The sequence below is a fragment of the Triticum dicoccoides genome, chromosome 3B (assembly GCF_002162155.2).
Source record: "Triticum dicoccoides isolate Atlit2015 ecotype Zavitan chromosome 3B, WEW_v2.0, whole genome shotgun sequence".
NCBI lineage: Eukaryota > Viridiplantae > Streptophyta > Magnoliopsida > Poales > Poaceae > Triticum > Triticum dicoccoides.
Window position 1 is genome coordinate 126,115,596 of NC_041385.1, and position 72,089 is coordinate 126,187,684.

Sequence of the window (72,089 nt, forward strand, 5' to 3'; positions counted from 1 at the left end):
TGGGTGTTAGAACTCGAGGTGCGAGAAGGAGTAAGGGAGGTGGAAAAGAGGCGTAGGCCTTGACCCCTTTATAAAAGGGATGAATATCAAGAGTCCTCAGCGTGACCGCTTGGGACTTATCTAAAATACACGGAGTCATACTAATGGTCGTCGTAGGGTCACACACGCCCATATTGATGAAAGATCCCATAATAAGAGGAACATGATCTCTGCTTTGGCAGGACGTGCCGATAAAACTGCCTCGCAACACGAGTCGAGGTGGAACAGGAAACGCCGGTTCGTGTTGGACCAGGCCATGATGCAAGGGCACGATGTACAAGGATTGCCAGCAGAACAGATTTATGCTATGTTCCCTACAATGGTGTGTGAAGATCATCTTGCAGATCCGGACACGGTCTATGTGTTCGATACTACATTGGAGTATTCGGAGATGGAACCTGCCTTGCAATGCCGGAGACAAGACTGAGTGCCGGACTCATCGTCATTGAAGCCTGGTTCAGGGGCTACTGAGGGAGTCCTGGATTAGGGGGTATCCGGACAGCCGGACTATATACATCATCCGGACTATTGAAGCGTGAAAATACAAGACACAAGACTCTGGCCCGTGTCCAGATGGGACTCTCCTTTGCGTGGAAGACAAGCTTGGAGATCCGGATATTATATTTCCTTCCTTGTAACCGACTCCATGTAAACCCTAGCCCTCTCCGGAGTCTACATAAACCGGAGAGGATGGTCCTTAGAAGTCCGATCACAATTACAATCATACCATCATAGGCTAGCTCTTAGGGTTTAGCCTCTACGATCTCGTGGTAGATCTACTCTTGTACTACTCATATCTTCAATATTAATCAAGCAGGAAGTAGGGTTTTACCTCCATCGAGAGGGCCTGAACCTGGGTAAACATTGTGTCCCACGCTTCCTGTTACCATCAGCCTAAGACGCACAGATCGGGACCCCCTACCCAAGATCCGCCGGTTTTGACACCGACAACGGTGCCCTGTTTAAAGTGAATGCAGCTGTCTCTAATGCATAACCCCAAAACCATAGTGGTAAATCGGTAAGAGACATCATAGATCGCACCATATCCAATAAAGCGCAGTTACGATGTTCAGACACACCATTACGCTGTGGTGTTCCAGGTGGCGTGAGTTGTGAAACTATTCCACATTGTTTTAAATGAAGGCCAAACTCGTAACTTAAATATTCTCCTCCACGATCAGATCGTACAAACTTTATTATCTTGTTACGATGATTTTCCACTTCACTCTGAAATTCTTTGAACTTTTCAAATGTTTCAGACTTGTGTTGCATTAAGTAGATATACCCATATCTGCTCAAATCATCTGTGAAGGTCAGAAAATAACGATACCCGCCATGAACATCAACACTCATTGGACCACATACATCGTTACGTATTATTTTCAATAAGTCACTAGCTTGTTCCATTGTTCCGGAGAACGGAGTTTTTGTCATCTTGCCCATAAGGCACGGTTCGCAAGTATCAAATGATTCATAATCAAGTGATTCCAAAAGTCCAACTTTATGGAGTTTCTTCATGCGCTTTACACCAATATGACCCAAATGGCAATGCCACAAATAAATTGCACAATCATTATCAACTTTGCATCTTTTGGCATCAATATTATGAATATGTGTATCATCACGATCAAGATTTAACAGAAATAGACCACTCTTTAAGGATGCATGATCATAAAAGATATTACTCATATAAACAGAACAACAATTATTTTCTGATTTAAATGAATAACCATCTCACACTAAACAAGATCCAGATATAATGTTCATGCTCAACGCTGGCACCAAATAACATTTATTCAGGTCTAAAACTAATCCCGAAGGTAGATGTAGAGGTAGCATGCCAACGGCAATCACATCAACCTTGGAACCATTTCCGACGCGCATCGTCACCTCGTCGTTAGCCAATCTTCGTTTAATCCATAGTCCCTGCTTCGAGTTACAAATATGAGCAACCGAACTGGTATCAAATACCCATGCACTACTACGAGAATTAGTAAGGTACACATCAATAACATGTATATCAAATATACCTTTGTTCACCTTGCCATCCTTCTTATCCGCCAAATACTTGGGGCAGTTCCGCTTCCAGTGACTAGTTCCTTTGTAGTAGAAGCACTCAGCTTCAGGCTTGGGTCCAAATTTGGGTTTCTTCTTGGGAGTGAAAACTTGCTTGTTAGTCTTTATGAAGTTCCCCTTCTTTTTACCCTTGCCTTTCTTCTTGAAACTAGTGGTCTTGTTAACCATCAACACTTGATGCTCCTTCTTGATTTCTACCTCTGCGGCTTTTAGCATCGCGAGAGCTCGGGAATAGTCTTTTCCATCCCTTGCATATTGTAGTTCATCACCAAGCCTTTGTAGCTTGGTGGCAGTGATTGCAGAACTCTATCAATGACACAATCATCTGGAAGATTAACTCCGAACTGATTCAAGTGATTATGGTACCCAAACATTCTGAGTATGTACTCACTAACAAAACTGTTCTCCTCCATCTTGCAGCTATAGAACTTGTTGGAAACTTCATATCTCTCAACTCGGGCATTTGCTTGAAATATTAACTTCAATTCCTGGAACATCTCATATGGTCCATGACGTTCAAAACGTCTTTGAAGTCCTGATTTTAAGCCGTAAAGCATGGCACACTAAACTATCGAGTAGTCATCAGCTTTGCTCTGCCAGACGTTCTTAACGTCATCAGTAGCATCTGCAGTAGGCCTGGCACCCAGCGGTGCTTCTAGGACGTAATTCTTCTATGCAGCAATGAGGATAATCCTCAAGTTACGGACCCAGTCCATGTAGTTGCTGCCATCATCTTTCAACTTAGCTTTCTCTAGGAACACACTAAAATTCAAAGGAATGGTAGCACAGGCCATTGATCTACAACATAGATATGCAAAAACTATCAGGACTAAGTTCATGATAAATTAAGTTCAGTTAATCAAATTACTTAAGAAATCCCACTTAGATAGACATCCCTCTAGTCTTCTAAATGATATGTGATCCAAATCAACTAAACCATGTCCGATCATCATGTGAGATGGAGTAGTCTTCAATGGTGAACATCACTATGTTGATCATATCTACTGTATGATTCGTGTTCGACCTTCCGGTCTCCAGTGTTCCGAGGCCATATCTGTATATGCTAGGCTCATCAAGTTTAACCTAAGTATTCCGCGTGTGCAAATCTGGCTTGCACCCATTGTATTTGAACGTAGAGCCTATCACACCCGATCATCACGTGGTGCCTCAGCACGAAGAACTTTTGCAACGGTGCATACTCGGGGATGATACGTCTCCAACGTATCTATAATTTTTTATTGTTCCATGCTATTATATTACCCATTTTGGATGTTTATGGGCTTTATTTGTCAGGACCCCGACTCGATGCCACATCGATCCAGCATGTAACACCTCATATCACTTTGCGGCCTCACGCACGGTATCCCCACGGGTGTCGCCTTACCTTTGCCCGGGACCGTTTGCGCCTTTTGGCACACGTATATGATGGTGTCGCTAGCATCCATATGATAAAGAGCCCGGGTTGACATGGCTAGTTGTAAACCCAAAGTGGCACTAACCTACAGGGACAGGCATCCATGACCCAGCATGGAACGTGTCGGTCATCAGCGAGTGAATCCAGGCTGTAGCACTGGGCTAACAGGACTCCGGTGAACCGGGCTGTAGCAGGCTAACAGGACTCCGGTATTCATCGCGTGACATTTCCCCGAAGGGACAGACACAGGATCGAAGAAGGACACATGCCGGCCAGCCTAAGTGTTCCGGAGCAGTAGCAAGCTACCAGGGCTCAGTGGAAGCACTAGGAGACATTTCCCGGTAAGAGAGGCTACTAAGGATAAACAACTAGATAGCCAGATCCCACACATAGCAATACACATTACGCGTACGCATAACATGCAAGTATGTGCTGTACAACATGGCATCACAGCATAACTCAACAACTTATATAGATAAAGGCTCAGAAGAGCCATCACAGCATTATTACAAACAGGGGTCACATGACCCAACAGTCAGAGCAATCAAGCAACAAGCGGAAGCATTACATGTCTGAGTACAGACATCTATAAATGAAAAAGGCTGAAAGCCTGACTATCTACAACGTCCGCTCAAGATCGTAGCTGAGGTACTAGCTACTAGTCGAAGTCCACGAGAACACTAGTAAGACCGAAGTCTCCGCTGCAAAAACATAAATAAAACAACATGAGTACAAAGGTACTCAGCAAGACTTACATCAGATCCTATCATACATGCATTTGTATCAAGAGGGTAACGTGGGGTTTAGTTGCAGCAAGCCAGCTTTGACTCTGTGGCTATCCTGTTCTACGACTACCAGAAACTCTGGAGGTGAAACAACGTACACGAGTCCACTAATCACCACACAATACACTATTATGGATTCATCCCCGTCTCCCTACGAGAAGGCCATCCATAGCACTCACACTTGTCTTGAGCATTTTATAGTATCCACTTCAAGTTGTCTATGTACCATGTAAGCATCCAAGAAGTCCATAACCGCGGACCCGGCTATTCGAATAGATCATGTTAACCCTGCAGGGGTGTACTTCTTCACACACGCTCTCGCCACTTACCGCCATGTACACGTCATGTATCTCGGCAACCTTCAAGCGGAAGCCTGGCGAGGGTGTCGGCCACGACCTGACTAACCACACAAGACTCTAGTCCAGGTTTATCGCCTATTCGGGTTCCACCCGCAAGGAGATCCGGCCGGGGTGTCGCTTACGGCCCCAAACGATGTGTACAGGGTTCCCGAGCCCACCATCCGGGTGCCACTCGGTGCACCAGGCCACGTGTGCCTAGTCTGTCCCAAGCCCACCCTGCCGAGTGCCACTTGGTAGAAAAATAGCACTACCTACAAACACCAGAAACTAGTTGCGACTCCTGGACAGAGACCAAGTTGGTTAATAAGTCGAGAGGGGTCGAGTTACCGGAACCCAATGTGTGGTAGTATCGAGTCATTGGACAACATACATAGAACTCAGTGCCTAAGGACGGTTCCAATGAGACAACCCACCATGTACTCCTACATGGCCTCTCACCGCTACCTTTACCAAATCGTGTTCACACACTTCACTCTCAGCATCAGAACATATCGTGACACTCCAATTCATTCCCAATGAACCAGACCTGACACCACTCTAAGCAATAGCAGGCATAGCATGGTAGGAACACAACATGGCTCAATCAATTCCTACACATGCTAGTGGGTTTCAACTATTTACTGTGGCAATGACAGGTCATGCAGAGGAATGGGTTCAACTACCGCAGCACAAAATAGCAGATGAATCGTTGTTTGTCCTAATGCAATAACTGAGAGCAGGAGCGAGAGATTAGGGTTTTATCGAAATGAACAAGGGGGTTTGCTTGCCTGGTAAATTGACAGAGGAGGCACTGCTTCACAGACAGGTACTCTGGAACGGTCTCCGGAGCAGGACCTATCGAGAAGGAACGGTGCCGGCAATCAATACACAATCATATGCAACAATATGATGCATGAACATGGCCTGTAGATGTGATGCTGTTTGAGCTAATGCAACTAGTAAACATTTGGTTTGAAGTCCATTTGAACCAAAGGTTCAAATGCAATTCTAAATTAAGTCTCTTAATGTGCCATAATGTGTTTTCTCATATTCAGCATGTATATGCTGGTTTGTCATGCATGAAACTAGTACAGATGGAAAGATTGCATTTTTCTGATAATTTTTCATATATAAATTATTTTAATCTCAGCTACGGTTGAATTGTTATGAATTTTTGAAGTTTAAATCAATTTCTGGAATTCCCTGATTTAATTTAAATCCAGAAATTATATATTGCGTCAGCATGACGTCAGCACGACGTCAGCGGTCAACTGCGGCTGGCTGGGGTCAAACCTGACGTGTGGGGTCCACACGTCAGTGACAGGGGGTTAAACAGGGTTAGTTTAATCCTAATTAAAAAGATTAGTGGCGCTGGGGCCCACTGTCAGTGTCAGGGGGTTAACTAAGCGGTGATTAGCACTAATCTAACTTAATTAGCCGGGGGGGTTAGTTAGCTGGGTTGACCCGGTCAATCCCGCCGGCGTTTAGCCGCCGGCGAGGCCGAACGCGGCGGAGGGCTCGGGATCGCCGTTCCGGCGACCATTCGGGGGGCGGAGACCACCCACGCGAAGCCCAGGCTCGCGCGCATCCAGTGGTTCATGCGGGAGGCTGCGGGGGCGGCGGAGCTCGCCGGAGCGAAGCTCGGGGCGGCCGCCGGAGTTCGGGTGAGGCGCGAGCGGGTGCTGCAGGGCATGGCAGGAGCTGCGAGCGGAGGCGTTGGCCTTCTGGGAGGCTACTGAGCGCGGTGGCAGGTGCAGGCACGGGCTGCGGTGGCTCTGGCCACGACGGCGAGGAGCTGCGGCGGCGATGGCTTCGGCCATGGTGGTAGCGACGGCTACGACACGGAATGAGGGGGAGAAGAGAGGGGAAACAGGGAGATGCTCACGGCGATCACGCAGAGCAGCACAGCGGGGTCGGGGGAGACCTGGTGACGGCGAATCAACGGCGGCGAATGGCGGAGCCCGAGGAGGAAGACGATGGCGATGGCGGCGATGGAGGTCGTCCGGAGGTGCGTGGCTCGACGAGGAGGTAGCCGGCGACGTGGCGGAGCTCGTGGACTGCTCAGATGCTCTCGAGGGGCGCGGTGGCTACGACTACGGCGAGCGGTGGCGACGGGCGCGTTCGGGCGGTCGGGAGAGAGAGAACCAGGGGAGGGGGAGGAATGAGAGAGTGGGAGAGAGGTGCGGGGCGTCGCGTGGCGTCGTCCGGTCCATCCAGAGCGACGAGGGGAGAGGCAGGCAGGCAGGGAGGGAGGTGGCGTGGCGCGGTGGCGCGCGTGCGCGCCGGGCACGCTCCCCTCCCTCTGTCGAGGACGAAGACGATAGAGGAGGGGGCGGGCTGGGCCACCTGCTGGCTGGGCCGGCCTGCTGCTGGGCTGCACAGGGGGGAGCCCCAGGTAAGCTTCTCCTTCTTTTATTTTTTTGTTTTCCAAATTTTCTGACATTAGTTTTGATTTAATAAAATACTAAATGAATTTATTACCTTATCCCAATTTTTGCAGGAGCTAGATATAATATTCCAGAGCTCCTTTATAAATGGCATAATTTTTGGACCATATTCCATATATATAGCAATATATTTCCAATGCAATTATTTATCGAATTAATCCAAATGGCCAAAATAAATATCCATGAGCTCCTAAAAATATTGTTTTGATTTTTAGCTCTGTCCAATATTTTCAGAGAGCAACATGAGCATTTTCTTGGACCCTTTTGGAGAAATTTTTATTTGGGTCATTTTAAAAAATGATTCTGAGGGTTCCACCAATCCTCATTTCAAATTTAAATGAAATTTAAACATGATGCACAAATGACTAGCTAGTCTAGGTCATACCAGACTAGGGATGTGACAACTCGCCCCCACTTGAAAGAATCTCGTCTCGAGATTCAGGGGTCGATAGAAAGAAAGTGGGGTACTCCAGTCGAAGACGATCTTCTCGCTCCCAAGTAGCTTCTCTCTCGGAATGATGAGACCACTGAACTTTGAGAAACTTGATGTTCTGACGTCGAGTGACACGCTCTACTTGATCAAGAATGCGAACCGGGTACTCTCGGTATGTGAGGTTATCTTGGAGATCAAGCGTTTCGTGGTCCACTCCGCGGATGGGATCCGAGAAGCAAGGCCTGAGTTGAGAGACGTGGAAGACATCATGAACTCGAGAAAGATGTGGGGGTAGTTCCAACTGGTAGGCAACCTCTCCTTGTTTAGCGAGAATGCGAAAGGGACCAATGTAACGAGGAGCCAACTTGCCCTTGATACCGAAACGATGGGTACCCTTCAAAGGAGTAACCCGAAGGTAAGCTTGGTCGCCAATTTCATAAGTCATATCCTTATGATGACGATCGTACTGGCTTTTCTGACGAGACTGGGCTGTTTTCAAATTCTCACGAATGATGTGAACTTGCTCTTCTGCCTCCTGGATCATGTCCGGTCCAAAGAATTGTCTTTCACCGGTTTCTGACCAGTTCAAAGGTGTCCGACATCTTCGTCCATAGAGAACCTCAAAAGGAGCTTTCTTGAGGCTGGATTGATAGCTATTGTTATAAGCAAACTCGGCAAAAGGAAGACATTTCTCCCAATCCATACCGAATGAGATAACGCAAGCTCTGAGCATGTCTTCGAGAATTTGATTGACCCGTTCCACCTGACCACTCGACTGAGGGTGGAAAGCGGTACTGAAGGAAAGATGGGTTCCCATGGCAGTTTGGAAACTCTCCCAGAAATGAGAAGTGAAAAGACTGCCACGGTCTGAATTGATCTCTAGTGGAACACCATGAAGTGATACTATTCGAGAAATATACAAGTCAGCGAGCTGACTAGCAGTGATATTTTCTCGAACAGGAAGGAAGTGAGCCACTTTGGAAAGACGATCAACGACTACGAAGATAGCGTTATTCCCTCTCTTGGTCCTGGGAAAGCCGATGATGAAGTCCATACCAACTTTATCCCATTTCCATTCAGGAATAGCTAAAGGCTGAAGGGTGCCAGCAGGTCTCTGATGCTCTGCCTTAACGCGACGACAAACGTCACATCTAGCAATGAACTCAGTGATTTCTCTCTTCATCCTAGTCCACCAGAACCTCTGGCGTAGGTCCTGATACATCTTAGTACTACCGGGATGAATCGTGAGAGGAGATTCATGTGCCTCCTTAAGAATCAACTGACGAAGATGTTGCTTCTTGGGAACCACCAAGCGATTCTCAAAGAAAACAACACCACGATCATCCATAGAGAAACATCCACCAACTCCCTTCTTAATGTTTCTCTTGATCCGGGTAATCCCTGTATCATGCTTCTGGGCTTCTATGATAAGATCCACAAGGGTAGGTTTCGCCACCAAGGTAGAAAGGAATCCGTGAGGAGCAATGTGAAGATTAAGCTTACAGAATTCCTCATGGAGAAGTGGTTGGCCTTGCTGCAACATGAGATTGTTGCAATAGGATTTATGGCTTAGCGCATCAGCCATGACATTGGCTTTGCCTGGGGTGTAGGTAATCCCTAGATCATAATCTGTGATCAACTCCAACCAACGTCTTTGCCTAAGGTTTAGGTCTGGTTGGGTGAAGATATACTTGAGACTCTGGTGATCAGTGTAGATCTCGCAACTTTTACCAAGAAGGTAATGTCGCCAGGTCTTGAGTGCATAGACTACGGCTGCAAGCTCTAGATCATGTGTAGGATAATTCTCCTCATGTGGATGCAACTGTCGAGATGCATAGGCAATCACATGATGATCCTGCATAAGAATGCAACCTAGTCCCTGTCGTGAGGCGTCGCAGTAGATAATAAAGTCTTCAGTGAAATCCGGTGGCACAAGTATGGGAGCAGAAGTCAGGCGTCTTTTCAGTTCCTGAAAACTGTACTCACACTATGGGGACCACTCGAACTTTTTATCTTTCTTGAGAAGTTCCGTGAGGGGTTTGGCTACTTTGGAGAAGTTTTCAACAAAGCGGCGACAATAACTGGCTAGCCCAAGGAAACTCCTAACTTGTTTGACTGTTTCAGGTGGAGTCCAATCGAGAACGGCCTTGACTCTCTCGGGATTGACAGCAATGCCCTTACCAGAGATTACGTGGCCTAGGTAGGTCACTTCTGGCAACCAAAATTCACACTTGGAGAACTTGGCATAAAGGCGGTGCTCTCTGAGTTTTTCTAAAACAAGTCTAAGATGTTCGGCATGCTCTTCCTCGTTCTTCGAGTAAATAAGAATGTCATCGAGGTAAACCACGACGAACTTATCTAAGTACTCCATGAAGATCGAGTTCATCAGGCGGGAGAATGTAGTTGGAGCGTTAGTTAGACCAAAGGACATGACGGTGTACTCGTACTGGCCATAACGAGTGACAAAAGCTGTTTTGGGAATGTCCCCGTTTCTGATTTTGATTTGGTGGTATCCTAACCTCAAATCCATCTTGGAGAAGACTGAGGATCCAGCGAGCTGGTCATACAGGTCGTTGATCCTGGGGAGCGGATACTTGTTCTTTATCGTGACCAAATTAACGGGACGATAATCTACAACCATCCGGTCCGTACCGTCTTTCTTCTTAACAAAGAGGACGGGGCAAGCCCAAGGAGAAGAACTAGGACGGATGAAACCCTTTTGCAAGGACTCATCAAGTTGTTTCTTAAGCTCGGCTAGTTCTAAGGGTGCCATCTTGTAAGGTCTCCGGGAGATTGGAGCTGTTCCTGGGATAAGATCTATGACAAACTCTACTTCTTTGTCAGGTGGAACACCTGGCAGTTCCTCTGGAAAGACATCCAGAAAGTCACGGACTACCGGGATATCTTCAAGGTCTGGAAGAGGGCTGGCATTAAGAGAATAGAGCTGACGCTTTGCAACTCTAGTGGAGACGGTGACTATCTTGCCAGATGGGTGTGTAAGCTGAGCAGATCTTGTGTAACAATCAATCTTGGCATGATGAGCTGTCATCCAGTCCATACCCAAGATGATGTTAATATCTGAGGACTTGAGGGCTACAAGTGATGCAAGTAATACAAGTCTATCAACAAGGATTTCGTTACCATGGCTGATTCTGGTGGTCTGCCATCTAGACCCTGGGGTTTGGATTTCAAGCGGAGTTGGCATATCGCAAAATGACATGTCGTGCAAACGAGCATAGCCTTCAGAAATGAAGGAGTGAGATGCTCCAGTATCGAATAGAACTGATGCTGGGTGACAATTGACAAGGAGTGTACCAAGAACGACATCTGGATCATCATGAGCGTCTTTAGCTGAGACGTGATGCACACGTCCACGTTCAGTGGGAACTGACTTGACACTGATCATCTTGCGTGATGGCTTAATACAGCCAACAGTCTTCTCGGGCTGGGGTGGAGCATAACTAGTCTGAGAGCAATCACGTGCATAGTGTCATGGCTTCCCGCATGTGAAGCAAGTCCCTGAGGTTGGACGTGGACCCGCACTGACAAACGGTCTACCAGTAGGCAAAGGTGGAACATACGACTGAGCTGGGGAAGGCACCACATAGGATGGCCTCGGTGTATATCCGGAAGGAAGAGCAGAGTTTGGAACCCAAATCCGGCGCTTCTGGGAACTAGAGCCAGAGGAAGATCCCAAATTACGGGTGTGCTTACGAGACTCCTCGTAAGTGAGCTGAGCTGTCTCTGCATTCATGGCCTTGTTCACAAGGGCTTGGAATGTATCACAATGATGCAGGTGGAGATCACGACGCAACTTGGGGTTGAGACCCTTCCGGAACCTAGCCTGCTTCTTGGCGTCCATGGACACTTCTTCTGTGGCATAACAGGCAAGGTTCTCGAACTCTCTGCTATAAGCATCAACAGCCATGTTACTCTGGGTGAAACTGCAGAACTCTTCTCTCTTGCGATCAAGGAGGGCCTGGGGAATGTGATGCTCGCGAAAAGCCTCAGTGAAATCTCTCCAGGTAGGAATCTGGCCAGCTGGAAGCATAGCCTCATAGTTCTGCCACCAAAGACTAGCAGGACCTTCCAGGTGGTATGTGGCAAAGGTGACCTTGTCATCTTCAGCTATGCTCGCGGAAAGCAGCTTATGAGTGATGCTACGGAGCCAGTCATCTGCATCGAGTGGCTCGATGGAATGATGAAAGGTAGGTGGGTGCAAACGAATGAAGTCATGAATGGTAGCAGACCCTTTGAACTGATGTGCGGTGTTCTCCTCGATACGTGCCAACAAACGGTTAGACTCACGCTTGTTCCTCTCCATTTCTAACATGAACTCTGCCAACGAAGGCTGGTCGGGAGGATCCTCATCCCTAGCATCCTCATGGTTCCGGCTACGAACAATAGAACTTGATGACATCCTGAGAAACGAAAACCAGGGACGGAATCAACATTAACTATAGGCTGTAGAATGTAGGACAAGGAATTAGTATCTCTCGAACTCCTGGGAAAATTCCGGCAGCATAACGGCAGTAAAATGCTCAGAATGAGACATCCTACTAGAAATGGGGTGGTAACATACTCATCATCATCACTCAAGGTTCGGAGGTAGTACTAAACAGACTACACCGGAAATACTCAAAACTGGGGTATGACTCTGATCAACCAATCCTATGGGACTACGGAGTAGTAACACGTGATCCTGATAGACGGAAGAGAAGCCTAGTTCCTTAATCCCGTCGGAAAGATAGGACGACTCAGATCGGAGGGTCATGAGGTATAAGGAGTAAAGAGAGCCTTACGTTCCAACCCACAATCAATTCCCTTACATAACTAAAGATTTTCTATACTCAACTTCGACCGGTTTGGCTTGGTAATCCTACAGGCAGCCTGGCTCTGATACCAGCGCTGTCAGGACCCCGACTCGATGCCACATCGATCCAGCATGTAACACCTCATATCACTTTGCGGCCTCACGCACGGTATCCCCACGGGTGTCGCCTTACCTTTGCCCGGGACCGTTTGCGCCTTTTGGCACACGTATATGATGGTGTCGCTAGCATCCATATGATAAAGAGCCCGGGTTGACATGGCTAGTTGTAAACCCAAAGTGGCACTAACCTACAGGGACAGGCATCCATGACCCAGCATCGAACGTGTCGGTCATCAGCGAGTGAATCCAGGCTGTAGCACTGGGCTAACAGGACTCCGGTGAACCGGGCTGTAGCAGGCTAACAGGACTCCGGTATTCATCGCGTGACATTTCCCCGAAGGGACAGACACAGGATCGAAGAAGGACACATGCCGGCCAGCCTAAGTGTTCCGGAGCAGTAGCAAGCTACCAGGGCTCAATGGAAGCACTAGGAGACATTTCCCGGTAAGAGAGGCTACTAAGGATAAACAACTAGATAGCCAGATCCCACACATAGCAATACACATTACACGTACGCATAACATGCAAGTATGTGCTGTACAACATGGCATCACAGCATAACTCAACAACTTATATAGATAAAGGCTCAGAAGAGCCATCACAGCATTATTACAAACAGGGGTCACATGACCCAACAGTCAGAGCAATCAAGCAACAAGCGGAAGCATTACATGTCTGAGTACAGACATCTATAAATGAAAAAGGCTGAAAGCCTAACTATCTACAACGTCCGCTCAAGATCGTAGCTGAGGTACTAGCTACTAGTCGAAGTCCACGAGAACACTAGTAAGACCGAAGTCTCCGCTGCAAAAACATAAATAAAGCAACATGAGTACAAAGGTACTCAGCAAGACTTACATCAGATCCTATCATACATGCATTTGTATCAAGAGGGTAACGTGGGGTTTAGTTGCAGCAAGCCAGCTTTGACTCTGTGGCTATCCTGTTCTACGACTACCAGAAACTCTAGAGGTGAAACAACATACACGAGTCCACTAATCACCACACAATACACTATTATGGATTCATCCCCGTCTCCCTACGAGAAGGCCATCCATAGCACTCACACTTGTCTTGAGCATTTTATAGTATCCACTTCAAGTTGTCTATGTACCATGTAAGCATCCAAGAAGTCCATAACCGCGGACCCGGCTATTCGAATAGATCATGTTAACCCTGCAGGGGTGTACTTCTTCACACACGCTCTCGCCACTTACCGCCATGTACACGTCATGTATCTCGGCAACCTTCAAGCGGAAGCCTGGCGAGGGTGTCGGCCACGACCTGACTAACCACACAAGACTCTAGTCCAGGTTTATCGCCTATTCGGGTTCCACCCGCAAGGAGATCCGGCCGGGGTGTCGCTTACGGCCCCAAACGATGTGTACAGGGTTCCCGAGCCCACCATCCGGGTGCCACTCGGTGCACCAGGCCACGTGTGCCTAGTCTGTCCCAAGCCCACCCTGCCGAGTGCCACTTGGTAGAAAAATAGCACTACCTACAAACACCAGAAACTAGTTGCGACTCCTGGACAGAGACCAAGTTGGTTAATAAGTCGAGAGGGGTCGAGTTACCGGAACCCAATGTGTGGTAGTATCGAGTCATTGGACAACATACATAGAACTCAGTGCCTAAGGACGGTTCCAATGAGACAACCCACCATGTACTCCTACATGGCCTCTCACCGCTACCTTTACCAAATCGTGTTCACACACTTCACTCTCAGCATCAGAACATATCGTGACACTCCAATTCATTCCCAATGAACCAGACCTGACACCACTCTAAGCAATAGCAGGCATAGCATGGTAGGAACACAACATGGCTCAATCAACTCCTACACATGCTAGTGGGTTTCAACTATTTACTGTGGCAATGACAGGTCATGCAGAGGAATGGGTTCAACTACCGCAGCACAAAATAGCAGATGAATCGTTGTTTGTCCTAATGCAATAACTGAGAACAGGAGCGAGAGAGTAGGGTTTTATCGAAATGAACAAGGGGGTTTGCTTTCCTGGTAAATCGACAGAGGAGGCACTGCTTCACAGACAGGTACTCTGGAACGGTCTCCGGAGCAGGACCTATCGAGAAGGAACGGTGCCGGCAATCAATACACAATCATATGCAACAATATGATGCATGAACATGGCCTGTAGATGTGATGCTGTTTGAGCTAATGCAACTAGTAAACATTTGGTTTGAAGTCCATTTGAACCAAAGGTTCAAATGCAATTCTAAATTAAGTCTCTTAATGTGCCATAATGTGTTTTCTCATATTCAGCATGTATAAGCTGGTTTGTCATGCATGAAACTAGTACAGATGGAAAGATTGCATTTTTCTGTTAATTTTTCATATATAAATTATTTTAATCTGAGCTACGGTTGAATTGTTATGAATTTTTGAAGTTTAAATCAATTTCTGGAATTTCCTGATTTAATTTAAATCCAGAAATTATATATTGCGTCAGCATGACGTCAGCACGACGTCAGCGGTCAACTGCGGCTGGCTGGGGTCAAACCTGACGTGTGGGGTCCACACGTCAGTGACAGGGGGTTAAACAGGGTTAGTTTAATCCTAATTAAAAAGATTAGTGGCGCTGGGGCCCACTGTCAGTGTCAGGGGGTTAACTAAGCGGTGATTAGCACTAATCTAACTTAATTAGCCGGGGGGGTTAGTTAGCTGGGTTGACCCGGTCAATCCCGCCGGCGTTTAGCCGCCGGCGAGGCCGAACGCGGCGGAGGGCTCGGGATCGCCGTTCCGGCGACCATTCGGGCGGCGGAGACCACCCACGCGAAGCCCAGGCTCGCGCGCATCCAGTGGTTCATGCGGGAGGCTGCGGGGGCGGCGGAGCTCGCCGGAGCAAAGCTCGGGGCGGCCGCCGGAGTTCGGGTGAGGCGCGAGCGGGTGCTGCAGGGCATGGCAGGAGCTGCGGGCGGAGGCGTTGGCCTTCTGGGAGGCTACTGAGCGCGGTGGCAGGTGCAGGCACGGGCTGCGGTGGCTCTGGCCACGACGGCGAGGAGCTGCGGCGGCGATGGCTTCGCCCATGGTGGTAGCGACGGCTACGACACGGAACGAGGGGGAGAAGAGAGGGGAAACATGGAGATGTTCACGGCGATCACGCAGAGCAGCACAGCGGGGTCGGGGGAGACCTGGTGACGGCGAATCGACGGCGGCGAACGGCGGAGCCCGAGGAGGAAGACGATGGCGATGGCGGCGATGGAGGCCGTCCGGAGGTGCGTGGCTCGACGAGGAGGTAGCCGGCGACGTGGCGGAGCTCGTGGACTGCTCAGATGCTCTTGAAGGGCGTGGTGGCTACGACTACGGCGAGCGGTGGCGACGGGCGCGTTCGGGCGGTCGGGAGAGAGAGAACCAGGGGAGGGGGAAGAATGAGAGAGTGGGAGAGAGGTGCGGGGCGTCGCGTGGCGTCGTCCGGTCCATCCAGAGCGACGAGGGGAGAGGCAGGCAGGCAGGGAGGGAGGTGGCGTGGCGCGGTGGCGCGCGCGCGCGCCGGGCACGCTCCCCTCCCTCTGTCGAGGACGAAGACGACAGAGGAGGGGGCGGGCTGGGCCGCCTGCTGGCTGGGCCGGCCTGCTGCTGGGCTGCACAGGGGGGAGCCCCAGGTAAGCTTCTCCTTCTTTTATTTTTTTGTTTTCCAAATTTTCTGACATTAGTTTTGATTTAATAAAATACTAAATGAATTTATTACCTTATCCCAATTTTTGCAGGAGCTAGATATAATATTCCAGAGCTCCTTTATAAATGGCATAATTTTTGGACCATATTCCATATATATAGCAATATATTTCCAATGCAATTATTTATCGAATTAATCCAAATGGCCAAAATAAATATCCATGAGCTCCTAAAAATATTGTTTTGATTTTTAGCTCTGTCCAATATCCTCAGAGAGCAACATGAGCATTTTCTTGGACCCTTTTGGAGAAATTTTTATTTGGGTCATTTTAAAAAATGATTCTGAGGGTTCCACCAATCCTCATTTCAAATTTAAATGAAATTTAAACATGATGCACAAATGACTAGCTAGTCTAGGTCATACCAGACTAGGGATGTGACATTATTCTACACATTTATATCATTTTTGGGACTAACCTACTAACCGGAGGCCCAGCCCATATTGCTATTTTTTTTGCCTATTTCAGTATTTCGAAGAAAAGGAATATCAAACGGAGTCCAAACGGAATGAAACCTTCGGGGGCGTTATTTTTGGAACAAATCTGATCCGAAGAGCCTGGAGTGCAAGTCAAGAAAGCTCCAAGGGCCCCACGAGATAGGAGGGCGCCCCCCTAGGGGCGCGCCCCCCTATCTCGTGGGCCCCTCGGGCGTCCACCAACGTACTTCTTCCTCCTATATATGTCCACGGACCACGAAAACATCCAAGAGCACCACGAAACACAATTTCCACCGCCATAACCTTCTGTATCCGCGAGATCCCATCTTGGAGCCTTTGCCGGCACTCTGCCGGAGGGGGAATCGATCATGGAGGGCTTCTACATCAACACCATAAGCTCTCCGATGAGTTGTGAGTAGTTTACCACAGACCTACGGGTCCATAGTTATTAGCTATATGGCTTCTTCTCTCTTTTTGGATCTCAATACAATGTTCTCCCCCTCTCTTATGGACATCTATTCGATGTAATCTCTTTTTGCGGTGTGTTTGTCGAGATCCGATGAATTGTGGGTTTATGATCAAGTTTATCTATGAATAATATTGGAATCTTCTCTGAATTCTTTTATGTATGATTGAGTTATCTTTACCAGTCTCTTCGAATTATTAGTTTGGTTTGGCCTACTAGATTGATCTTTCTTGCCATGGGAGAAGTTTTTAGCTTTGGGTTCAATCTTGCGGTGATCTTACCCAATGACAGAAAGGGTACAAGACACGTATTGTATTGTTGCCATAGAGGATAACAATATGGGGTTTATATCATATTGCATGAGTTTATCCCTCTACATCATGTCATCTTGCTTAATGAGTTGCTCTGTTCTTATGAACTTAATACTCTACATGCATGCTGGATAGCGGTCGATGTGTGGAGTAATAGTAGTAGATGCAGGCAGGAGTCGGTCTACTTGTTATGGACGTGATGCCTATATACATGATCATGCCTATATAACATCATAATTATTCGCTTTTCTATCAATTGCTCGACAGTAATTTGTTCACCTACCATAATACTTATGCTCTCGAGAGAAGCCTCTAGTGAAACCTATGGCCCTCGGGTCTATCTCTTATCATATTTGCTTTAAATCTACTTTTATTTGCATCTTTACTTTTCTGCATCTATATCACAAAAGACCAAAAATATATTTATCTTATCATACTATCTCTATCAGACCTCACTTTCGTAAGTGACCGTGAAGGGATTGACAACCCCTTTATTGCGTTGGTTGTGGGTTCTAAGTTTGTTTGTGTAGGTGCGTGGGAATTTTGAGGAGCCTCCTACTAGATTTATACCTTGGTTCTCAAAACTGAGGGAAATACTTACGCTACACTTTGCTGCATCACCCTCTCCTCTTCGGGGAAAACCAACGCTAGCTCAAGACGTAGCAAGAAGGATTTTTGGCGCCGTTGCCAGGGAGGTCTTCGCTCAAGTAAAGACATACCAAGTACCCATCACAAACCCATCTCCCTCGCATTTACATTATTTGCCTCTCTTTTTCCTCTCCCCCACTTCACCTTTGCCGTTTTATTCGCCCTCCCTTTCCGAATCTCCTCCTCTCTTTTCGCTTGCTGTTTTTCTGTTTGCTTGAGTGTTGGATTACTTGTTTCCATGACACAAGATAATACCAAGTTGTGTGACTTCTCGAATACCAATAATAATGATTTCCCTAGTACTCCGATTGCTCCTCTTAATGATGTTGAGTCTTGTGAAATCAATGTTGCTTTGCTGAATCTTGTTATGAAAGATCAATTCACCGGCCTTCCTAGTGAAGATGCCGCTACTCATCTAAACAATTTTGTTGATTTGTGTGATATGCAAAAGAAGAAAGATACGGATAACAATATTGTCAAATTAAAGTTATTTCCATTTTCACTTAGAGATCGTGCTAAAATTTGGTTTTCGTCTTTGCCTAAAAATAGTATTGATTCTTGGAACAAGTGCAAAGATGCTTTTATCTCTAAGTATTTTCCTCCCGCTAAGATCATCACTCTTAGGAACGATATTATGAATTTTAAACAACTTGATCATGAGCATGTTGCCCAATCATGGGAAAGAATGAAATTGATGCTTCGCAATTTCCCTACTCATGGTTTGAATTTATGGATGATCATACAAAATTTTTATGCCGGTTTGAACTTTGCCTCTAGAAATCTCTTAGATTCGGCCGTGGGAGGCACGTTTATGGAAATTATGTTAGGAGATGCTACAAAATTGCTTGATAATATTATGGCTAACTATTCTCAATGGCACACCGAAAGATCTTCTAGTAAAAAGGTGCATGCTATAGAAGAAATCAATGTTTTGAGTGGAAAGATGGAGGAACTTATGAAGATGTTTGCTACTAAAAATACCCCTCTTGATCCAAATGATATGCCTTTGTCTTCCTTGATTGAGAATAATAATGAATCTATGGATGTGAATTTTGTTGGTAGGAATAATTTTGGAAACAATGCCTATAGAGGAAATTTTAATGCTAGACCGTTCCCTAGTAATCCCTCTAATAATTATGGAAATTCCTACAATAATTCTTATGGTAATTTTAATAAGATGCCCTCTGATTTTGAGAATAGTGTGAAAGAATTTATGATTCTCAAAAGAATTTTAATGCCTTGCTTGAAGAAAAATTGCTCAAAGTTGATGATTTGGCTAGGAACGTTGATAGACTTTCGCTTGATGTTAATTCTCTTAAACTTGGATCTTCTTATCCTAAGCATGATATCAATGAGTCTCTCAAAGTAATGAGAATCTCCATTGACGAGTGCAAGGAAAGAACCGCTAGATTGCGTGCTAAAAAAGAAAGCTTCATAAAAGTGTGTTCTTCTAGTCTCCATGAAAATAATGATGAGGATCTTAAAGTTATTGACGCATCTCCGATTAGATCTATGTTTTGCAAGATGAATTTTGATGATTACGGGAGTGATGATGAATCAACTTTGCCTAGAAGGCGTCCCAAAAATTCGGAATCTTTAGATCGTGATGCTAAATTTGGAAAAAGAGAGATTGGAGAATCTTCAACTTCTAATATTGAACCTACTATCTCGGATATCAAGGAATTTGATTATGATAATTTCTCTTTAAAAGGTTGTATTTCCTTGTTGCAATCCGTTGTTAATTCTCCTCATGCTTATAGTCAAAATAAAGCTTTTACCAAACATATCGTTGATGCCTTGTTGCAATCTTATGATGAAAAACTGAATTTGGAAGTTTCTATACCTAGAAAACTTAATGATGAGTGGGAACCTACTATAAAGATTAAGATTAAAGATTATGAGTGTTTTGCTTTGTGTGATTTGGGTACTAGTGTTTCCACGATTTCGAAAACTTTATGTGATATTCTAGGTTTCCATGATCTTGATGATTGCTCTTTAAATTTGCACCTTGCGGATTCCACCATTAAAAAGCCTATGGGAAGGATCAATGATGTTCTTATTGTTGCTAATAGAAATTTGGTTCCCATAGATTTTATCGTTCTTGATATAGATTGCAATCTTTCTTGCCCTATTATTCTTGGTAGACCTTTCCTTAGAATGATTGGTGCGATTATTGATATGAAGGAAGGGAACATTAGATTCCAATTTCCTTTAAAGAAAGGCATGAGCACTTTCCAAGAAAGAAATTCAAATTACCTTATGAATCTATCATGCGTGCTACTTATGAATCAAGTGCCAAAGATGGCACTAGTTAGATCTATCCTTGCTTTTACGCCTAGCTAGGGGCGTTAAATGATAGCGCTAGTTGGGAGGCAACCCAATTTTTCTTTATGTTCTTTGCTTTTGTTCCTGTTTAGTAATAAATCTTGCATCTACTTTCTGTTTAGATGTGTTTTTATCTTTTAATTAGTGTTTGTGCCAAGTAGAACCTATAGGATAAGCTACGATGATAGTTGATTTGATTCTGCTGAAAAACAGAAACTTTGCACTCACGAGAAAAAATTCAATAAATCACAGAAACGTGATTTTGCATTCTATTTTTTCTGATGATCAATAGACAAATTTTCCAGTACGTCCTATTTTGGTAGGATTTTTAGAGTTCCAGAAGTTTGCGTTAGTTACAGATTGCTACAGACTGTTCTGTTTTTGACAGATTCTGTTTTTCGTGTGTTGTTTGCTTATTTCAATGCATCTATGGCTAATAAATTAGTTTATAAACCATAAGGAAGTTGGAATACAGTAGGTTTAACACCAAAATAAATAAAGAATGAGTTCATTGCAGTACCTTATGTGGTGGTTTTGTTTTCTTTCACTAACGGAGCTTATAAGATATCCTGTTGAGTTTTGTGTTGTGAAGTTTTCAAGTTTTGGGTAAAGCTTTTATGGATTATGGAATAAAGGGTGGCAAGAGCCTAAGCTTGGGGATGCCCATGGCACCCCAAGATATTCAAGAGTAGCCAAAAGCCTAAGGTTGGGGATGCCCCGGGAAGGCATCCCCTCTTTCGTCTTTGTTCATTGGTAACTTTACTTGGAGCTATATTTTATTCGCCACATGATATGTGTTTTGATTGGAGCGTCGTGTATTATATTAGTCTTTTCTTGTTAGTTTACCACAATCATCCTTGCTGGACACACCTTTTGGTAGAAGCCTATTTGATTAGAATTTGCTAGAGTACTCTATGTGCTTCACTTATATCTTTTGAGCTTGATAGTTTTTGCTCTAGTGCTTCACTTGTATCTTTTAGAGCACGACGGTGGTGTCTTAGTTTTGAAGAAATTGCTAGTCTCTCATGCTTCACTTATATCATTTTTAGAGTCTTTTAGAACAGCATGGTATTTGCTTTTGTTACAAAGTTGGTCCCAGAATGATGAGCATCCAAGTTGGGTATAATAAAAACTATCATAGGAAGTGAATTGGATGCTATGATCAACTTGATACTTGATAATTGTTTTGAGATATAGAGGAAGTAATATTAAAGTCATGCTAGTTGGGTGATTATGGTTTTCAAGAATGCTTGTGTTGAAGTTTGTGATTCCCGTAGCATGCACATATGGTGAACCGCTTTGTGATGAAGTTGGAGCACAATTTTATTTATTGATTGTCTTCCTTATGAGTGGCAGTCGGGGACGAGCGATGGTCTTTGCCTACCAATCTATCCCCCTAGGAGCATGCGCGTAGTGCTTAGATTTTTTATGACTTCTAAATTTTTGCAACAAGTATATGAGTTCTTTTGATTAATGTTGAGTCCATGGATTATACGCACCCTTTCACCCTTCCACCATTGCTAGCCTCTTTTGTGCCGCGCAAATTTTCGCCGGTACCATACATCCACCATACTCCTTCCTCAAAACAGCCACCATACCTACCTATTATGGCATTTCCATAGCCATTCCGAGATATATTGCCATGCAACTTTCCACCGTTCCATTCATATGACACACATTACTTGTCATATTGCACTTTGCATGATCATGTAGTTGACATCGTATTTGTGGCAAGGCCACCTTCATAATTTTCATACATGTCGCTCTTGAATCATTGCATATCCCGGTACACTGCCGGAGGCATTCATATAGAGTCATATTTTGTCCTAGCTTTGAGTTGTAAATCCATAAAAGTGTGATGATCTTCATTATTAGAGCATTGTCCTTGTGAGGAAAGGATGATGAAGGCTATGATTCCCCCACAAGTCGAGATGAGACTTCGGACTTTACAAAAAGAAAAAAAAGAGAAGAGAAAAAGAAAAAGAAAAAAAAAGAGGCCAAAAAAAGGCCAAAGAAAAAAGAAAAAAAAAGAAGAAGAGAAAAAGAAAAAGAAAAAGAAAAAAATGAGAGAAAAAGAGAGAAGGGACAATGCTACTATCTCTTTTTCCACACTTGTGCTTCAAAATAGCACCATGATCTTCATGATAGAGAGTCTCATATGTTGTCACTTTCATGTACTAGTGGGAATTTTTCATTATAGAACTTGGCTTGTATATTCCAATGATGGGCTTCCTCAAAAGTGCCCTAGGTCTTCGTGAGCAAGCAAGTTGGATGCACACCCACTAGTTTTCTTTTGTTGAGCTTTCATATATAGCTCTAGTGCATCCGTTGCATGGCAATCCCTACTCACTCACATTGATATCTATTAATGGGCATCTCCATAGTCCGTTGATACGCCTAGTTGATGTGAGACTATCTTCTCCTTTTTGTCTTCTCCACAACCACCGTTCTATTCCACATGTAGTGCTATGTCCATGGCTCACGCTCATGTATTACGTGAAAGTTGAAAGAATTTGAGATTATTAAAGTATGAAACAATTGCTTGGCTCGTCATCGGGGTTGTGCATGATTAAATACTTTGTGTGATGAAGATGAAGCATAGCCAGACTATATGATTTTGTAGGGATAACTTTCTTTAGCCATGTTATTTTGAGAAGACATGATTACCTTGATTAGTATGCTTGAAGTATTACTATTTCTTATGTCTTTATGAACTTTTATTTTGTATTATTTGGATCTGAACATTCATGCCACAATGAAAGAAAATTACATTATGAATTATGCTAGGTAGCATTCCACATCAAAAATTCTATTTTTATCATTTACCTACTCGAGGACGAGCAGGAATTAAGCTTGGGGATGCTTGATACGTCTCCAACGTATCTATAATTTTTGATTGTTCCATGCTATTATATTACCCCTTTTGGGTGTTTATGGGCTTTATTCTACACATTTATATCATTTTTGGGACTAACCTACTAACCGGAGGCCCAACCCATATTGCTGTTTTTTTGCCTATTTCAGTATTTCGAAGAAAAGGAATATCAAACAGAGTCCAAACGGAACGAAACCTTCTGGAGCGTTATTTTTGGAACAAATCTGATCCGGAGAGCCTGGAGTTCAAGTCAATAAATCTTCGAGAGCCCCACGAGATAGGAGGGCGCCCCCCCCCCTAGGGGCACGCCCCCTGTCTCGTGGGCCCCTCGAGCGTCCACCGACGTACTTCTTCCTCCTATATATGTCCACGGACCCCGAAAACATCCAGGAGCACCACGAAACATAATTTCCACCGCCATAACCTTCTGTATACGCGAGATCCCATCTTGGAGCCTTCGCCGGCACTCTGCCGGAGGGGGAATCGATCACGGAGGGCTTCTACATCAACACCATAGACTCTCCGATGAGTTGTGAGTAGTTTACCACAGACCTACGGGTCCATAGTTATTAGCTAGATGGCTTCTTCTCTCTTTTTGGATCTCAATACAATGTTTTCCCCCTCTCTTGTGGAGATCTATTCGATGTAATCTCTTTTTGCGGTGTGTTTGTCGAGATCTGATGAATTGTGGGTTTATGATCAAGTTTATCTATGAATAATATTGGAACTTCTATGAATTGTTTTATGTATGATTGAGTTATCTTTACAAGTCTCTTCGAATTATCAGTTTGGTTTGGCCTACTAGATTGATCTTTCTTGCCATGGGAGAAGTGTTTAGCTTTGGGTTCAATCTTGCGGTGATCTTACCCAGTGACAGAAAGGGTTACAAGACACGTATTGTATTGTTGCCATCGAGGATAACAAGATGGGGTTTATATCATATTGCATGAGTTTATGCCTCTACATCATGTCATCTTGCTTAATGCGTTGCTCTGTTCTTATGAACTTAATACTCTAGATGCATGCTGGATAGCGGTCGATGTGTGGAGTAATAGTAGTAGATGCAGGGAAGAGTCGATCTACTTGTTATGGACGTGATGCCTATATACATGATCATGCCTAGATAACATCATAATTATTCGCTTTTCTATCAATTGCTCGATAGTAATTTGTTCACCCATCGTAATACTTATGCTCTCGAGAGAAGCCTCTAGTGAAACCTATGGCCCCCGGGTCTATCTCTTATCATATTTGCTTTCAATCTACTTTTATTTGCATCTTTACTTTTCTGCATCTATATCACAAAATACCAAAAATATATTTATCTTATCATACTATCTCTATCAGATCTCACTTTCGTAAGTGACCGTGAAGGGATTGACAACCCCTTTATTGCGTTGGTTGCGAGTTCTCAGTTTGTTTGTGTAGGTGCGTGGGACTTTTGAGGAGCCTCCTACTGGATTGATACCTTGGTTCTCAAAACTGAGGGAAATACTTACGCTACACTTTGCTGCATCACCCTCTCCTCTTTGGGGAAAACCAACGCTAGCTCAAGACGTAGAAGGGGAGAACACTTATACCTTGAAATTTAGTAAGGGATCATCTTATAATGCTACCGCCATACTTAACGCGGTTGATGTAGTCGAACATCTTCTCGAATCAACCGATCAAGTACCGAACGTACGACAGCTCCGAGTTCTACACACGTTTAGCTCGATGACGTCCCTCAAACTCTTTATCCAGCAGAGTGTCGATGGAGTCGATGAGTTCCGTCAGCACGACGACGTGATGACGGTGTTGGTGATGTGATCCGCGCAGGGCTTCGCCTAAGCACTACGATGATACTATCGGAGGAGTAAACGGCGGAGGGGGGGCACCGCACATGGCTAAGATAATAATTGTTGTTCTTTGGGCTGCCCCTACCCCCGTATATAAAGGAGGAGGGAGGAGGAGGCCGGCCTAGAGGGGCGTGCCATGGGGGGAGCCCTACTACTACCAGTCCTAGTAGGATTCCCCTTTCCTTTTCCGAAGTGGCAAAGAGGGAAAGGGAGAGGGAGTAGGAGAGGGAAATGGGGGCGCCGCCTCCTCCCCTAGTCCAATTCAAACTCCCATGGGGGGCACCCCTTATGGGCTGTACCCTCTGTCTCCCGTGGCCCATATAGGCCCACTACTTCCCCGAGGGGTTCCGGTAACCTCCCGGTACTCCAGAAAACATCCGAAATTTCCTGAAACTATTTCGGTGTCCGAATGTAACCTTTCAATATATCAATATTTACCTCTCGACCATTTTGAGACTCCTCGTCATGTCCATGATCTCATCCAAGACTGTGAACAACCTTCGGTCACCAAAACACATAACTCATATAATACTAATCGTCATCGAACGTTAAGCATGCGGACCCTACGGGTTCGAGAACTATATAGACATGACCGAGACACCTCTCCGGTCAATAACCAATAGCGGAACCTAGATGCTCATATTGGTTCCCACATATTATATGAAGATCTTTATTGGTCGAACCGCAATGTCAACATAGCTATTCCCTTTTTCATCGTTATGTTACTTGCCCGAGATTCGATCATCGGTATCTCTATACCTAGTTCAATATTGTTACCGGCAAGTCTCTTTACTCATTGCGTAGTGCATCATCCCGTAACTAACTCATTAATCACATTGCTTACAAGGCTTTATATGATGTGCATTACCGACAGGGCCCAGAGATACCTCTCCGATACTCGGAGTGACAAATCCTAATCTTGATCTATGCCAACCCAACAAACACCTTTAGAGATACATGTAGGGTATCTTTATAATCACCCAACTACGTTGTGACGTTTCATAGCACACAAGGCATTCCTCCGGTGTCCGGGAGTTGCCTAATCTCATAGTCGGATGAATATATATTTGACACGAAGAAAGCAGTAGCAATAAAACTGAACGATCATTATGCTAAGCTAATGGATTGGTCTTGTCCATCACATCATTCCACTAATGATAGATCCCTTTATCAAATGACAACTCATGTTCATGGCTAGGAAACTTAACCATCTTTGAGCAACGAGCTAGTCTAGTAGAGGCATACTAGGGACATGTATTTTTGTCTATGTATTCACACATGTATCAAGGTTCCGGTTAATACAATTCTAGCATGAATAATAAATATTTATCATGAATAAGGAAATATAAAATAATAACTTCATTATTGCCTCTAGGTCATATTTCCTTCACACACATGGAACTCTCTACAAAACCGTGCCAAGTTTCTATGGTTACAATTGAGAGCGACTACTTCTGGCTCGAAAAGATTTCTCTTCAGTCGGTTTTCCCTCCACCATTTGATATGCATCCAACGGGCCCATAACCTTCTTCTTCCCCCAGGCCCAATGCGATCACACACTACAGCCTTGCCGCCGGCAACATCACCGGTCATTCCTCTAACACACCTCCACCTGAACCCTATAACCCGCCGCATCCTACGTGTCCTCCGTCGACGATGCCATGACAATTTGCGTCGTCCCTGCCTCCGTCTTGTCCTAGCTCTACATCTTGGAGACAGTCGCGACAGGCAGTATCACCTCCATCTCGGCCTTAGCGCCGTCTCACCTACTTCTTAGTCACATGTCAACTAACGTGGATGAAAATTCCAGTCAGCTAATAAATAGCAAACACAGTTATAGTTACAAGAAATTACTTCGCTTATAAGGTGAAGGGTCTCAAAAGAATTTAATTACACCCTCGCTGTAAAATTTGTCGATCAGGATGTTGACTCTTCCAAGGGTTGATTATGAACCAAAAGTTTCATATAGAAATAGGAGATTACAACCAAGAACCAAGAAAAAAAGCATATAAGGAAGCTATCACACCGTACCTCTCCAGCTGAATTTTGGTTTTTGCACAAATTGTACAACTTCGGCCCTTTTGGGGAGATGTCAAATTACCAAGTCCCTCATTATATCATTCGGCTTAGGACGCATACAAAACTATAGAGTTATATATGTTAGGCAAAAAGGGATTAAATCAAATAAAGCCACTCAGGAAAAGGGCCATGAAAAGATTTCACGTCCACTAAGAAAAGGTAAATGAATTGAAACAATTTTCTGAAGGTACAACTTGCTATTAATAAGACCATTCTTGTTTCTATTAGCAAAGAAAAAAAGGTGACGTAGTTTGAGGCTAAGCTCCAATTACAAAAGGCTTTGCCTTTTGTGGGAAGAGATGAAAAACCCATCAGTCGCCATCATATTGGACTACCCTAGCAAAAGCTAGGTCAGACATGCATAAGCTCCTTAATTCTGTAAATATCATTTTCAGTCCGGAGAAATACGTTTTGGCTCTCTGGTGTAGTGTAGGTGCAACTTATACGGGAAAATAGTAATTCCAAGAAAGATGAAGAAGTTCTGAAACATTTTCAGAAACAAACTTGACCTTCAATTGTATTCGTATAAAAAGTTTTGTTAAGAAAAAACTCCCATTGCCTTTAGTGCAAAAAAAAACAAGGACTAAAAGCATGAATATTACCTTGTATATAGTGCTGATTTTTGATCCACCTAGAATAGCATGAAAGTCATTCATTGACAAAAACATAATTTTATAACTTTTTTCAGAATTGCTATTTTTCTTCCCATATAGGGTGCTCCTACACCCGAGAGCCAAAGGTGCTTGTCCCTGCTCTGGGGTGCAAGTGCACCTGATATGATGTTTTTAGTAATTCCAAAAAGAGTCAAAAAAACGATGAAACATTTTGGTAAACAAAGTTGACCTTCTATTGTATGAAAATGTCAAATGAAGGCCCAGCTCCATGGAGGCCTTAATTGAAAACTATGAAATTCAGACTTTCCAGTTCTAAAAAATTATGAAAAAAATACACATATACCTAGAGACAAAGTGTACATGTGTGTAATTTTTCATGTCAAAATACGAGGGCTTCAGAAAGACAATTTTGTGCATTTTAAGCATATGTACTGTTGATCCTCAAAGTCTACAATTTTGTGCAGCTCGAATTTTAAGGCTATTCATCCTATAATTTTACACAGATACACATTATATCCTTGTAAACATGTATATTGAGTTTTATATTTTTTTACTTTAAAAAATTGATTTTTTTTAAAATTAAGCCCTCTATGGAATTCAGTCTCCAAAATGCCATACTCTGTTGTATTTGTGTAAGAAATGACATTCACGGAATTTTTTTTGAAAAAAATCAACAATATATACAAGTCATCATTCACGTTTTTCGTCGTCGGATTTTTATTTTCCGAAGTCCATGGGACATTTTTTTCTTGGCATCACAGAAGGTCAAATTTGTTTTCAAAAATGTTTCAGAACTTTTTATGTTTTTTTGGAATTACTTCCCACATATGTGCTCACACCCGAGTACTATGGCATTTCCCAAGTTCTGTCCAGATAAAAGAGGTTTGTGCATAAAACACATCACTCTTTTAACCCCCACGCAATCATGGCTGCTTTATTTTTCGTTGTGTCAAAATAAATGTATTAGAAAATCAGTTCATAATACACTGAATCGGTTATCTCAAATATCCTCATACCTCGATCAATCGGATTTGGAGATTCTCACATGTTCATTCAGGCAAAGCAGAATAACATTTCTGAATTCTCAATTCTAACTGGAATTTCCTTTTTCTATCCTCCCAAAAGGCAGACATTTGTTAAGATGAAAATGCCAAGACATCCAGGATTTTTCTCCCCGGTGAGAGAAGCACTTCAGAACTACTCCCTCCGTTCGGAATTACTTGTCTTGGAAATGGATGTATCTAGAACTAAAATACATCTAGATACATCCATTTTTGCGACAAGTAATTTCGAACGGAGGGAGTAGTTCGTTTTCCACCTAATCTGCTATTCCACATGTTCTGCTCTTATCCAGTTTTCCGTTAAGTTACAAATACAGCTTTCTGAATTTTCAGAACACTGAGAAGAAACGAACATCTTGGATTTTTCAATAGCAAATGTGGCCAAGAGAATCGCATGTTTTATTCAGGCGAAGCCGGAGATCATCCCCATTTCCATTAACGAAACATCAAACCATCACCAGTGCGCACGAATCGATACGACACACACTCTCTCTAGCAGACGAGATCAAAAGACAGAGAAACCATCACTCATCATCACAGGAAACTCAGTACCCACTCAGCCACTCAAACTCTGCTTCGATTCGACGCGCACACAATGCATACCAGCTCAGGCAACCTGGACCTGGATGGTCTTGGGCTTCTTGGGCTCGGGCGGCGGCAGCTTCTCGACGGTGACGGTCAGCACGCCGTCGCGGCACGCGGCGGAGATCTTCTCCATGTCGGCGTTGCCGGGGAGCATGAACTTGCGCATCAGCTTGCCCATGCGGCGCTCCATCCGCAGGTACTTGGCGTCCTCCTTCTCCTCCCTCCTCCGCTCGCCGCTGATGACCAGTACCCGCTCGTCCTCCACCTGCACCTGGATGTCGCCGGAACCCAGCCCCGGCATGTCCACCACGAACACGTACGCGCCCGGCAGCTCCTTCACGTCCGCCGGGGTGGCTGCCATGGCGCGCGCGTCCCGGACGTAGGCACGTGTAGGGCCCTGCTTCTCGCCGGCGGCGACGCCGGCCTCGCCGTCTGGGATGTCCAGCAGGTGCTGCAGCGCCGTCATCATCGGGTTCTCCAAGCCGAACACCATGCCCGCCATTCTCGCTCGCTGATCTCGAGCTCGGTCGATCTCCTCGGGTTGGACTTGCGTTGGATTACTTGTTGAATTTTGTGGAATGCTTTGGTGGGGATGCGATGGCGAGGCGGAGGGAGTTTATGTAGGTCGCCGTTGGCGGGGAGTCTGGAAGGTAATGGAAACTTCTGAAATGTGGTGGAACGAGCGCGGAGCAGTCTTCGGCCGCTGAGGAGAAAGTTCTAGACGTTCGACCTTCGGAATTGTTGTGCGGTAGCCTCGGGCCCCACATGTCATTCGGGGCAGCAGAGAGATATCTTTTTCCAGGACTAGGATACGCATAGGGAGATTTTCGTTGTGAAAGAAAAACGGCATACCGAGATTTTTCCTAGGAGCAAAGGGACTTTTATTCAAAACTATTACTACATTATTGTAGTGTCAAAAACGTCCTTTAACTTGTACTCCCTCCGTTCCACAATGCATGCCTTCCATTTGTCAAAATATAGATGTATCTAGACATAATTTAGTATATAGATACATCCATTTTTGAACAAATGGAAGTCAAGTATTTTGGAACGGAGGGAGTACATATTATTCTCTCTTCTATAAAGCTAAGGTACGTCATTGGCGTACCCTTAAAAAAAACGTCTTTTAATGTAAAAAATGCTCCAACACTACGCTATTGTAAAAAACACTGTTATATTAGGGACAGAGGGAGTAGTAAATGTTGCATGTGCGCCAGGCACGTGTTTAGAATAATAATCATATGGAAATACTAAGTACCGAACGTCAGTTTTCTGAATTGTCGTCCAAATGCTTTCGTAGCCGTCGCCTGAATCTTGCCGTGCTCCTCATGCCACGTCGTCACGAGCGAATGGTTCGCGTCAGGCTGCGGTCGCCTGAGCGCCTTATCCACTCGCAGCTCCACCGCTTTCCCTACCACCCATTCCCCACCCCACCCTCCACAGTCTACTATCTCTCGTCGTCGAATTTGAAGCCGAGACGACCGGCGTTGGGCAGGCGGGACGGAGGCGAAGCCCGTCTGGCAGTCGGAGTTATGTCGGGCGGCACACGAGTGCAGTGTGTTGGTCGGGCGAGCGTGACCTCGAGGAGCAACACGTTGCGACCTCCACGCTGTAGGGCGGGAATCGACACCTCTCCGACCGCCTCCACGCCGCCGGGCTGGTAGAGGAGGACGGGGACCAGCTGGCCGCCGTCAACGACGGGAATATGCATGGTGCCGGGCCTGTTGCCATGGTGACCCTCCTCGCCGTCCTGCACTCGACGCCCATCATGGAGATGTCGCCATGACCCTTCTCCCTTGTGATTGAGGCACAAAGCAGAGGAAGATGGGGAAGAATACGACGTGGTGCCCATGGCCTTCATCGAACCCGACGACGAATCGTCACTGAGCGTATTCACTCATCCATTTTTCTCTCTTTCATGCTACTACTGATGGACGCATAGTGGCCATTGACGAGATTTTTTGGTCATGTTATGTGTCATTTTAGTTCGATAAAACTCATAGGTAGGAGTAGATGGCATTTTTACGGTGTTTTTCTTTTCTTTTGGTAAGCTCCACATTGTGTGTGTATTTAGTTCCCTAACACCTTAGTGATGGCAGTTTTCATTTTCAGTAACCATGTCATCATTTTCGTCAAATGAGGTGATCAGCATGTATGTGTCAAGCTATTTTTTGCTTTTGTTTTGCTTCACATACATGTATTTATAGTTCATAGTTCTGCTCTAATTTTCCTAATCATGGCAATTAAGTATGTGCATAGGTGGCTATTTTTTTAAAATTATCATGGCATCTTTGTGTGTACAAGAATTGGGGTTCAGACTATATCCATGTTGTCGGCAATAGTTATATTAATGTTTTGACATGTAAACTTAGTTTTGTTTGCCATGATAACTATAGTTATTTTGTGATCGCCCACAAGTATAGGGGATCACGATAGTCCTCGAGGGTAGTATTTTACCTAATTTATTGATTCGATACAATGAGAGCCAAAGAATATTTATAAGCCTTAACAGTTGAGTTGTCCATTTAACCAAGCATGAGAAGCCACTTCTGTGCAGCAATTTATTAGTAGCATAGTAACATGATAACAATGATAGCAGTAGTAATGGTAAAAATAGCAGTAATAGCAGTTTTGTGGCAATTAGATCAGCATCGGTTGGATCAGCAGCAGTAATAGTAACTTGAGCAAAGACAATATTGTAAAAGCGTAGGTATGGATTAGTGATAGATATTCAGACGTAATTCATAATGTAACGGTCACAACCTAGAGCGACACACAATGACTCTAATTCATCAATCGTATGTAGGCATGTATTCCATATTTAGTCATACGCGTTTGTGATAAGAACTTGCAAGACATCCCCTCTCGTGGAAACGGAGTCCTAATGGAAACTAAGGATAATTACGGTGCTCCTTTCAATAGAGAACTGGAACAAAGTATTAGAACATAGTGAATACACAAACTCTTCAAATTACAGTCATCTCCGGACAGTATCCCAATTATTCTCACTTTGGAGATCTATGGATCGAAACAATAATAGGTTCATATAACTTGCAGATAGGATCATGAACTCAAATATATTCATGCAAACATAATAGATTAAGATCTAAAAATCATGGCACTTGGATCCTATTGAAAAGCATTAAACATAACAAAGTCATAGCAACATCAATCTCAGAACATAGTGTATACTAGGGATCAACCCTAACAAATTGACTCGATTACATAAAGATTCTCATCCATCTCTATCCACCTCCAGTATGCCTACAATGGAATTACTAACTCCCGGTAGTGAGCATCATGAGGTTGTCAATTGGAGAAGGGTTGGTGATGACAACGGTGATGAATCCCTCTTGGCGGAGACTCGAACGGACTCTAGATCAGGCTCCTGGTGAAGAAGAGGAGGTGGCGGCGGCTCCATATCATAAAATACGATAAAACTTTATCTCTGATTTTTTTTCTCAGGAAGACGATATATGTAGCTTGGAATTAGGTCAGACGCCCACCCGTGGGACCCATAAGGTAACATGGCGCGCCCTTGCCTTGTGGGATGCTGGTGGCCCATCTCTGGTAGATCTTCACACCAGTATTTTTTATATATTTTAAAAAAATCTTCATGAAGTTTTGTCCAATTCCAAGAACTTTTATTTGGGCACAAAAATAATACCGTGCTAGTTCTGCTGAAAAGAACGTTAGTCTGGGTTAGTTTTATTAAAATCATGCAAATTAGAGTCCAGACCAAATGGCAAAGTGTTTGGAAAAATGGACACATGGAAGACCTATCATTTTGCCATGGCAAATTTAACATGTGTTTTTTGATACGATAACTTATGGTGTTTTATCGTGGAAACTAGAATATACTCCCACCATGGCAATTTGAGATGTGTTTTTTCTTCATGGCAAATTAAGCATCATTTTCACTACTAGTTTTGGAGTTTTTCACATGCCAATTAACACTTGTCATGGCAACTTTAAGATGTGTTGGCATGGCAATATTTTTAGATGTTTCTTACAGTGTGTTTTGACATGGAAAATACAATACACGTTTTTGCCATGGCAAATTAAGATGTGTTGCCACAACAAGTTTGTAGTTTATAGCAACTTAAGATGTGTGTTTATCATGCCAAATTAAGATCAGTTTCTGTGACTAGTTTTGAGTTTTTTTTACACGACATTTCAACACTTTTGCTATGGCCACTTCAACATGTGTTGCCATGGCAGTTTAGAGTGTTTTACGGGATGTTTTGACATGGAAACTAAAATATATTTTTTGCCATGGAAATTTAAGATGTTTTTGCGATGTTAAAAGACGTTTTTTGTAACACTCTGGATGTCTTGGCAATTGAAGCTGTGTTGCCACGAAAAGTATGAAGTATATGACAATTTAAGATGTGTTTTTGACACGACAAAATAAGATGAGTTTTTGCAACAAGTTTTGAGGTTTTTTCATACGATATTTCAACACTTTTGCCATGGCAACTTTAACATGTGTTGCTATGACAAGTTTGGAGTTTTTATGGTGTGATTTGACATGGAAACTAAGATATATTTTTTGGCATGGAAATTTAAAATGTGTTTTTGCCATGTCAAAAGACATTTTTTGGTAACACTCTGAACGTCATGGCAATTTTTTGACATCATGGTAATTTTGCATTTTTTTCCAGATCATTCACATGGAAATTTTTAGAAACATTTGTGTCTTATAAACCATAACAAGTATAGTTATTTTAACTTTAATTATCTTCATTCCCATGGAAAATTTTAATTTTCTTTGTCATGGCAAATTTTACATTTCTAATTTGCCATGGAAAATTTACCTTTATTCACTAGTGTCGGATGGTCCTAACGCGACAGTACAATCAGAGACACTTCGACGAAACCGTGTGCGGTGCATTAATTGCAAACGGTGGTGTAAGAAAATCGTAAAAAATGATACAGAGTGTTTGTGATGGCGGAGACATCAAACACGATTCGTATTAGAGTTGCGTGTGCGATTCATACTGGTGTATTGTTAGGGTGAATATCTGGACTCGGGCATGCACACCAGGCATCTCAGGCGACCTGGACCTGGATAGTCTTGGGCTTCTTGGGCCCAGACGGCGGCAGCTTCTCGACGGTCATGGTAAGCATGCCGCCGCGGCATGTGACAGAGATCTTCTCCATGTCGGTGTTCTCTGGCAGCACGAACTTGCGCATCATCTTGCCCATGCAGCGCTCCACCCGCATGCATTTAGCGTCCTCTTTCTCCTCCCTGCGCCGCTCACCGTTAATCACCAGCACTCGCTCGTCCTCCACCTGCACCTTGATGTCGCCGGATCCGAACCCTAGCATGCCGACCAGGAACACATACGCGCCTGATAGCTCCTTCACGTCGGTCGGGGTGGCCTCCATGGCACGTGCGTCGGGCCCGGCTTCTTGCTGCCGGCTGCACCGGCTCCACCAGCCTCGTCGTCTGCGATGTCCAGTAGGTGCTGCAGCGCCGTCATCATCGGGTTCTCCAAGCCAAACACCATTCTCGCCATTCTCGCTCGCTGATCTTGAGCTCCATAGATCTCCTCGGGTTGGACTTGCGTTGGATAGCTTGTTGAATTTTATGGAATGCTTTGATGGGGATGCAATGGCGAGGAGGAGGAGGGAGTTTATGTAGGTCGCCGGACACGGAGAGTCTGGAAGGTGATGGAAACTTCTGAAAGGTGGTGGAATGAGCGCGGAGCAGTGGGGAGTCCTTCGGGCATCGACGGAGAAAGTTCTAGATGTTCCACCTTCGGAATTGGTTCGCGGTAGCTTTGGGCCCCACATGTCATTTGGGGCAGCAGAGAAATATTTTTTCTGGGATAGCCATAGATCCTTTTGAAAAAAAACATACATAGATTTTTTTAGGGGCAAAGGACTTCTATTCAGAACTAATGAACCAAAAAATGTATTTTTTTGCGAGATTAGTGAACTAGTAAATGTTGCTTTGAGACCAATCATCATGAGGGTGTGGCTAGATGTTAGGCGACTGAGATTTAACATAAATTCCATGCGAGATCCTATGAATATAGCATCGATTGAGACATAACTAAGTCTCAGTCGACTAAGACTTAACAACAATGTGATGCCTCGGGAAATGTAGTGATACACAAATAATTAAACTACCTACTATATCCATTTCAAAATCTAAGACATTTTGGTAGGTTAAACAAATCTACCGAGATGCCTTATATTTCTTATATTCTAGAATGGCGGTAGTACCTACTTAGAGCATCTCTAACAGACCTCTTATCACGCAGAGTTTTAAAGTCATTATAAGGGCTAAGAAACACGTGTTTTTAAGGACCAATTTTAGCTACAGCCGAACAAATCCCATATAATCAACCCGTAAAAAGAAATATTCTCTAAATATACCTCTGTCCTCTTCCTCAGGCCCTTCCCATCTCCACCTCCATCCCAAATAAATCCAAGCTGCAGTGCACGCTCCAACAATCCAAACCCACCGAAACCACCGCACGCTCCACGGATCCTCCTCGTGCTCCGCTCGCGAACTGCCTCCATGAGCGCAAACACCCCTCGCCGAAGATGCGCATCTAGTGATCCGAATAGAGGACGGGAGGACCGATGAGGTGCAAGATCCACCCATAAGGGAACGCGCTCAGCGTGTGTGCCCCTACCTCCGTGATCGCGTCCTCGTGCTCATTGCCGAGTGCAACCGGGCCGGGGCCAGCAGTGGTACCGGCTGCAGCAGCCGAGGCAGCTTGCTCACGCACGGGCGCACATCGTTGCCCTTCGCCTTGCTCTGACGTAGCAGCACCGATGCTCCGACGTGTGTGCGTAAACGTCTTCCTTCCACGGCCACAACTACTGTCCCATGCTACTCTTCTTCAGCACATCGCAAGTCGGCCCCGCCACCCGCTCCGGAGACGACGAGCCCCGGGAAAGCGAAAGGGAGAAGCCCTTGAGGGAGTCCTGGACTAAGGGGTCCTCTGGCGTCCGAGCTATTCGATATGGCCCAGACTAATGGGCCGTAAAGATGAAGGAAGAAGACCACCTCCCGTGTCTGGTTGGGACTCCTGTATGCGTGAATGGTAAGATTAGGTGTTCGGATATACTGTTTCCTTTCACTGTACACCGAATCTATACAACCCTAGGCCCCTCCAGTATCTATATAAATCAGAGGGTTTAGACCGGAGGCAGGATCATCATGTTCATAGGCTAGACAAGCTAGGGTTTAGCCATTACGATCTCGAGGTAGATCAACTCTTGTAACCCCTATACTCATCGAATACAATCAAGCAGGACGTAGGGTTTTACCTCCTTTAAGAGGGCCCGAACCTGGGTAAACATTGTGTCCCTTTGTCCTTTGTAACCATCGATCCTTAGACACACAGCATGGGACCCCCTACCCGAGATCTGCCGGTTTTGACACCGACATTGGTGCTCTCATTGAGAGCTCAGTTGTGTTGTCAGCAAAAGGATTGATGGCGTGCCTCTTCATTAACAATGATACTATGTCCAGGGAGACTTTTCTCCCTGGACAGGTCTTTGTGTTCGGCGGCTTCGTGCTACAAGCCGACTAGACCGACCGCCTCAAGCAGGTCGACAGCTCCGCCCCTGGTCACCAGATCAGGTTTGGGAACTTGAACTATGTCGCGGATATCCGAGGCGATCTGATCTTCTAGGGGTCCGCGGCCTCGAATGCTACTCCCCACCCTCATAAAGCGGGCCCTTCAGATCCGATATCATATCCGATCCAGGGGCCAATGCTCACAACTACCTCGGCCTTAGATCCGGCACAGATCGCGTTTTCCGACGACTAGAGGATCATTCCTTCCGAACTCTCTTTTATCAGGGAACTCTCAGCCGGAGACCCAGACGCGATCGCGCCATCAGAGTCAAATGAAATTCTCCCAGTCACCGGAGAGCCGGACTCGTCTCTGGAAGATAACTCCGAATGGTTGAGGTCTGCGCCCCCGGACTCGATCAAGGGTCCGGCCTCGTAGATCCGCAGACTCCCATCCAGCTTTCGCTTTTAGACGAAGCGCTGGGCTTAATGCAATCTCTCGCCATTGCGGAAATTTTGTCTCCAAACTACACCCAGCACAGGCTGGGGGCTGAGGTCGGGGAATTTTACACCCCACCCATCACCCACTTAATATCCACTGTCAAGGATTTAACCGACATGCTAGACTACGCCTCCGAAGACATCGACGACATGGACGATGATGTCGACGCAGAGCGAAGCCAAAACCCTCCTACTACAAGGCGTTGGACGGCCACTTCTACCTACGATGTATACATGGTGGACACTCCTGAGGAAAAGGACGACGATGGCATTCAAGATCCAGGCAAGGACAAGCCCATCGACGAACCACCAAAGCACCAGCGTCAGCGGTGCCGCTCACGATCGCGTCGGGCAAAGGATAGCACTGCCGGCACCGGAGACAATTAAACCTCGGACAATGCCGAAGACCACCCCGTCGAGCCCACGTCTGAACAGGACGAGAGGAAGGAGGGTCAGTACAACCCCGAGCATGCTGATCACGAGGACTCAGAGGACAACAAGTACTTACCTGCCTCCGAAGAGGATGTGAGCCTCGGTGACGAAGATTTCATCATCCCAGAGGAATCCCTCGAACAAGAACGCTTCAAGTGATAACTCATTGCCACTTCACAGAGCCTCAAAAAGAAACAGCAGCAGCTTCAAGCTGAACAGGACAAAACGGCCCACCACGCTGAACACTAGCCCGCGCCACTTCGCCGCAAAGGCAAGGAGACAGCGGCACCGGACTACACTTACGACCTATGTCAGGACCTGGCCAATAAAGTCGGTCAGACCAGATCAATCTATGGATCCAGAGGACATGCCCCGGCACGAGATGACGGCCACCAAACCTGGCACGATAAACATCATCAAGTTCGAGGTCAGCACCAAACACATATGTCATCCGAACTGCGTCGCGATGTAGCCATGTGTAGAGGTGCCGCACACCCTATGTGCTTTACCGATGAAGTAATGCAGCACCAATTTTCGAAAGGTTTTAAACCCGTAAACATCGAACAGTACGATGGAACAACATACCCTGCCATCTGGGTTGAGGATTTTCTTCTCCACATTCACATGGCTTGTCGAGATGACATCCACACCATCAAATACCTCCCCTTGAAATTGAAGGGACCAACACGATACTGGTTGAACAGCCTCCCAGAGAGCTCCATAGGGAGCTGGAAACATTTAGAAGATGCTTTTCTAGACAACTTTCAGGGCACCTATTTTTGGCCTCTGGATGCCGACGACCTAAGTCACATAATCCAGCAACCTAGAGAGTCAACCCGCAAACTTTGGAATCAGTTCCTCATTAATAAGAACCAAATCATGGATTGTCTAGACGCCAAAGCCTTAGCGTCCTTTAAACACAACATCCATGATGAATGGCTTGCCCGACACCTCGGGCAGGAAAAGCCGAAAACCATGGCAGCCCTGACAACACTTATGACCCGCTTCTGCGCAGTCGGAGATAGCTGGCTAGCTCGTAGAAGCAACAGTTCCAGCGATCCTGGCACCTCTGAGGCCAGGGACGGCAATGGCCGGCAACGCCGCAATAAAAACAAACATTAGAATAACAACAATGACGCCAAAGACATGACAGTCAATGTCGGATTCAGTGGTTCCAAATCTGGTCAGCGGAAGAAACCTTTCAAAGGCAACAGGGACGGTCCATCCAACTTGGACAAAATCCTCGAGAGGCCCTGTCAGATTCATGGTACCCCCGACAAGCCTGCTAACCACACCAATAAAAATTGCTGGATCTTTAAACAGGCCGGTAAGTTAAATACCGAACATAAGGGGAAGGGGACCTCCAAGTGAGGACAACGATGAGCCCCGTCGGCCGAACAATGGGGGTCAGAAGCAGTTTCACCCAAAGTAAAAATAGTGAACATGATCTACGTCACTCACATACCCAAATGGGAGTGCAAGCGCGCACTAAGGGACATCTACACTGTCGGTGTCAAAACAGGCTGATCTCGGGTAGGGGGGGGGCAAGTTGTATGTCTAAAGACCGATGCTAACTATGAACAAAGGACACAGTGTTTACCCACACTACTAGGAAAAGGCCTACTAATGGCGCACCGGTTTTTCCTATTAATGGCGCACTACCGGTGCGCCATTACTAGCACGCCATTAGAATTTTTTACTAATGGCGCACCACTAGTGCGCCATTAGTATCTGGTATACTAATGGCGCACCTGTCAGTGCGCCATTAGTATGTAACACCATGCGCCATTAGTATGCCTCCCGGGGGGCCATATGTAACCATGTGCTTTGTCACACTAATGGCGCACTCTGCCACGATGCGCCATTAGTATCCTTGGGCATACTAATAGCGCACTCTGCCTTGATGCGCCATTAGTATGAATTTTTTTTTTGCTTTTCTGATTTTTGCACAGGTTACAAAATATATTATTGGACAGAATATAGATAGCAGCACACAGCAACATTAGATTCATCGAATACAATAGAAGATTAGTCTCCGAATACAATTCATCATATTAGTCTCCGAATTCAAAAGACCGAACAAAGATAAAACATTACAAGTCTCAAGACCGCGAGTATGGAGTTTGTCTTCACATTACAAGTCGATATCGATCATCTAAACTACCATCACATAAAAGAGAGTTGTGGTCATCACGATGAGCATCATCGCGATCAAACTGGTCCTCATCCGGTTCCTCCAACGCTCCCTCCTCTCTCCCGCTAGATAGCAGGCATATCTAGATTCGGCCTCCGCCCTAGTGGTGTACCCTTTGTAACTGTTACCGCTGAAATGGTGAACCTGTCTCCGACACTCCTCCCAGTCGTCGTAGACTCCGGGAACCTTACCCTTGTACACGACATACGACGGCATCTCTATGCACAAGCCAAACAACAGATAATACATAAGCAATATGTAAGTATGCAACAAAAGGATCGAAAGAGAAAAGCAAGACATTAATAGCACGATTCATGGTCCTACTAATAAATAGCATCGATTACATCTAAGTTGAACGACTGTCCAAACCAAAGAGACATACGAATTCATTAAAGTTTAATTACAACATGAGCTAATCAATGTTTCAGAAGTACACATCACTACTTTCGACTCGACTCATCGGACAGGAGCGTGGATGAAGTCGCCGTCTGTCGTGATGGTCATGAAATCATGGTTGTTGTCACCCTGCATTTGTAGCGTTTCATCTATCTCACTGTTGGACGGTTGATTCTGACAAAGAACTGCCCCGAAGTATGAAGGACATCTTGATGGATGATGTCCGCAAACTCCGACTGGATGCGAAAGAATTCTTGTCTGAGGTCCGCGTCCTGGACTGCCGACAAGCTCACGGCCCAATCTTTGAGATTATCTGGTAGCAGAAGTTGATGATGGTCCCTTACGATCGCCCGCATGTGATGGAGGGCGTAGTAGGCATCCTTCTGACTGCCAGGCGGCTGCTTGACACAGCAGAACTTCGTATTGTGTGAGAACATGTTCTTGCCGTACTTATGAACTGCCCTGGTGAAGGTGCCTCCAGATTTGGCGTAGCCGGGGAGAACATCATCAAGAACTTTCTTGACATTTGTGTAGTCTATCTTGGAGTTACGGTTCGGGTCGAAATACGTGGACATGGAATATTTCGGGCTTAAGAGGATGAGTGTGCAATGTGTGTCACTGCACAGAACACGGAATGTTAGAAAAAAAGAACAATCAAAATCTAAGAAATCATATGTTACGGGGCTGTTAAGGGATGACTTACTCGGGAAAGTAAGCCACAAGGAAGTTATCCTTATCTGGGTTTGCCAGAATGACGCCTTCGAGGTGTGAACTCGCAACTTGGCGGTCCCCAGCATTGTTCAAGTGCTTGGCACGCATGTAGAAGGGGTCGACTATCACGATGTCCGGGGTCTTGTCTCTAATGTTCCGCATCTCCATACTTAGCGAAAACAGCCGAACAAAGGTGTAGTGCAGCAGATGAAGGTTGAACATAGAAAAGATGTCATCAAACCGCAGGATGATCGTACGCCTGATGTCGCCATCCGCAAAGCCCTTGCCCTCTGGCACCTTGGCCACGAAAACCGGGTATGCCACATCATTCTCTCTCAGACGCCGCTTCTCCAAAGAAAGAACACTGTCGTGCAGACTCCGCATAGCACCGGTTGCAACATTTAGCATATTTGGCGGTAGCATCGCCCTACCCGCCACATGCACCCTCCTCGAGATATCCTTTGGTGAAGGTGGCCCATCCTGAGCACGGATCGAACTCGGTGCCGGCTGGCTCGCACCGGCGCCCTTGTTAGTCTTTCGTTTCTGTCCCTTCTTCTTGATCTCCTGTAATGGGACCGAGTTCTGCTCACAGACCGCTTTCTTGAGCGTGTTGGGGCTGATAATGTTTCGCACCTCAGCTATCTGAGGCTCGGTGGAGGCGGGAGCTGGAGGCGTCTCCTGAGAACTGAACGGCAGACGACGCCTATTGCAATTGGATTTCTCCGCCGTACCAGCTAGATTGCGGTCGTCTTGGTTGGGTTCTTGAGAAAGAGGCCCGCAGAACTCGTCAGCGTACCCATGTTCGGCAAAGTACTTATCGACTTTGGTAAATGTACCGTCGTTGTTGTCGTCGTTGTCCGGATCCTGTGCCATAGGGCTGTCCGGATCCTGTGCCATAGGGATGTCCGACATAGGGATGTCCGGCAGGTCCGGTAGCATTGCGGCATTCTTGCCATGGCTTGGTGCCGGCACGACTGGCAGTCTTGTCTATGGGGTGGTGTCCCCCGCCCCCAAACGAATCTGGCTCTTCGGCCAAAGTAGTGGCCAGTTTACGCAGACGCTGAGGGTCATCTCATCTTCTTCGTCGGCCCCAGCGGGTCGAACCGGAGGTAACAGCTCGTCGCGGCCTAGCAGCACCCGAACCACTTCAACCCTATACACTGTGGGTGGCATCGGATTACCGTGGAACATGCGGTTGCCCGGTTGAACAATTCTGCCCTTGGCGACATCGCCCAACTCGGTTCCCACGAAGTGCAGAAGAGTGCAAGGAATGTCGGCGGTGCCCTGCGAAAACATGTACAGGGCGTCAGGGATGCCCAGTCAAAGGCAAGGAGATGAAGTCATCGGCCGAGAGGCTTAGTTACCATGATGCCGTCGAGCTCGGCTAATGTCGAGGCACCACCAACGGCGGGCATGCAACTGACGGAGGGGGAGCTTGCTGGCGAGGTGCCAGCCAGCGTACACCCGGATGCATTAAGCTCCAATGCCCTTGACAGCGCCGGAGACACGAATACCGCCTCCGCCGGAGACACCAATGGCGCCGCCGCCGGAGACACCAATGGCGCCACCGGAGACACCAATGGCGCCGCCTGCGCGTTGTGCGAGTTGCTGGACGTGAAGCTGGGAACCGGGGGAGGCCCCTGTTGGCCGCCCGCAATCCACGTCGTCAGCCCATGAATCAACGTAGGCACCATGGCGTTGAGCTTCGTTCCCAGTGTTGTTCCACTTTCTCTTGGACAAGCTCCGGAATCCTCGCCACTTGTGCCTTGAGTGCTTCAACCTCGCGCGTCTGGCTTTCCGAGCTGGCCTTTTTCTCCTTCCGCACACCAGCGGTATAGTATGACCCCCATTTTGTGGACAAGCCTTTGCCGGCCACACGACCAGCTGACGTCGTCTTAGTGAGCTTATCCTTGCTTTTCATTATGTTCAACGCCCTATTTAAAGGGCTGTCGAAAGGGGAGCTCTGAGATGACCCCGCGCTACTGCTTTCAGTTTCCTACGAAAGGAACGTGAACCATTTAGAAATATTGGGGATTAGTTAGAGTGCAACCATATGGAGCTAATTACGCGGGGGTGTACTACTTACCGGAACAAGCTCAAGCGCCCTGGTCTTCGGATCCGTGGTAAGCTCCTTTGTTATCGGGTCCTCCTTGTACCGGGCCCTGTCATAGTTCCTGGTCTGCTTGTTACTGCTGTATTTCCCGAAGTGGGGCGGTAGGCCTTTCTTGGCACGCTCCGCGTCCTCCTTGTCCCATATAGGCTCCGCCACTCTGTAACCGCCAGGACCGAGTTTGTGTTCCCCTAAGTTCAACTCCCGCATTTCTTTCCCCCACTGACTTGATTCGGTGGTTGCACTGCTCTCGCACTTTATCTTGAACTCCTTGTAGTCATCTTCGCTCATCAAAGGATATTTCGCCCTGATCTTCTCATAACTATCACCTTTATCAATCATTCTCTTCACCGCGCTTCTCCAAGTAGACAGGGTCGTGCTCATCTTCGTGAGGGCGACACTGTTCACTTTATTCCCTGAGAGGCGTGTGTTTTCAAATTCGGCGGGGAACTTGTATCGTTCGTGCAGCTTCGTGAAGAGGAGGCTGCGCAAATTCCCTCGGTCCTTATGCCTAAGGTTCTCGGTGTTGATCGAGACGGTGCTCTGGAGAATGCACCCGAGCTTAACCGAGTACCCCTTGACTATATGTTTGGGCTCCGTTGGATTCCGGTCGGAGTCCACTTGAGTGAATTCCTCCTTGAGGGTGCGGAGCGCATTCGGGCGCCGGTCCTTCCTTTGCTTCTTCGGTTGGCTACCATCTGTGTGTGCGCCACCATCATCAGTGGTGGCATCCTCGGCGGCACCATCAGTGGTGTCATCCCCGACGCCACTAGGGGTTGTGTAATCAGGATCGGTGTCTTCCGCGGCGTCCTCATAGCGGTGAGGTTGTTCCTCCATCTCCTGGGATAGCTCCCAGAATTGCTTGCCGCCCGAACCACCGGCCTCATCGTTGTGGGCCATGTTTCGCTCTTAGTGGGGAAAAAAGTTTGGTCAAAAAGTTGGTTATTGTCAAGGAACAAGATCATGGTCTCATCATTTAGGGTTTGTCGACACCGAGGCACCCTAAAAGCCTAAGCTTTCATCATTTAGGGTTTGTCGACGTCGAGGCACCCTAAAAGCCTAAGCCGAGGCACCCTAGGTTGGGCCTAATCACTTGGCACTAATCACTTGGCTCTATTGCCACCTATGGTTTAATGCAGCAAGAATGGCGGGGCATTTGATCCTACTTAACTAAGTACTAAGATACCCCGGTCCATGCATTAGTCGCAAGTACCCCATATTTCCTATTTTTAGCAAAGTCATGCTAAAATTTCAGCATGACCTTTGCTGAAAATAGGACATATGGAGTACCCGAATTTGCCAGAACGGAAGTTAATCAACATTCCGGCAAACTCAAGGGCCTCTCGGGGTACCTGCAAATTCATCACGACACGATGGTCGGAGACAAAACCCAGCAAACTAGCAAGATGATCATCATCTTTGCAAGATAGTAGCTCAAGTTTTTGACAGTAGCCTCTGAAGAAAACAGCATTGCAACATTCAAGTTCACAGGATAAAAAATCATCCACATTCACCAACCCACATTATGTTAAAATCCACATGAGCTGTAAACAGACTTAAAAAACCCACATGATGTTATAACTGTATACACTGAACATGATGATACTTGCTCAAGACTAGTATGCTTAGTTGCATTATGACAGACAAAAACTACAAATATTTGTGTTTTTAGTTGAGCAATACAGCGACAGTGTGATAGGCAAGTTTCAGCTGGCAAAGTGTCATCATTCAAACAATAGAGCAGCTAAGCATAGCAAGTGGATAGTTTAGTCAGTATACTAGTACTCTTTAGAAAGCATGAGACATATATTACCTGCAGGAGACTTCGTCGGGGAGTTGCCTGTGCATTGAAAATACAACGAGATCAGCAAAGGATAGTAAGATATATACTGAAATTATCATAACAAAATGCCAGCTACTACCATGGTCACTGCAAATGGGCATCCGCAGGATCAAACAACGCATCCAAGACTGGGCTTAGACTAATATCCTCCTAGCATAATCTGACATCAAGCAATTATTATAAGAACAGTGAAAATGTATGTTCACTGCAAATGAATATGGACCAAATGAATATGGACCAAGTATCCTCTAAAATGCATCTAAATGCAAACTTAGAGATTTGAACATTTGGAAAACCCTAGCTACTTAATTCTCCAACCCCCTTTCCTTGTCCAAATTTCTCCAACCCCCAACCCTAGAGCACATCAGAAGGAAATAAAGAGGGGGGAGAGGGGGAAGCGGCTCGGGTGCTCACTTGGGAGGTCGAGGGCGACTCGGGGCAGCCGAAGCTAGTCGAGGCGGCGCGAATTCGGCGTCGAGCGGTGGCGCTCCTCCTGGGCAGGCCGCACGGTCGAGGGCATCGAGCGGTGGCGGTCCTCCTGGGCGTCCGAGCTCGTCCGGGTCCTCGTAGTCGAAGAGGAAGACGGCGGCGGTCCTCCTAGGCAGGCCACGCGGTGTTGGACGGCGAGCACGTCGAGGGCGCAGGCGGGGACAACTAGGGAGGCGGCGCTGGGCTCGGGGACGGCGAAGGAGGCGAGGGGGCGGCGAGGGGGACGGCGAACACGGGGGGCAGCGGGTGAGATCGATGAGGCATGGGAGAGATTAGAGAGATTGGGGATTTAGTGTGGGGGGAAGCTTTCTAATGGCGCACCACCCACTCGTGCGCCAGAAGTACGACTATTCTAATGGCGCACCAGCCCACGATGCGCCATTAGAATTTTGTTTTAATCTAACCCACTAGCCCTATCTACAAGCTAGCCCTATCTACAACAGAACCCACCCACTAGCCCGACTGGTCAGCACGCAGCACACACACCAAGAGGTCCTGGGTTCAATTCCCAGGCTCCCCAATATTTTTTATGCATTTTAAATGCTGTTTTTTATATTTATTTGTGTTTAAATATGTTCAAACTTGTTTAAATCATAACCGTAATATTTTTATATAAAAACAGTCATAATTCAAAAAAGTGCCCATGAAATTTAAGTGTCCTCTTGATTTCAAAAAGTGTCCATGAAATTTAAAAATATTCATGATATCAAAAAGTGCCCATGAAATACAATCGAGAAATGAAGAGTACGATTTAAATACAATCGATCTTAGCTAGCTATCTATTCACAATCTTCTTGCCCTTCTTTTTCGCAAATGGAGTTCTTCTGTGGAACGGACGTCCTTTAGGTAGGGTGGTCCTGCTTCTTCTTGTGGTGTGTGCTGCTACTTCATCGTCGTCGTCATGTTCGATCTTCGGGTCGCCGTACTTGTCGAAGTCTTGCTCATTGGCTACTCCATCCATTCCGATGATCTTCCTTTTGCCTCTCCTCACGACAACACGACTGGGCTTTGGCGGGTCGGTAATGAAGAAGCATTGGTCCACTTGGGAAGCCAGTACCCATGGCTCATTTTTTGCGGTGACGTTTGCGCCCGCGGTCTTGGATTTGGCTTCGGGTATAACCATGGTGGTGAAATATCGGTCTTCTTTTAGGACGCTCTTGGCCCATCTGACACGGAACATCGGCACCTTCTCTCCAGCGTAGCTCAGCTCCCAGATCTCCTCGATCCTTTCGTAGTATCTGTCCTTGTCCTTACCGGTGTAGGATTCGATCGTTACCCCGGAGTTCTGATAACCATCGCTCTTCATATCCTTGTCCTCGGTGTAGAATGTGTAGCCGTTGATATCGTATGCCTCATAGGTCATCAGGTTGTGCTCGGCGCCCTGTGACAAGGCGAATATGAGTTGTTCTTCCACGGAAGAATCCTCATGTAAAGGGTACGACAGAAGCTTATGCTTGAACCAACGCGTGAAATATGAGTTGTGCTCTTTGAGTATATCTCTGTCCATCCTCTGTTGGCCTCGGTCATTGTATGTCTTCTCAATAAAGGTTTTGTGCTCTACCACCCAAGGATCGACCACGTCTATGTGTTGTAGCGCGACTAGGTTTGCTCTTTCAAAGTCGGCAAGTCGACCCTCGAAGTCAACATGCATTTCGCGGTGACCCTCACGGTGACCCCATCCAGCGAGCCTGCCGAGGTGCCTGTTGACGGGCAGACCAACGGGGTTCTCGATGCCTAGATAATTCCTGCAGTAGGAGATGCACTCTTCGGTCAGAAAGCCCCTGGCTATACTTCCCTCTGGACGTGACATGTTCCGAACGTATCCTTTGATGACACCATTCATCCTTTCGAACGGCATCATGCTTTGCAGGAACGTCGGCCCGAGTTGGATGATATCCTCCACGATATGGACCAGCAGATGCACCATAACGTCAAAGAATGCGGGCGGGAAGTACATCTCAAGCTCGCATAGTATCACCACGATCTCTTCCTGTAGCCTTCTGAGTTGCCTCACGCCAATCGACTTCCGAGAGATGACGTTGAAAAAGTTGCATAGGCCAAATAGCGTTTCACGGACATGCGCGTCCATGATCCCACGGATTGCAACTGGAAGTATCTGTGTCATCAGCACGTGACAGTCGTGAGACTTCATCCCGCTGAACTTCTGCTTCGCTGGGTCTAGGTATCTGCTTATCTTCCCCGCGTATCCGTAAGGAAGTTTTACTCCTGGGAGGCAGGTGAAAAACTGCTCGATCTCCTCCTGACTTAGAGTGAAGCACGCGGGAGGGTAGTCATTTCCGGTCTTCTTGGCCTTTTTGCCTTTGCGACGACTTTCTGTGTCCTGCTTCGCCTCATCATCATCATCATCATCATCATCATCATCATCATTAGCGTGAAGCTCCTGCCTGATGCCCATTGATTTCAAGTCTACCCTTTCTTTCGGACCATCTTTGGTCCTCTCTGGCATGTTCAGTAGGGTACCAAGCAGACTCTCGCACACGTTCTTCGTGATATGCATGACATCAAGGCTGTGAGGCACACGGTGGATCTTCCAGTACGGCAAGTCCCAGAAAACAGACCTCGTTTTCCATACCTTCAGCAGCGGCTCTGGCGCCTTTCGCTTCTTTCCCGGCTCTGGCGCCTTTTGCTTCTTTCCCGGCAGTGGGCAGTCTTTCCAATTTTTCAACAGCTCGTCTATTTCCTCGCCGCTCCTCGTACACGGGTGTTTTCGGGGTTCGGTTTCACCATCGAACTGATCCTTGCGTTTCCTCCACGGGTCATCATCGCCAAGCCACCTTCGATATCCCATGAACACGGTTTTCGAAGACCCTGGATCTCTATCTAGCTGGCGATACGTTGTGTCATCCATGCACCTTACGCATCCAGAAAATCCGTGGACTACCTGCCCTGTGAGATATCCGTAACCAAGATGGTCGTGCACCGTCGTGAGCAGTGCGGCTCTCATAGGGAAATATTCTTTCTCTGGGGCGTCCCACATATTGGCTGGCGTTTTCCACAGCGTGTCTAGCTCCTCCTTCAGCAGCCCAAGTACAGATTGATGCCGTTCCCTGGTTGTTTCGGCCCTTCAATTAGCATACTCATGTGAATGTACTTCCTCTTCATGCACAACCAGGGGGAAAGGTTGTACATCCACACAAACACAGGCCATGTGCTATGTGTGCTTCTCTGGCTGCCAAACGGATTGACTCCATCGGTGCTCGCGCCCAGCACGATGTTCCTTGGATCCTTCCCAAATTCTGGGTATTCGAAGTTCAACGCTTGCCACTGGCTCGCATCCTTAGGGTGACTCAGCATCTTGTCTTTTTTATTTATCTCTGGATCATTTCCGTCATATTCCCGCTTCTTATCCTCCCTATCCGCGTGCCAACGCAGGAGCTTTTCTACCTTATTGTCCGTGAAATACCGCTGCAGACGAGGAGTGATCGGAAAGTACCACACCGATTTTTGAGGAGCTTTCTTCCTCTTCTTGTATCGAGTGACGCCGCACACCGGACATATGGTAGACTCTGCGTGCTCGTCCCGATAAATGATGCAATTGTTCATGCACACATGGAATTTCACGTGCGGTAAATCCAAAGGACACACGATTTTCTTTGCCTCCTCGAAACTGGTCAGGCACTTGTTCCCCTTGGGAAGACGTTCGTGCCAGAATGACATGTTCTCGTCGAAGCATGCGTCGGTCATTTTGTGTTTTACCTTCATCTCCAGAGCCATGAGCGTTACTTTCAGGCGGGTATCCTCGGACCTGCATCCTTCATACAATGGAGTAACCGCATCTATCTCCAGTTGATCCAGCTTGGCTTTCTCTCGGGCGGCAGCTCTTGCGTTATCCGTCTGCTTGCGAAGCAGCTCTTGAATATGAGGGTCCTGCACCCAGCCTCCATCGTCGTCTGCTCCGGCATCTTCATCTTCATGATCATGCCCTTCGTCTTGATCTTCCTCATCATCATGTACGACATCTTCTACATGATGATTGTGTACATCATCACCGTCGTGATCATGTCCTGGAGATTCTTCGTCTTCTCACCCGCCCTCGCCGCGGTGGTTGTCTTGTTGCCCTTCCTCATTTCTTGCCCGGCCCCCATGGACGACTTCATAGTCATCTTCATCACCTTGCCACCGATAGCCATCCATGAAACCACGCAAGAGCAGGTGGTCCCGCACCTGCCCGGAATCCGGGTCCACAATAAGGCTCTTCAGCTTGCATCTTCGACACGGACATCTTATCTCCGTCTCATTCTTTTGAAGCATCTCGGCCTTCGCGGAGCTCAAAAACATATTCACGATGCCTTCGGTCATCGTGCGGACCATGGTCGCCTGCGGGGTAGAGCAAAACGATATTTTAGAACCAAGAAAAAATTTGGCATGACCTTCCCTAAAAATAGGACCAAAAAGAATGCACAGTGCCAAAATTCTTGCCGAAACGGAAATGAATCAACATTCTGGCAAAATATTGGCAAATACAAACATATATGCAACACCACAAACACAAGCAACACCACAAACATACATAGATCTAGCTAGGCCACAAAAAGTGCATGTGCACGTTGTTGGAGCGAGCTAGGGAGAAAAAAAGAAGATCTACATCATGAAGATAGCTTTCCCCTTACTTACCTATCAAAAAAAGGTGATTTCACCACTTAATTTTGATGAATCTATGGTGGAAATGAGGTGAGGAGGAGGAGGTAGCCGAGACAAGCTTGGAGGATGAGTGGAGAGAATGAAGTGGGGAAAGTGAGTGGGTAGGTGGGCTGTCCAAAATATCTTGTTCGTCCCAGGTTACTAATGGCGCACCACCACACAATGCGCCATTAGTAACCATGGTTACTAATGGTGCACCGACAGGTGGTGCGCCATTAGTACTTTTTGCAGAAAAGTAAAAAAAAACATATGTATACTAATGGAGCACTGTGGAAAAGTGCGCCATTACTAGTTTAAACTAGTAATGGCGCACTTTGGCATAGTGCGCCATTAGTAGGTTTGCAAAAAAGTAAAAAAAATATACTAATGGCGTACTTTATTGGTCGTGCGCCATTACTACTTCCAACTAGTAATGGCGCACTTTGCCGTCCATGCACCATTAGTTTGTATGGAAAAATGGAAAAAAAAATCAATAGTAGTGGCGCACTGTGAGCACGGTGCGCCATTAGTGTCTTCCATAATGGCGCACGAGCAACCGGTGCGCCATTAGTATATAGTAGTGGCGCACTACTTGTCTGGTGCGCCATTAGAATCAGTCCTATCTATAGCCCTTTTCCTAGTAGTGCCAGGTTTGGGCCCTCTTAATGGAGCTAAAACCCTTCTACTGCTTGATTATATTCGAAGAGTATGAGGATTACAAGAGTTGATCTACCTCGAGATTGTAATGGCTAAACCCTAGCTCGGCTAGCCTAGCAATGTTCTGATCCTGCCTTCGATCTACCCCTCCAGTTTATATAGACACCGGAGGGGCTTAGGGTTGTACAAAGTCGGTTTTACAAAAAGGAATAACATATCTGTACACTTATACTTGCCATACACGCACATGGGAGTCCCTACCGGACACGAGAAGTAATCTTCTATATTGTATCTTGACGGACCATCAGTCTGGCCCATATCCAATAGACCGGATGCCCGAGGACCCCCTAGTCCAGGACTCCCACAGTAGCGCCTGAACCAGTCTTCGATGACGACGTGTTCGGCATGCAGATTGTCTTCAGCATTGCAAGGCGGGTTCCACGAACAATGTACATCATCTTTCCGTTGTAAAGGAATTGTATCCGACTATTCATAATGAACACAACCCTTAGACGCGAAGGCATGATATGTAAAAATAAGAATAATGTCTCTTACTGACAACTTTTTTTGGCGAAGCGTCAGACTTGACCCCTCAATGTTTTGACCACTTTTTTACATCCCGCGTTCCGTGTTTCGAGGCCACGTCCCATTGGCCCGTCCTGTCAAAACAGAGATCATGCCCACTTAATACATGATTGCTCATCAATAGAATTTGGATAATCCAACCGTTTGTGGCGCACGCTTTTATTGGGAAGGGGCGAGCTTCAAGGCACAAGTGGTGGGGCGGTAGGCATTTTTAGCGCCTATAAGAGGGCAATAGATTTCTCCTTTCCTCCCCACGCCTTCCAGTCCCCTCTGCCTTCCAATCTCCCAAGCTCTCGGCACCCAAAAAAGTCCCTATCTTTCTCACCACCACCACACCTACTCCGACCATGGCCGGATCCGCCTCCAAAGGCAAGTGGGAGGCCTCCTCCGTCACGGAGAAGGAGATTAAATATCTCCGGAGTGCGGGATACCTCTCCGCCAACATCGCGCACAGGCTCCCCCCCGAGGGTCAAGTCATTCCCACTCCGGAGCCCGGCAAACGGGTCATCTTCCTTTCTCATTTCCTTAGAGGGTTAGGTTTTCCACTCCACCATTCGTCCGGGGACTCATGTACTACTACGGGCTAGATTTCCACGATCTGGCCCCAAACTCTTTCCTCCACATCTCGGCGTTCATCATCGTGTGTGAGGCTCTCCTCCGCATCCACCCACACTTTGGCCCGTGGATCAAGGTCTTCAACGTGAAGCCGAAGGTAGTCGACGGGCAGCACGCGGACTATGGTGGAGCTGCGATCAGCAAGCTGCCCAACACCACATGGCCTAAGGGGGCCTTCATGGAGACCATCAAGATCTGGCAACGGGAGTGGCTCTATATCACTGAGCCGCACCGTGCTAAGTGGGCGGCAATTCCGGATTTCAGATCTGGACCCCCCATGAGGCTAGTCTCCTGGACCACGAACGACCATGACTAGGGGTCTTAGACGGAGGTGCAGAATGCGTATCACCAATGTGCTGAGCAAAAGCATTGGTTTAACCAACATGATACAAATTATGCTCTTCCGCCGCATTCTCCCCTACCAGCGCCGAGCTGCCCCCATGCGGGAGTTCGATCGAAAGGCGCCGCAGACTTTGCAACATTTCCTCGGCACCACACATGAGGGAATGTGGAAGCTGCTCTTCAAGGCGAAGAAGAGCTGGCCCATGGAGACCGAAGGCATTGGCCTCAATGCCAAGAATCCGGACACTCCGGTAAGTGCTTGACTTTTCGAAGACACATTTTGTTTATATATTCGGTTGATACAAAGCTCATTAGCCCTTTTTTTAACAGAGCTGGACCAAGAAATCGGAGCGGATTAAGAGTCCGGCTCCACTGCCTGAAGACCCAGTAACTCCTCTGCTGGAGGAGATGCTGGTCTCGGCGCCTTATCAGGCGCCGGAGAAGAATGTCAAGAAGGAGGGCAAGGGGCCCAAGGACGGGCCCCGCCGCAAAGGTCCTCCAGAAGCTGTGTCCGGAGAGATCGAGCCTGTTCAGTTATCGCTTAATCCGCCTCTATCATGTCAAGTCTTTTCTCTGCTTTTCAGCCCTCCATGCGAGATCCCGATTCCCTCTTCTTCGGAGGGGAACTCTCTAGCGTCTGGAGAGGCAGAGAGTGACGGACCGTCTCGCGCCTACTCTCCCCTGCCATGGAGGACACCGAGGTGTTGTCCCAAAGGCCAACTCCTGGCCAAGGAGGAGCGGACGAGACCGTTCCGAGGGTGCATGAGGATAACACCTCAGACGCCATAGAGCGGGCACGGTGGCCCCCATGACCACCAAGGGTGGTGGGCCTCAACAATCCGGGCCCTCACCGAACACCATCCCGGAGACCAGCACGGCTCCGGGTTCGGACCAACACCCCCCTTCAACGCCCCTTCAAAAGAGGAGGGAGGAGCAGCAGCTCCATCGGCGGCCTCTATCAATCCGGAGTTCGCTGACACTCTGCAGGAAGAACTCCAACGTGCATCCATCATGGAGGAGCACCGCACCCTGATGGGTGATGTTATGGAAAAGGTTCAGTTCGTGAAGATCGGACTGACCGAAGCCTTGAACAGCCTACTGACGGGCTTCGAGGTATGTGATCTAATATTCTTTACAAGCTTTTTTTGTGTGTGTATATATATATATATATATATATATATATGTGTGTGTGTGTGTGTGTGTGTGTGTGTGTGTGTGTGTGAGGTGGAACCCATGTGCGGACAGTAGCCCATGAGACTCTGTTCGGATTAGAACAATCCGAATAAAGGATAAAAAAACAAGTATATAATGCGCCGTATATGTTGTTGGATAGGCTTCTATGCTGGCGGCTACTGCCCAGGCCGCAGAGATTGCCGAGCTCAATCGGAAGCTTCGGCTATCCGATGAGGAACTCGACCGCATCAACAAGCGGTTTAACAAAACCCAAGGTATGCGGCATTACAACATACTCGAAAGTTATATGTGTGTTAGTCGTTTAAACTAACTAAAATGTTAAAAATATACTCACAGTTGGCGCAGCCGAGGTCGAGTCCCTCAAGAGCGCCCTCGCCCAAGCCAAGAAGGAGGCGGAGGTGAGCAAGGCGGCTGCGGACAAAGCGGCCGAGGAGTTGGAGGTGGATCAAACCACCCGCCGAATACATGAGGCGCGGGTGGGGGAGGTCGAACAGGAGCTCAAGGACGCCATCACCAAGTGCGAGTCCTTAGAGAAGAAGAGTTCGGAACAGGCTTCTGAGCTCACCAAAGCTCTTGAGAGCATGAAGGAAGCCCGGGTTGAAGCCCAGGGCGCTCGCCAGGAGGTCTAAGAGGCAAGGCAGACTACGGTTGGTAAGGCCTTTATCATGCAGAGTAGATTTACTAGTAAGAGACATATTTTGCTGACCCAAGTTTGGAGTTCTCCAAGCGCCTTTGTGGATCTGCCGAGGAGTATTGTGGATGACGCCACATTCTTCCGAGCCAAAGAGGGGAGCTCGATGGAGAAGTTGTTCTGGTTGCAGTACCTTGCGCCAGAACTTCCAGTGCCCCTTAGTGACCAGCTGAAGCAGCTATGCGAGTTGCACAGGGTGGCCGGACTAGACATGAAGGATGTAATAGTCCATCTGTGGCCGGCGGAGTCCATACCCAACAGCCACTTCGGACTCATGAAGCGGCTGGTGGATGCGCTTCCTTGGATCAAGACCCTCAAGCGGCCGTCCTGCATAGAAGGTGCCCGGATGGCCTTCGCCCCTGTTAAGGTTCAGTGGGCGAAGATGAAGGCCATCGAGATTGCCACCACAGGGCCACCAGAAGACAAGGATCAGCGGCGGACGGAGAAGTACTTCGACGAGGTCCTCGAGGGAGCCCGCATTGTAGAGGGCGAGTGCTCAAAGAACATCATATTTGAATAGTTGAGTCGGGTTTGTAAGAGTCATGTAATGAACTCATGATGTATAATATTTATCCTTGCGCTTTATAATTAGTTTATCCTCCTTTTTGGTCGTTTATAAATCTGAAAGTTTACCAGTCGTCGGCTTCTGCCCCCACGTAAATATTACAGGGGTGTTCGGGAATGCATGACCACACTTTATCCAACATCTTGGTCGGATGTAGGAGGCGTCTTGTGAAGTGAACCATGCAATCAGACTATGCGGATTTAGTACTTCAATTTAGCCATAAGAGTCCATCGGTGGCACTAAGTATTAGCCCCTTGTTGCGTGAACGGCAATCCATAGTGTGGCGCCTTTGCAACGCGGCTGGTCGAAGCCCGGGCCCTCGTATAATACGGCAAAAATCACAAATGATTTGTACCACTGAGTCACCGGATCGCTGACCCGCTCTTGCATATCATGGCCGTTGGTTTTTGGCTTTCTCTACTGAGGTACTGATACGTCTCCGTCGTATATACTTTTCCAAACACTTTTGCCCTTGTTTAACTCTAACTTGCATGATTTGAATGGAACTAACCTGGACTGACGTTGTTTTTAGCAGAACTGCCATGGTGTTATTTTTGTGCAGAAATAAAAGTTCCCGGAATGACCTAAAACTCCACGGAAGTTATTTTTGGAATTAATAAAAATACTGGTGAAAGAATCAAGGCCACGAGGCCCACTAATAATCCCCAAGTGCAAGGAATCATCGTAGCACTTTCCAAAGATGGAAGTGATAAGTATGGAGTGTTGAACCCACAAGGAGCTAAAGGTAAGATCAATATTCTCTCAAGCCCTATCTGCCACTGATACGACTCTACGTGCACCGAACGTTTGCTTCCAACTAGCAACGAGAAATAAAACTACGTTGTGGGTATGGAGAGGATAACTTTGTATAGTATCGGAGAGCTAAAACATAAAAGTAGGTGTTGTTATCATAAAGTTAGAATATAATACTAAATAATATAAATAGCGAGTGTGGAATAATGGTGGATCGGTGTGTGGAATTGTCCTAGGCAATTGTTAACAAGACCGAAATCACTATTGCAGTTTCATATGAGGGAGAAGCAGAAGCTAACATACTTTCTCTACTTGGATCATATGCACTTATGATTGGAACTCTAGCAAGCATCCGCAACTATTAAAGATCATTAAGGTAAAACCCAACCATAGCATTAAAGCATCAAGTCCCCTTTATTCCCATATGCAACAATCCCTCTTACTCGGGTTTGTGTTTCAGTCACTCACCAACCCACTATAAGCGAATCATGAATGTATTGCAACACCCTACAGCGGGAATCCCTCACGCTTGCGCGACACGGAGGGCACCATAGGACAGCACCAAAGTAAAACATACAACTCATACCAATCTAGATCATCAATCAACCCAAAGACAAAATATATCTACTCAAAACATCATAAGATGGCAACACATCATTGGATCATAATATGTGGCATAAAGCACCATGTTCAAGTAGGGATTACAGCGGGGTGCGGGAGAGTGGACCATGTAAAAGAGATGAGGATGGTGATGATGATGGTGATGTTGATGAAGACGATCACCGTGGCGATGATTCCCCTCACGATGGCACTTCGGCACCACCGAAAGAGAGGAGGAGAGGTTCTCCCCCTTGTGCTTCCTCCTCCATGGCCTCCACCTTCTGGTCCTTGGCCTTCATGGTGATGAAGACCCCTCCGGGATACTCCTCCATGGCCACGGGTGATGATGGCCCCCTCCGACAGGGTGCCGGAGAGGGCCCCGATTGGTTTTTCGTGGCTACATAGGCTTGCGGCGGCGGAACTTCTGATCTAATCTCTGTTCTGGAAGTTTTAGGGTACAAGAGTATATATGGGTGCAGGAGGTACGTCGATGGACTTCCGGGTTGACCACGAGGTAGGGGAGCGCGTCCAGGGGGGCGCCCCCCACCCTCGTGGGCAGCCCGGAACTCCCCTGGTGAGCTTCCGGTACTCCATGGGCTTCTTCTGGTCCAAAAACAGGTTCCATGGAGTTTCAGGTCTTTTGGACTCTGTTTGATATTCCTTTTCTTCGAAACACTGAAATAGACTAAAAACATCAATTCTGGGCTGGGCCTCCGGTTAATAGGTTAGTCCCAAAAATAATATAAAAGTGGAAAATAAAGCGCAATAGTGCCCGAAACAGCAGATAAAATAGCATGGAGCAATCAAAAATTATAGATACATTGGAGACGTATCAGGCATCCCCAAGCTTAATTCCTGCTCGTCCTCGAGTAGGTAAATGATAAAAAAGATAATTTTTGATGTGGAATGCTAGTAAGTGCTTAAGTTTGATCAATGATAATTCCAATCACTTTTTCTAGCATCAAAATGTGTCATAATAGTAGCTTATCTCATAAAACTTTTCATGATCAAGTAACAATCCAATCACAATGTCAAGCATGGTTCAGAAACTTCATTGCGAGCTAACAAACTATAATCTCAGTCATTGAAGCAATTGCAATTTATCATAACACAGAAAGAGTCAAGAATAGAGCTTTTTAGTAAGTTCACATACTCAACTATCATATAGTCTTTTACAATTGCTAACACTCACGCAATACTTGTGGTTATGGAGTTTTAGCTGGACACTAAGAAAGATAGGGGCTTATTGTGTTGCCTCCCAACATATCCACCTTTAGGTGATGTCAACAATAATATCCCATGCTAACTTACATCCAATTGGATATATATATATATATATATATATATATATATATCATGATCTTTCAAACACGAGGAGCTTGCCAAAGGATAAAATGAAAAAGGGAAAGGTGAGGATCACCTCGACTCAAGCATAACATAAAGTAAAAGATAGGCCCTTCGCAGAGGGAAGCAGAGGTTGTCATGCGCATTTAGGGTTGATGCACATAATTTTAATGCACAAGAACGTCACTTTATATTGCCCCTTGCATGTGGACCTTTATTATGCAGTCCGTCACTTTTATTACTTCCACAACAAGTTTGTACAAAGCTTATTTTCTCTGCACTAATAAGTCATACATATTTAGAGAGCAATTTTTATTGCTTGCACCGATGACAACTTACTTGAACGATCTTACTCAATCCAAAGGTAGGTATGGTGGACTCTTATGGCAAAACTGGGTTTTAAGGGTATTTGGAAGCACAAGTAGTATCTCTACTTGGTGCGAGGAATTTGGCTAGCATGAGGGGGAAAGGCAAGCTCAACATGGTTGGAATGTCAATGACAATATACTTTAACTGAGATGTCGGAAAACATAAACCATTACGTTGTCTTCCTTGTCCAATGTCAACTCTTTTAGCATGTCATACTTAATGAGTGCTTCATAATCATAAAAGATGTCCAAGATAATATATTTTTATGTGAACCTCTGTTTCCTTATTACTTCCTATTAATTGCAACAATGACCAAAACTACGTTTGCCAACTCTCAATAACTTTTATGCCTCATACTTTCTATGTGTGAAGTCATCACTGACCATGTTATAAGCATATGAAGCATATAAAAGTTCAAATTTATGACATTCAATTCATTCAATTCATTCCCCCATTTACTCATAGGATAAACATGAAGTACATGAGTAAATGAGTAAATGACAAACTACTCCAAAAGATATGAGTGAAAAACACTGAGTAGTCAAATAATTAACTAGCCATGGGAGGGTTCCTTTTCTATTCAAAATTTCAGATCCAATGATTTTATTCAAACAGCAAGTAAAAAATGACATTCCAAGGATAGCACAACTCATGTGAAGAAGCAAAAACTTAGGCTCAACTGATACTAACCGATGATTGTTGAAGAAGAAAGGTGGGATGCCTAACGAGGCATCCCCAAGCTTAGAAGCTTGATTCTTCTTGAAATATTTATCTTGGGGTGCCATGGAAATCCCCAAGCTTGAACTTTTGTGTCTCCTTAATTCATCTCATATCACGGTTTCTCTTTTTATCAAAAGCTTCATCCACAACAAACTCAACAAGAACTCGTGAGATAGGTTAGTATAAACCAATGCAAAACCTTATCATTTTATACTGTAACAAAACACTAGAATTATTATTCAACATTGCATACTAAATGCCTCTGCATATTTAATACTCCTATCCTCAAATAGAATCATTAAACAAGCAAACATATGCAAACAATGCAAACATAACAGCAATCTGTCAAAACAGTACAGCCTGTAAAGAATGCAAGAGTATTAATACTTCCCTGACTCCAAAAATTATGAACTAAAATTCCCACTGTAATAAATTTATCAGAGCTCAATATTCAAAAAGATTCAACGTTATAACATGCTCTGATTTTTCTAGAGAATTTTTGAAACAGCGGTAAACTTTCTGTTTTCAAACAGCAACATGTATACAAGCAAAATAAGCAAGGCAAAGGCTATCCTTGACTTTTTTATTGAAACTAAAGATGCAAAAAACTATTATAAATAGCAGCTAGCTAATACTAACAAAATAAAATGATGCTCCAAGTAAAACACATATCATGTGACGAATAAAAATATAGCTCCGAGTAAGGTGTACTGATAGTTTTGAAGACGAAAGAGGGGATGCCTTCCGGGGCATCCCCAAGCTTAGGTGCTTGAGTCTTCCTTGAATATTACCTTGGGGTGCCTCGGGCATCCCCAAGCTTAGGGCCCTTCCACTCCTTATTCTCATCATATCGATATCTTACCCAAAACTTGAAAACTTCAATCACACAAAACTCATCCAAACTTCGTGAGATAGGTTAGTATGATAAAGAGTAAACCATGTACTTGGGTACTGTCAGAGACAAGGTTCATAATTGTTCTCACACAACACCTACTGTACCATATCATTTCTACAATTTATATTGAGAAATATAAGTCATAGAAACTAGAAAACAAGCAAACTATGCAATGAAAACAGAATCTGTTAGAAACAGAACAGTCTGTAATGATCTAAACAATAACCATACTTATGCTACTCCAAAAATTATGAAATAAATTGGTTGACGTGAGGAATTTGTCTATTAATCTTCTGAAAAAAGAATCAATTCAAAAACACTCTTCTGTAGAAAATGACATCTATTCTTGTGAGCGCAAAGTTTCTGTTTTTTACAGCAAGATCACTTTAACCTTCACCCAAGTCTTCCCAAAGGTCTTATTTGGCACTTTATTGAAACAAAAGCTATAAAACATGATTACTACAGTAGCTTAATCATGTAGACGCACGAAAACAGTAAGGGTAAATATTGGGTTGTCTCCCAACAAGCGCTTTTCTTTAATGCCTTTTAGCTAGGCATGATGATTTCAATGATGCGCACATAAAAGATAGGAATTAAAGCACAATGAGAGCATCTTGAAGAATATGAGTAGCACTTTTAAATCTAACACACTTCCTATGTCTAGGGATTTTGTGAGTACACAATTTATAAGAACAACAATCAACTAGCATAGGAAGGCAAAACAAGCATCACTTTCAAAACTTTAAGCACATAAGGAGGATACTTAATATTATTGCAACTCCTACAAGCATGTATTCCTCCCTCATAATAATTTTCAGAGGCATCATGAATAAAAACTTTGTTCTCATACTCAATTGGAACCTCTTCTGAAATAGTGGAATCATTACTAACTAAAGTTGACACTCTTCCAAATCCACTTTCATAAATATCACACTAAGATTCAATATCTTCCAAAATAGTGGGATCACTAATTCCTAAAGTTGACACTCTTCCAAACCCACTTTAAATGATAGTATTATTCATACTCCAAAAGATATAACTGAAGTTCATGGAGCATTCTATAACTAACCAATGTCCAAGCTCAAAATGTATAAGTGAAGCACATGAAGCATTCTATAAAACCATACTCAAAAGATTTAAGTGAAGCACAAAGAGAAATTCTATAAGATCATACTTAAAAGATTTAAGTGAAGCACATGAAGTATTCTATAAATCAATGAAGGGCTATCTCATGCTAGCATGGTTCTTGAAGAAAAGGAAAAACACAAAGGACACAAATCATGTGAACAAAACAAAAATCAAGGTATACCGATATTTGTTGAAGAAGAAAGATGGGATGCCAACCGGGGCATCCCCAAGCTTAGATGCTTGAGTATACTTTGAAATATTTATTTTTGGGGTGCCTTGGTCATCCCCAATCTTGAACTCTTGCCTCTCTTTATTCTTCTCATAATGATAGCTCCTCGACCTTCGGACACTTCATCCACACAAAACTTTAACAAAAACTTGTGAGATCCGTTAGTCTAATAAAACAAATCACTACCTTTAGGTACTGTAATGAACTCATTCTTTATTTGTGTTGATGTTAAATCTACTGTACTCCAACTTCTCTATGGTTCATACCTTCCGATACTACTCATAGATTCATCGAAATAAGCAAACAACACACGCAAAACAGAATCTGTTAAAAACAGAACAGTCTGTAGTAATCTGGAAGTTTGCCAAACTTATGTAACTCCTAAAATTATAAACTAAAATTGAAAATTTGAAAAATTTGTACGTAAGAAATTTGCAAAAATAATCAGAACCATTTGACTTTCCAATTAAAAATGTAAATTCATGCACTACAGACAAAGTTTCTGTTATTATTCCGCACAAAGCAAACAAGCAATCTAATCATCCTAAAACCAAGCTTGGCACATTATTTTTATAATACAAAGAATATATACAAGGGGATAATTATTTACAGAGAAACTTCCATGAAAAATTCTACATTGTTTCCGTGAGCATGAGCACAAGTGCTCAAGGTCGACCCTCACTTCTTCAATGCAAAACCTTCCAATCACTTCTCTTTTTGAAAAACTTTTTAGGCATGAGAGGCAAGTAAATATATATTTTTGGTATTTTCATTCTTTTGAATTTTTTTGTATGTTTCACCCACAACTAAACAGAAACAAAAAGGAAAAACAAAATCTACTAAGTAAAGAAAGCAAACAAGCACACACGAGAATATCAACCCCACGCTATTGCTCCCCGGCAACGGCGCCAGAAAAGAGCTTGATAATCCCCAAGTGCAAGGAATCATCGTAGCACTTTCCAAAGATGGAAGTGATAAGTATGGAGTGTCGAACCCACAAATAGCTAAAGGTAAGATCAATAGTCTCTCAAGCCCTATCTGCCACTGATACGACTCTACGTGCACCGAACATTTGCTTCCAACTAGCAACGAGAAATAAAACTACGTTATAGGTATGGAGAGGATAACTTTGTATAGTATCGGAGAGCTAAAACATAAAAGTAGGTGTTGTTATCATAAAGTTAGAATATAATACTAAATAATATAAATAGTGAGTGTGGAATAATGGTGGATCGGTGTGCGGAATTGTCCTAGGCAATTGTTAACAAGACCGATAATCACTATTGCAGTTTCATATGAGGGAGAAGCATAAGCTAACATACTTTCTATACTTGGATCATATGCACTTATGATTGGAACTCTAGAAAGCATCCGCAACTACTAAAGATCATTAAGGTAAAACCCAACCATCTATCTATCTATCTATCTATCTATCTATCTATCTATACCTATACTAATTCTTGACTTCCTAAAAATTCATATGTTAATTACAAATTAGGAGCCATTGATCTGGTGGGGCCGAATTATTATGGTTTAGATCTAACTGTTTGCCATCATACTATCCTAGGCAATGAGACTCCGATCCCTGTCTCTACAACATAACATGTTTTCCACTTATTTGCTACCCAGAAAAAAAAACTCCAATCACAACTTTCCTCGATCTGATGGCGGCGACTTCAATCGGCCGTAAATCGGGCCTCCCGAATCCTCCTATAATCGATTCCTGTTCTGCAAGGCAAGACTGATTCATTGGCCTGTTCGTGTGTTTTGATTTTGTCCTAGAAAAAGCCAGATTGAAAATAACACCATCGATCTATTATCCCATCGGCTGCCTCCAACTTTCAATCGACGGCGAATCAGGCCTCCTGGATCATCCTATGATTGGATGATCAATTCCTGTTATGCAAGGCAAGGCAAATCGTTGGCCTCTCCGTGTGTTTTGATTTTGGCCGGGAAAAAGCCAGATTGGGAAGAACACCATCGACCTATTATCCCATCCCCTGCCTCCAACTGTTCTGCAACACTCGACGAACAATTGCAAGGACTGACGGCCATGCAGTTCTTCCAATGATTGGTATTTTTCCTTTATACTTGTCCCCACTGACCCTCCTATTCCTCCTCTTCTCCAACGATGTTATCCCTAGCCATCATCACCGTCATTCACACGTAATTGCTGAGTATCCTTGCAGTCATGTTGGACGATGTTGTCGTAGCGGCAGATTGGATTGATATTAGAACCGCGGGCGCAGAATTTCCCGCATGGATGGCCGTAAGGCACACACGATGCATCAGCAATAAATTTTTATACAGATCTACGCTGCAATTCCAGCCATTGTGAGATGAAGGCTTAGAACCCAAGGAAGCAATACCACTAGCAGCATGGCGACCTGGACACCTTGGCCATGATGGAAACCTGGGATAGCTTCAGGCACTGTGATGTTTCTTTGGCGAGGGCACAACCCACTTCCGTCCAATTCTGTAGGCAATGTGAAATCATGATCATTGTACAGGCATGTGGAGGTATGAATCATCTGATATGCATAATTAACGATACTTACAATGTACAGGAATTTTGATCGTGCAATACCGGCACAACGGCAGGTGTATATCCTTTTTTAATCACAGATGTATTACATATTTTAATCCCAGGCATATACCTATTTTCAATCGCAGGCGCCTATGAATGAACTGAAGCATGTGTCAGTTTCTCTAGGGGGTTACACGGCAGCATGGAGACAAATACATCCATCTCAAGCCTTCTCCTGATGGTGGCCGGCCTTGCTCTAGATACTGCTAGATCGATCACTGATTAAAATCACTGGCAAGAGGAAATACGGCAGGATTTTTGGCAGCCGAAGTTTAGCCTAAACTAGCACTATCTCGGGCAATCGCCGTGATCTCCCATGATTTCCATCTGCATGCAAATCGCGGGGCGTTTTTCCATTAGCAATTTCTGCGCGATAGGGGCCAAATCTCCCACGAATTTAATCAGTGAGATCGATAGAGCCGATCTTGCTTACTATATGTTCTGCCATAATACGGCCATAACAAATGATAGAAAGATTCTATTTCTCCATCGTAATGAAAAGCATGTTTCTCACTTGACCAGGTCCACAATGAGCCTTTTTGTCACCATCATGTCTTTTTCTATCTCTTTTTACCAAGCAGCAAGTGCTAACTCTACTGTTGCTTTCATCCTTACAGACCAGATAAATTATTGGTGCTTCGTTTTTCTAGTAAACCAAAGTGTTGTAGTTAGATGATTATCCTAACAAGAGAGCCTATATTTTTCGCATAGATCTATATATAGGTAAGGTTTCGAAGTTCATCGGTTGATTCAGACACTGCTTAGCTCCATGCTGTTAGGATAATTATGGTTTCGGTCAGTCTTATATTCTTAGATCGATTTGAGTTTCTACACCAAATCTGAAAGCTTAAGGTCTAAAGGTGCATTCTGACCTTATTTGGATCCCTTTTCCCCCTTAAACTACGAATGAGAAACCAAACCGTAGGGTCTCCAAATTCAGGGTTCATTTGTACCTACATTCAGATATATTCTGAGGAAATCATAAATTAATCGCAATTAGGTTATCTGAGCATAGCGGGTTAGATGATCTCATAGCCGTTATGAAACTGTTATTCTCTATTCTATGCCATGCCATTTTTGGTAAAGGTACAGTGCATAAGCTAACAACTCTACACGAACCGATGCTTACTAAATATTTATGCATATACTTGCAGAAGAAATAACTATTTTCCCCTAATCCTTGGGTTTTTCATCTAATATATATATATATATATAAATTGTTATTGTATTCAGTAAGTTCTCTTAGAAGTAGTGTCTTCCATGTAATATAAGCATTGTTTTATTTGTGGTTTGAGTATAAATTTCACCTATAGGCCCACTTGTTGGGGAACGTTTCATAAAATAAAATTTTCCTACATTCACCAAGATCTATCTATGAGTTCATCTAGCAACGAGAGAGAGAGATGCATCTACATACCCTTGTAGATCACGTGCGGAAGCATTCAAGAGAACGGGGTTGAGGTAGTCGTTCTCGTCGTGATCCTATCACCGGAGATCCTAGCGCCGAACGGATGACACCTCCGCGTTCAACACACGTACGGTCAGCGTGACGTCTCCTCCTTCTTGATCCAGCAAGGGGGGAGGAGAGGTTGATGAAGATCCAGCAGCACGACAGTGTGGTGGTGGATGCAGCAGGACTCCCGCAGGGCTTCGCCAAGCAACTGCGGGAGGAGGAAGAGGTGTAGCAGGGGGAGGGAGGCGCCAAGACTTAGGTGCGGCTGCCCTCCCTCCCCCTTCCTTTATATAGGCCCCCAGGGGGGGCGCCGGCCCTGGAGATCAGGTCTCCAAGGGGGGGCGGCGGCCAGGGGGGTGGAGTGCCCCCAAGGCAAGTGGGGTGCGCCCCCCACCCTAGGGTTTTCAACCCTAGGCGCAGGGGGGGCAAGGGGGGGCGCACCAGCCCACTAGGGGCAGGTTCCCCTCCCACTTCAGCCCACGGGGCCCTCCGGGATAGGTGGCCCCACCCGATGGACCCCCGGGACCCTTCCGGTGGTCCCGGTACAATACCGGGTGACCCCGAAACTTTCCCGATGGCCGAAATAGCACTTCCTATATATAATTCTTTACCTCCGGACCATTCCGGAACTCCTCGTGACGTCCGGGATCTCATCCGGGACTCCAAACAACTTTCGGTTTGCTGCATACTCATATTCATACAACCCTAGCGTCACCGAACCTTAAGTGTGTAGACCCTACGGGTTCGGGAGACATGCAGACATGACCGAGACGGCTCTCCGGTCAATAACCAACAGCGGGATCTGGATACCTATGTTGGCTCCCACATACTCCTCGATGATCTCATTGGATGAACCATGATGTCGAGGATTCAAGCAACCCTGTATACTATTCCCTTTGTCAGACGGTATGTTACTTGCCCGAGATTCGATCGTCGGTATCCCAATACCTCGTTCAATCTTGTTGCCGGCAAGTCACTTTACTCGTACCGTAATGCATGATCCCGTGACCAGACACTTGGTCACTTTGAGCTCATTATGATGATGCACTACCGAGTGGGCCCAGTGATACGTCTCTGTTATGCGGAGTGACAAATCCCAGTCTCGATCCGTGTCAACCCAACAGACACTTTCGGAGATACCTGTAGTGCACCTTTATAGTCACCCAGTTACGTTGTGATGTTTGGTACACCCAAAGCACTCCTATGGTATCCGGGAGTTACACGATCTCATGGTCTAAGGAAAAGATACTTGACATTGGAAAAGCTCTAGCAAACGAACTACACGATATATGTTGGGTTTGTCTCACAGCCTTCAGCAGACTTGTGCATGCCATCAGGCATATCACCCTGAAACAAGTAGGGAGATGAAAGGTTTTGCCGTGTATAAACAAAGATGATAATTGTGTTGTCAATTCCATCCAATTTCAAACCAGAAAATAAAAATTAAGTTCAAAATATCAATAGCATAATTTGGCATTGTTCATAATGTGGGGAGCTTCACCACACTACTGGATAACCATGTCAACATATATGTATCTATTTTGTTTAATGTGCATGGCATGTTGTTCATATCATCAGCCACATCAGTAAGAGAAAACATGAGATGACAAGGTTCAAACGTGGGCTGCTTCACCACACATTGGATTATAGATCCACAAAAACAAGCATACATATAGGGAGTATTGAGTAATGTGCATGGTATGAATAAGGAATTTGGTTTTACAAGTAAAACTTAGAACTTACGGTTCTTGCGAACATCCATTTTGATAGAAACAACAAACTAAATAGCAGTAAACGATAGGGAGTATGAGCAAATTAAACAACAGTTGAGGATAAAGTCTTTAGAAGGACTGACTTACATTAACAGTTAACACCAGCTTTATAATGCCCTTCTCCATGTCAAGGGAAGGATAAATCTAGAATTTCAACACAGAATCTTCTTCATAAGCATTGCATGTACTCTACATTTTGTAGAGAGTAATTATAGATATGATAATACTGGAAGGGATAGAGGATAATGAAGATAAGATGCAGATTGATGCTACATAATCAACTACCAATCCCCGGAAGTACAAGCGTTAGAGGACAAAATGTACTAACAAGAGCAACGGGCTACACTTCTGCACTGGCATAGTCTATGTATTTTACTTTTTGGTAAGATTAAATATAGATCTGATCTTTTTTAGTAAATGGTGGGCGAGAGAGATAAGATGCAGAATGCTACACAATAAACCAATCCCTCTTCCCATAATACAAGAGTGTTTTGAACACTGGTGCACTGTACAAAACGTTCTTATATTATGGGACATAGGGAGTAGCTGTTAATGTAAGTACAATGATAGACGATGTTCAGTCATTACAAGAGGACTGCAGAGCTAAACATCTTCAAAAGCATTGGGCTGATTCTAATTTATACGGATCTTATAATGTCCACCAAATGGATGATAACGAGGCTAACATGTGCAGTGATGCTACATAATCAAACATCTATGAAAGTAAGTATGGTCATACAGGGCAAGAGGTACTCACAAGAGCAATGTAGTGTGCAGTATAGTTGCGAGATTCTGTGGTCCCTTGAGAATGAATGTTCTTCTGCTAACAATTTTCGTACAAGTGAGACGTTAAGGCAAATGCAGAAATGTAGTTCAAATTGTGATCTGATATCATAGACAGTACCTTACTCTGCAGACAAGACCAATGTGTAACAAGATTGTTCCAGTCACCATCGGATAAATGTAGCACCAGAGACTTTACAGAAATTTTGTTTAGAGGCTTGCCATTGAAGTGTGCTTGCCTCAGGTAGGAACGATACTTCATCAACGAGTGCTTGAAAACCAACCAACCCCTGCTCGTCTTCACAATCCAGTTTGGTCCTCGCCTATTTAAAAGAATGAAATCTTGTGTCTTCTGTCAGTAGAAACATATGCAGTAATGACCATGAATAACATTAGTACATTACTTACACGTAAGTTGCAGAGGAAGACTGGAAATTGTTCTGTGCCTGCGGCATTATCTTTCCATGAAGGAAAGATGCGCACAAATTTCCTGACAACATTATAAGCTTCGTCTTCTAAACTGGGAAGAAATGGAACAAGGGTCCTATTTGCTGCAATTGGGGCTCTCTCTGGTTCGAAAAGGGATTTGGCAACTGGATTGGTATACTGTTTGCTGGAATGGTGGTTTTGCATCGTAGAGCTAGTACTATATCAACTGGCATCATCATACTGTTTGCTGCAGTTGGGGTGTGCTAAGTTGGGGCATCAGAAATGACCACTGTAGTAGGGCTAGAGTCTGCTAGAGTTGGGGTGTTCTGTGGGTCAGGTGATATTGCAACTACACCTAATGGGCTATTTGATTTATCAGGTGCCACTACCTTTTCCAAATACTTTGCTTGTGCTCCTCCGTGATCAGCAATCACCCTCTTCGTTTTGAACGTCTGATACACAAGAACAACATTTGAATGGATAAATATGGTATGATGACATATGGAATATGTACTGAAAATGGATAGGCAGGGCGTATTCACATACGCGATGTGTAAACTAAGCTAATGGCAGTGCAACAAAGTAGAAGCAATGCAAAGCATTAGTTGCAAGATATGTGCGATCAATATAACCTTGTAAAGTTAGAGCAAGCACCTTGATGTGTGAATAAGATAGTGCATCTGCCTCTGACTCCTCCACTAGGGAGCTACATTGACTTAGGTCTCCCTCTAGCTCAGAATCACTGTTAGGATCATATTCTGAGCATGAATATGTAGGTGGAGAGAGTTTGCATTGCATTGCATACAGACTTGATTTCTGTCCCTTAATGCCAAGTTTGACAGCCATGGCATTGTTCTGCTTTATTCTTTTCATGCGCGCAAGCTCATAATCATTATGATGTTGTTCAGAATCTAAGATTCATGAAAACATAAAAAGTAGTCAGATTATCTATGGAATGCATTGTAGATTCAACTCGAGGAGTGTCTCCCTATAAACCCCTGCATATGCAAAGTTCACCCCCAACCGTGCTGACCAGACCACACACAGAAATACAAACCCCTTATGTCTCTATAACAGGCAGACACACATTTCAAAACTATTAGAATCATATCAAATTTGTATTTGAACAAATAAACTAAGGAATTATGAGTGGCATAATGTTTAGCTTCAAGGGTGGAGTGTTGGTAGTGCGACACAAGGCAAGTAGGCAGATTGTATTCCATGTAAAAGATCGAAGCCTGTGCAAAAGTTGGAAATGACACTTTCTTTCTATACAATGCAGTGTTCGTTGCCCACACATGATAGAAGAGATCACCCAGAGAAATACTATTCACTCATGTTTACGGTTCCAGTATTTTGAAATAGGGTGGTCCACCCTAAAAGAATATTGACAACAAATATGACAAGGCAAGCATAGATGTAGTGAATCAATCATTTACTTGTGAGCTTACTAGGACAAGTATGCAGAATTGTAACTTCGGTAAGAGACCATCCAAAATATGAATCAACAAGTTTGTCTAGCACTTATTGTTTGCAACTAATCGACGTGAATAATTGGATATTATATCGAATGAGTAAGAAAGACAAGTAAAATTTTCAACAAAACTGGCTTGCAGTAGTAATCTGGGTTAATGTCACTATGACAAACAATCCAAAATGACTAGTGTCTGTTCCTAGGGCCGGAATTTTGAAACCCTGTGAACTTTACAGGTACTAAAGTTTACTGACATACATCCGAACCATTAAGTGTAGGTAGCACTCAGCACACAACAAACCCTAATGACAGTCCTGCCTAATGAGTAATGAATCAATTAGAAAATGGGCGATGAGGAGTGGCTGCTGAGTGTTTAGGATGTATCTTAGGATAAATCGGGTTGTCTTAGTGGGTGTTGCATGCTTGAGCCCTGAACGGACTAGGAAGGTAGGCACAGCGGCACGCCCAGGCAGTGGTGACACTGTTGGGCAAGTGACTCCTGACCTCCTGCTAGTCCGACGTCTCCTCCTAGAGTCATGATGTTCGGGGATGGCAAGTCGCCGGTGAGGCAGGCGGCTGGGGCGAGTAGAGATCGGAAGCGTGCTGTAGAACAGAAGGGAATCGGGGCCTAGGACGACCCAAAATCCCAGGGTGAGACGCAGCCCACCGTGGGCACCTTGTAGATATACACACCCGAGCGACGAACATGCATTTTCAAAACTAAATTAGGAACAATTAGCTGACCAATTAAACGACTCTGTTTTAATAATATCATATTCGTATTTGAACAATTAAGCCTGTTTAGCTTGATGGGTGGAGTAGTGATATTATGACACGAAGCACGTATTCTGATCGTATAGTGATCATAAAAGGAGGAAACTCTAAGCATATTTTTTTAGCAAAAGAGGGTTTCCCCTCCGATTTCTATTAAAGAAACCACCACATAGCCAACATGATCAATTAAACCCTAAGCACGATCAATTAAACCGTATTATGACTATGCCATGGCAGATTTGAAGCTGCAAACCGAAGAAATGATTTTTAGCATCCATTGTTTGCTTCAAACTAAGAACTAAATTCTAAGAGCTGAAAAGAAAGTAGAGTAACCAAGTTACGATCTATTTTCTGGGTGAGATCACAAAGTTGAGCAGATATGAAGTACCACCTCTCTTGCGGCGCCGTGTAGGCATCGGGGGTGCGATGGCTGTCAGTGGCGTTGAAGCAGTGCGATGGTAGACGGGTGCATCGAGGGATAAGTCTCGTTGCGGTGGAAGAGAAGGTCATGTGAGCGGCCCCGGCAAAGAGGCCGACGGCGCCGATGAAGCAAGAGGACGTGATGCAAGGCTCTTGGTCCGTCGCCGTGGATGAGAAACGTCCATCCCTAGCTGTGGACGGCGTGGTCTTGGTAGGCGCTCCGACATGGTGGAGGACGATGGTGATGGATGGGGTGGAGGACGGCGGCGATGGATGGGGTGGAGGACGACGGTGATGGATGGGGTGGCGGGCGGAGGAGGCTGGTGTGGGGATGGTGTTCTAGCGTGGATGGTGTATGAATGGGAAAATGGAGGGAGAGGTACGGGGAACCATGTTTTTGGGACGTGCCTGTCCTAAATATGGGAAAGTTATGAACTTAGCCCCCATTTAAAATTTGGACGTCTCGTCGGTTGGGGATTGGACCGTAATCTCGCATCTCGGCAATATTTGCCCAGAGCGATTTTGGGCGAGGAGAGGGTGGTTGGCGCCCACGGTGTATGAACAAGGCTGACAGGCAGGGCAGTTGTGTCACGTCTGAGTGAAGTTACAAACATGCCCCTATTGAAAATATTTGCCTACATCGATTTCGGCCAAGGCCAGTTTGTTTTGCCGCCCACCGTGTATGAATGGGGAAATGGAGGGAGAAACAGAGGTCATTTGGATAAGCTTGAATCAAATGTGTTTTGCCGCCCATGTTTGGCACCCACCGTGTTGGAATGGGCTCAGAGGCGGTCGTGTCACGTCTAATTGAAGTTACTAACCTACCCCTATTGAGAGCAGTGGAAATCGGGCCGATGGATTGTCCGTGTGATGGGTAGACAGTAATTTCCATCTCCCAAACACTTGGCTTCGGGCAGCCGACGTGGGAGTGGACATTTTGCCGCTTCTTATGAATTTTGGGACAATAAGCATCCACGTTTACCCAGGCAACTAAATTTGAATCCATTTTGTATTCCTATACGAATCTTTATAAATCATTCTGTGTGTTTTTATATATCTCCAAAAGCACGACAAAGATGTATTCCACTGTCATATATGAATATGATTTACAAATGCTGTTACTCAAATTCAGAAGCTAAAATCCAGTTTAAGGTGAATTCGAATATTTGGAACACTTTATGTCCAACTCAAATGTCACACGTAGCATAATGTTTACTCCCATTTAGATATGTACATAAGCAATGTATCAAGATTCAAATACCGAGTCAATCAACCAAGAATGTATAGAAATAACAAACATATAAACACTTATAGAGTATATGGATCAATAATATCAACTAACATACATAAGCTAGGCCACTGTACTTTTTTTTGCTAGAACATCATCCTTTTTTAGCCAAGCTACTACAGCATCTTGGCCCTCTCCGATGCATGGCACTTATGGTACATCTATACT

General features: G+C 45.2%; 1 protein-coding gene and 1 pseudogene across 1 annotated transcript; both read right to left on the minus strand.

The window, feature by feature from the left end:
• Window positions 1-29,173: 29,173 nt before the first annotated feature.
• On the minus strand, window positions 29,174-30,005 carry LOC119275116 (17.5 kDa class II heat shock protein-like). Its single transcript, XM_037555913.1, has one exon. The coding sequence runs from the start codon at window positions 29,897-29,899 to the stop codon at window positions 29,420-29,422; it is 480 nt and encodes a 159-aa protein (XP_037411810.1). The 5' UTR covers window positions 29,900-30,005; the 3' UTR covers window positions 29,174-29,419.
• A 4,444-nt stretch (window positions 30,006-34,449) lies between these two features.
• On the minus strand, window positions 34,450-34,919 carry LOC119280960 (annotated as a pseudogene).
• Between the last annotated feature and the right edge of the window lie 37,170 nt (window positions 34,920-72,089).

Coding starts and splice junctions, on each gene's coding strand:
- LOC119275116 (XM_037555913.1), bottom strand. CDS start 29,899: ATGGCGGGCATGGTGTTCGGCTTGGAGAACCCGATGATGACGGCGCTG.